Source organism: Helianthus annuus, chromosome 10 (genome assembly GCF_002127325.2).
Source record: "Helianthus annuus cultivar XRQ/B chromosome 10, HanXRQr2.0-SUNRISE, whole genome shotgun sequence".
NCBI lineage: Eukaryota > Viridiplantae > Streptophyta > Magnoliopsida > Asterales > Asteraceae > Helianthus > Helianthus annuus.
Window position 1 is genome coordinate 152,596,282 of NC_035442.2, and position 72,089 is coordinate 152,668,370.

At 37.0% G+C, this 72,089-nt stretch overlaps 2 protein-coding genes and 1 non-coding gene across 4 annotated transcripts; 1 reads left to right on the plus strand and 2 right to left on the minus strand.

Annotated features, from left to right (window-relative positions):
• The first annotated feature begins 19,355 nt into the window (after positions 1 to 19,355).
• LOC110885892 (phosphatidylinositol/phosphatidylcholine transfer protein SFH8) lies at positions 19,356 to 27,428 on the plus strand. 2 transcript variants are annotated; one of them, XM_022133609.2, is made up of 14 exons: positions 19,356 to 19,510; positions 19,602 to 19,707; positions 20,347 to 20,774; positions 20,878 to 21,144; positions 21,239 to 21,316; positions 21,392 to 21,493; positions 21,595 to 21,638; positions 21,737 to 21,836; positions 21,939 to 22,037; positions 22,533 to 22,643; positions 22,762 to 22,894; positions 23,889 to 24,295; positions 26,678 to 26,752; positions 27,233 to 27,428. In XM_022133609.2, the coding sequence occupies exons 2-14, from the start codon at positions 19,674 to 19,676 to the stop codon at positions 27,254 to 27,256; spliced, it is 1,902 nt and encodes a 633-aa protein (XP_021989301.1). In that variant the 5' UTR covers positions 19,356 to 19,510; positions 19,602 to 19,673; the 3' UTR covers positions 27,257 to 27,428. The 2 variants fall into 2 exon arrangements, with proteins under 2 accessions (XP_021989301.1, XP_021989302.1); XM_022133610.2 differs by having other exon boundaries at positions 19,372 to 19,510; positions 19,584 to 19,707; positions 27,233 to 27,409.
• Positions 27,429 to 28,036: 608 nt separating this feature from the next.
• On the minus strand, positions 28,037 to 32,246 carry LOC110885893 (phosphatidylinositol/phosphatidylcholine transfer protein SFH12). The gene is made up of 14 exons (XM_022133613.2): positions 32,005 to 32,246; positions 31,750 to 31,773; positions 31,556 to 31,663; positions 31,157 to 31,418; positions 30,968 to 31,067; positions 30,629 to 30,895; positions 30,122 to 30,199; positions 29,940 to 30,041; positions 29,503 to 29,552; positions 29,326 to 29,425; positions 29,073 to 29,180; positions 28,888 to 28,990; positions 28,432 to 28,808; positions 28,037 to 28,311 (listed from the first exon to the last, which is right to left on the minus strand). The coding sequence occupies exons 3-14, from the start codon at positions 31,599 to 31,601 to the stop codon at positions 28,210 to 28,212; spliced, it is 1,695 nt and encodes a 564-aa protein (XP_021989305.1). The 5' UTR covers positions 31,602 to 31,663; positions 31,750 to 31,773; positions 32,005 to 32,246; the 3' UTR covers positions 28,037 to 28,209.
• Positions 32,247 to 48,891: 16,645 nt separating this feature from the next.
• Positions 48,892 to 48,997, minus strand: LOC118483568. Its single transcript, XR_004870858.1, has one exon. It is a non-coding gene; the product is annotated as a small nucleolar RNA R71 (small nucleolar RNA).
• Between the last annotated feature and the right edge of the window lie 23,092 nt (positions 48,998 to 72,089).

Genomic DNA, 72,089 nt, shown 5'->3' on the forward strand with positions numbered 1-72,089 from the left:
AAGGATTTATCTGCTCCAGAATCAAAAAGTATTCTTGCATAGATATCATTTACGAAGAAGGTACCTGTTATCACATTGTCCTTCTGAATAGCTTCCTGAGCATTCATCTGGAAGACCCTAGCATTGGTCTTCTTTCCCTCCTCAGCCTTCTTAGCAAGCTTTGGGCAGTTGGTCCTAAGATGTCCCTTTTCATTACAGTTATAGCACGTAGCATCCTTGATCTTTTTACAATCCAAAGCCTTGTGCTCTAATGACTTGCAAATCCCACATGCCTTCGGATGGGACTGGGATTTCGACTCATACCTGCACCTCCCAAAATGGTGCTTCTTACAAACCTTACATTTGGGTTTATCACCCTTCTATTGATCACTTTTCTTAGAACCCGACCCCTTCTTGTGGTCGTTGTTTCCCTTGCGCTTCTTGTCTGAGCGTCGTGAATTGTCATCTTCGCGTTTCCTTTTCTCGGCATCCGTATTTCTCAGCGATCTCTGTGTAACTGCGTCCAGCGTGAGGGACAGAGATATGTCAGCTGCTGATCTGAATGTAGCGGGCCGAGAGGCCTTGACACTTGCTTTTATTTCTAGGGCCAGACCCCCAATAAAACGGGCTATCCTCTTAGGTTTAGGTGTCACAAGGTAAGGAACTAACCTTGACATAGTATTGAAGCTCGTGAGATAAGCCTGGCAATCCAGGTTCTTCATAACCAGAGATAGAAAATCAGACTCTATCTTTTCAACCTCATGCTGAGGGCAGTAGTTTTCCTTGATGAGGGTAACAAATTGTTCCCAAGACATGTACAAATGTACCTTTCCGGTGGCTTGAATCAACGATCTCCACCATGCTAGGGCTTCACCCTTGAAAGACTGTGACACAAACTTCACAATGTCTCTTTCAGCACAACCACTTATGTCTACCACCGTGTCCATCTCATCCAACCAAGTCATGCAATCCACCGCCCCTTTCTCCCTAGTAAAATCCCGAGGCTTACAAGATACAAAATATTTATATGTACAGGACTTGGCACGTGGTGCATCATCAAACACACTCTTCTTGAATGGAATACCGTTTTCGTTGGAGGAATGTCTGTCATCATCTTTCTTAGACTCATTTTTCTTAGACTTAGGTGGGGTAGGTGGTGGCTTGCTGTGAGTCTCAGAATGAGTTTTAGGCTTGGAAGGTGGTGTAGATAGGGTCCTACTTCGGGTCTCACTATAATCACTATACTGACGTTCCATAGCCTTTGCAACAACATTGTCAACTAATGCTTGCAATTCTGCACCTGTAACTTGTATTTTAGCATTCTCGTGGTTCTCCACCGGACGACTGTTCACCTCGTCCGACCCAGCCATATAGCTTCAAATGCTACATATAGGAAATAATGGGCAAGGTTTTATTTAGAAGCTTTTATAGTGTTTTACAATTTTATTAACCATGGTTTTAATTAGCCATTTCTGGTTAATTTGCTATTCATTTATTTATTCAGGACCTTTATTATAATCCTATATCACATTTTAATATTAGCATAAAAGTCTAGTCCCAAGGACGGTTTTAATTTATAACCAGGATTTTCACAGAATCAAGGTATTTGGGTCTGAATCGCAGTTCAATACCCTTTCTAGACAGTGAGTTACAGACTCCAGTGTCTCTTAGTCCCAGGAGACATTAGTTATTACCCGTAGGCACTTCATCCTTAAGGGATGGTTATATAATTACAGGGAAATTAAATTAACCCATTTTAAAGATGGCCTGTGTGATTTTTACTGCATCACAATTTGCCCAGCATGTTAACATACTTACAGATGTTAACAAAATTTGGAATCCTTTGGACAGGTTCTACCGTCTTGGCCATGTCTATAATGACACGTGGCTAGGTTTTACCCCTAAGATTCTCTTTTAATATAAAACGCAGAACAATCCTAAGTTGAGATGTTAATTATGGATCTGAATCTAATTATGGAGATACCATCTTGGCCTTGTCTTAAAATGACACATGGCTAGGTCTTGTCCTTTTTAGATTTTGCCACTTTAATAATGGTAGATCTTTTATAGGAATGTTATTTTCATTTACTTTGTGTTTTAAGTTTATGCATATACTTAATAATAAACAAATACGAAAATTTAAATTCAATCATTCCATTACTAAAATTTAACAAGTACACATTTGCCCTAAACGGGACTTTCTAAGAAACAACATGCCCACGCAGGGGCGAAATACAAACAAACAAACAAACCCATGCAGGGGTTAACTAAAAGACATGCCCACGCAGGGGCAGAATACTAAAAGACAAGCCCACGCAGGAACTGAGTACAGAAACAAAAAGTCCGCGCAGGGACTTGATTATAACTAAATGAAATAAACAATAAAGGTCTTTAATGACCCCTTCTTTTGGACTTCCCCTTGAGTAGGTCTGACAGACCCTTGAAGAAGCCTTGCCGCTCCCTGCGGTCTTCTCGAACTTCTTGCTCAACTTGGTTCAACCTATCGAGAACCTCTTGTTGGCGCTCCGGCGGAATTAGCTGCGGCTTCGGCGGCTGATACAGAGGTTGAGGAGGTGGCGGACGCTGGTACCCATAAGTTGGGTAACCAGTGGTCCAAAGACCACCATAGGGTCCCTCTGGGTGACGAGCATTGTAGTCCCATGCCTCCTGGTATGGGTCCACATTGGCATAGTTGTAGCTGTTGTGGCCCGGTAGCTCGAACGGGTTATATGCCGCTGAACCGGCATAAGCAGGGATTGGGTTATCAAAACCCAATGGTGGCACCACAGGTGCAGAGTTTGCCTCCGTGATGGGGTTTGATGGTCCCCCCATCTGCAGGTCTTCTTCTTCCTGGAGTGGCGGATAATGACTGCCACTCGAGGGCTGAGGAGTGCTAATGCGGACTCCTCCTCGCACGGACATACGCGCGTTTGACCTTCTCCGCCTCGGTGGTTCCAGAAGCGGTTGCTCCACTGGTGGTGGTGGTGGCGGAGTGACTGCCACAAATCGGGAATCCTCGGAAGGATCCTGCTGCTGCTGGTATGGGGACGAGTGTTCAGAGGGCGTGAAATACCAGTCCCACTGGTTAAACCTCGCCGGGTAGCTGTCAGGACCGCGGTAAGGCGATCCGTGGAACGAGGACCCATCCGAGATTTCGATGGGATGGTTTGGGGTCCCGGTTGCAGGTTCCACGGGATCCATGTTTTCATCCATGTCGTTATCACCAGAAAAATGATCTTCTGGTCCAAGTGGGTTAAAACCCACGGGTTCTTGGATGTAATTAGCCGGGTTGAACCGGCTCTGAAAAGCAGGGATAGGGTCACCAAAAGAATGGTGCGAGTTTGACCGCTGCAAAGGTATAAAGGAAGGCGGAGGGTTGTCGGGCTCGTTTTCGGACTACGGCCCGAACGAATGCAAGTAGGATGGTGAGGAACTTAAGGAGACTGATCGCCTCCCGGGTTCAACGTAAACCCTCCACGGCTCCTGAGGGCTAGTGCTCATTGTGATCGATGGTGTACGCCGGTGCGAAGGCCCGGCTTCATGGTCATGGCCCGTTACTGGGCCCTTGCCTCTTCCTCTCAAAAACCTTGGCGGCATTCTTAACATGTAAACATAAGCAAGGATACAACAACAAATATATAATAAAATAAAGACCAAATAAAACAAAACAAAACAGAGTTTGTCCTATGTTCTTTGTCTAGACTCGGAACTCGAGGAATGTGCATTTATTTAACTGAGATTAAACACAAAAGGCTAGTGTTTAATTCACTCAGCGTTGACTCTGATACCAACCTGTCACACCCCTATTTTCCACGTGTCACCGGTGGGCCCGGTGGGGGTTCCGTGACGTAGTTGATATTGTCATAGTAAATAATACAAAATATAAATGCACAGCGGAAGCAAAAGATAGATTTATTTCAACCGATTAAAATTGTAATATCAAGTATCACAACCAGTTGAAATAGATCCACAGGCGGGTCAAAACAAAGAGGAAACTTTTATTCAACAGACTTCATGCATCCTAAGCTAGCGAGACTTTTATTGATGCTAAAGAGTGGCCAACCTATTACGCGTAGTACCTGCACTTAGCCTTTTTTGGAAAATACGTCAGTTTACACTGGTAAATACAATTTAACTGACTCATTTTGAAAAGGTTTAAAAATTGATTTGAATGCCCGCGGCACAATACTTTTTATAACTTGGGATAATTATTTGCTTATAATCTTGTAAAAGAATTACATGTTTGTCATGCGTTCAGTTATCCGGGTCGTGCCGGGTTAACGATTAATAGACACACCACTTAGTATAGTTCTGCCGCGAGACTTCTCTCGTACCGACGATTATACTTTAATGATTTGAATGCACTACGGGTGTACGCCTACACCCGTGTGCTAAGGTCGTGGCCATTCTTTGAATGATGCCAAGGATATCCGGGACATGGTCATTAAACCCCCAAAGGCGTTAAACAAACAAAACAACATTTTTAAACGGGTCATTTTGACAACACTTAACCACCGACCGGTTAAGGTCAATTACCCGACCAAGCGGTATTTTATATACCGTACCCCAAGCCCGTATAAGGGAAAATAAGTTAAATGTATTTACCTGAGCTAAATATAGATTTAATCCCAGTCGTATCAAATCAGCAAGTACAGATAGCTTTTACTGGGCTCCTATATCTGGAATGAAGGTTTTTAGTAACCTATTAGAATCCTAACGGGTCTTTTAATTTAGCCTAAGCTTAGACCGGTTAGTTTTAAATGAAAATTACGGTTTAAATGCACGATAAGGCGAAGACCGTTTTAGAATGTGGTTTTGACCCGACAAGCTTGCATACTTGTTTAATATGGGTAACTTAATCACATTTTGGATTTTGAGACAGAAATGATATGGTTTGACCGGTTTCGGCTAAAATGGGTAAACTAGTTACATAAGCCATCCGAACGCGTAAAGTGCGTAACGAGTAACCATAAGAGTCATATACAAGTTTCCTAAGTTAACATGCCTTAAACATGTTGTGATATCAGTAAGATACATTCCATTATGCCCCAAATGGTTTTAAACACAAACTATGCCTCATAAGGGCATTTTGGTCATTTTAAAGGGTGTAAAAGAGTTTAAATGATACTCTGAGTTACAGGTCTGAACAAATCAGTAGATATACTCATTTTATTAAGTTATAACAGTAGGGTATTAATTATATGTGAAATTTATCAATCTTAATCATTCTAGGCACCGTAGGGGCGTTTTGGTAACTTCACATATGCCTAAAAGGTCAAAACTGAACTTCTGAGTTTAAAACATTAGCCTACTATTAAAATATAAAAATTTATTGAATACATTAGTAGGTTTCAACCCCATTTGCTTAAAAAGGTTTTATTACATACTATGCGTTAAAAACGCTTAAAAAGGCGATTTGGAGCCATTTCCGGGTTTGGTATAAAAAGCTGATATTTTTAAAATTCCAGAAGGCTCAAAATACTTTATTTAACATATTAGATCAATAGAAAAAGGTTTGGGGTCAATAGGATTTATAAAACTCATTTTATAGCCCAAAAGGGCAAAACCGGCATTAACCGAATTAAGCTTAGAACACTAAGTTATGCTCAGCCTAAAATTGAATAAAAATCCTTAAAAACCCAAAATATTATTTTATATCAGTAGGTACAAGGTTTTGTATAAAAATTTTGGTTTAGATAGGCTATATGCAATTTACGCCATTTAATTACTAAAGAAGCTTCTAATTACGCTAATGAGCATAACTCTTAATCTATACCTCAAACTGAAGTCAAATTTTTGGTGCAAGTTTATAAATCAGTAGCTAAGGTGTCTACCCTTTCATATTTCCAAAAATCATATTTTAAGGTCATTTGGGCATAATGGTCAACATATAAGCATTTACCGGAAACATGCATGTGAATCGGGTATCTAATGAGCCATGTTGTATAATCACAGAGGGTTATACTGACATGTAAATAGGTCCAAAAGGAGCTCTAAGGCAATCCTAAACTTGGCTTAAACGGGTCAGAACTGAAAGTCAAAGCAGAGGTCAAACTATGCGACTTTCGGTTCCAAACCGAGCCTAAACTGAAAATTGTCGAGTTGAACATGTTGGGACATGTTCTTACATTAGTTACCAAGTTATATTAATGATCAAACAGGTTGCATGTATCCTACATTGATAATTATGCATTAATTTGAAAATAAACATTCTGTTGACTTTTTAAAGTAAGCTTTGACTCGACAATTAACATAGTTAGAGTGGGAATTTGAGAATACCCTTTTAGGGGTTTATTACCCACATAATTACCTACTTATAGGTATTTTTAATTCATGATTTGACTGGACAAATTTTAATTAATCACGAAGTCAAACCTTAATTACGACGGTTTGACTTTTAGCTAATTAACTAAGCTAAAACGAATTTAGAAAGGTTAAGTATACTTACAAGAGTCCTAATTATGATTAGGGACCACTAAGAAGTTGGCTTGATGTCCAGAGACCTCCAGAGATGAAGTTGTGAACTTTTGCAAATGAATGAACAACATGGTCACAACTAGAGCTCTTTATATAATGATTTTAATCTCACAAGATGATGCCATAATAGTCTACACTTGTTATGAGATGTTCACAGGTGCCCCCTATGCATGAAAAACCATTGGGGCAGTCCTTGGTATGCAAAACAATCCATTTAAGTCGGTTAACAGACCTGATTGGCAGCTGTGCACGTTTTCTGTTACTGGTATGCTCTCGCGGGCCACGTAAGCCCTTAAGGGATTCTTACGCGGGCCGCCATGGACCTCCTGAACCAGCTAAACAAGTTCCAAACTTTTCATTTTTGGTCCCTGGTCCTTTGTTACGTGGTTTTAAGTCCTATTTTTGCTATTTCAGTCATTTAACCTTATTTTTAAGGACTTTAGGACCTTTACTAACTTTGTTAAGTCCCTTGTTAACTTTGTGATCACCCAAAAGATCTTGAATTTCAACGTTGACGCTTTTAACCCCTCGCACACGAATTTGATCATAACTTTCTCATACGATAACGAAACTTTATGAAATTTTTACCACATTTTCTAGTGAGTATAATTTACCGTTACAAAGCCTCGGGTCTGCTAAAAGGTCACTCAGAGGTATGCTTTTCACATGTTGACATATTTAGCCCCTGTGGTTTGTAATTCCTCACTTTCTTTCATATTTAGCTTCGTATGATCCATGATTTATTCGTTTGAAGGTATAAACATCTTGTAGGGCTATTTTTAAATATAATTATCCATTGTTGACACTTTGGACCCTTATATTCACATAGTTTCCTTGTTTGTCAACTTTAGTCCTTCTAAAGTATTCTTTCACAAGTTCAAAGCTTATGACACGTGTTCATACATTATTGGACCTGAATTTTCAAGGTGTTACAGTTGGGAAGGTTGCCTATCATTTAGAGCTACCTCCAGAGCTTGGGAATATTCACCCAACTTTTCACGTGTCCAATTTGCGAAAGTGTTTAGCTGACGTTGATCTTCACATTCCTCTCGACGAGATCCGAATCGATGAAACGATGCACTTTGTCGAGAAACCTATGGAGATAGTGGACTGTACTTTCAAACAGTTGAAGAACAAACAGATTAAATTAGTCAAAGTTCGTTGGGAGTCCAAACGTGGCCCAGAGTTTACTTGGGAACGTGAGGACCAAATGAAGGCGAAATATCCACATTTGTTTTCACAAGCTTCATCTAAATAAAATTTCGGGACGAAATTTCCTGAAGTAGGGGAGACCGAAATTTCCTGAAGTAGGGGAGACTGTGACAACTGTGTTCTGTAGTCGTGGTTCAATATAAAACAATGTGCTTTGGTGTTGTTATATGTGTATTTGTGTTTGGTGATTTTGCAATTTGATTAGATTCCAATTTCAAGCTCTAAATCGCTTTCTGGAAGGTTATACGCGCACGGATGCGTAAATATAACCAGTTTAATGCAACAAACACTCTGGAATAGTGAAATAGGCTTAACATACCTTAAATAACCTCCACATAACTTAGAAATAAGTTTTGGATGGTTTGGTGTGTTGAAATCAAGTTTGTTCGATCGTAGGGACTGTTTGTGTCAAACTGCGAAACTATACCGATTTGTATAGTAACGAACATTCTGGAACTTGATATAGTGTTAAACATACCCTAAATAACCTTTACGTAGCTTAGAAATAGGCTTTGGGGGTTCGGTATGCTAAAATAAACTTTATTGATCAATATGGACTAAAAGCGTCAAAAAGTACACAAGTTTGCTTTTTCGCGCATATCTTACGTTCTGAATATATCCGGACATCCAAAAATTTATGTAAGCATTAAAATATTTTATTTTAGTGTTTGGCATGATAATATTCCATTCGTCGCTTAATTTGGATCGTTTTTGCGTTCGTTACGACTTCCGTCGTAATTAAGCGAATAACGCAACCGTACGACCAAACGAACCGACATCCGAGATATTTTTGAGCATGTTTTGAGTTCCCTATACTTTAACTTTATTTTAGAACCTTGAAATAGGGTTAACTTTATTAAAAGTGCAAAAAAAATCAAGTTTTACAAGTGCAGGGACCATTTTTGAAATTCTGACCAGATTCAATGAACCTAGTCCATTTTGAAGTGTTGATGGTTTTAACCCATGGTTTTGCAAAACCATGGGCTGGTATTCAATGAACCTAGTCCATTATGACTCATATTAAGGGCTCCCATGGTTTTAGAAAACCATGGGCACACATGTAAGGTCCAGATCAAAGCTCAGTTTTTGATGAACGATCTTAACGGTTCTTGAATTCCTATAAATACCCACCCTCACTTCCTCCCAAAGCACACTTGAATCTGATTTTGGCTCTCTAAGTTGAAGTTTATGCTTCATACCTGAAAGTAAATCGGATCAAGAGCTTGCGGGGACCTTCTGTAAGTATTCTTTCGTTCTTTTCATTCATTTTTGTCGTTAAAGTCAAACTGCGTTTGACTTTCTGCTTTGACCAGTTTATGGTCAACGCGAAGTTCGTTTGAACTTCATAACGTGAGCGTAATCATGATGGTTATATTCCCTAGTGACTATACCTACTGATTACCACGTTATCTAGGCTCAGTGACGAGTCGTAGTTTCGGCCAAAATGTGTTTTCTCGCGTATTTTGTAACCAAACTACTCTAGCATATCAAAACCATTTGTTTTGATATCAAAACCTGTTTTTATAACTTAACTAAACATGTTCTAGCATGTTTAGCTCGTCACTTTTTTTTAGATTAGTGCTTTTGTGGAGCCGAAAGTCAAGCGGACTAAACACCCGCTTAGACTTTCGAACACGACCCGTTTGGTCGATCATTAGGATCCGACCAAACATGTTAAGTGACCATAGTAGCGTAGGGAATAACCTTCCGAGGTTATACCTTATGGTCACTTAGGTTTGATTAGTCGCATGATAGGTAGTTTATATGCCTTTGGTAAATTACCAAAATACCCTTTTCATACATAATTGGTAATTAAGCATATGTAACCTAAACTTTTGACACGTAACTGATTATGTAACATAATTAAACATGTATGGGCATATAATACTTGTCATAGGACTAGTTAGACGTCTTGAACGCGCTTTTGCGCATACGGCGCGTTAAAGTAGCGTAAGCTACCTTAATGGGTCGCGATGGGTCGAAAGCACTTAGGTCAGGTTTCAATTTAGGAAGTAAGCTTTGTTAAACCATATCACATGAGTTCCAACACTCATTTGGTTTACGAGACTTCATTCTATCCGATCGTCCGATTTAGGCGTCTATTGTTTGACTAGTGGTTCGATTACTAGGTGCTACTTGATTTCTCTGGGTTACTTGAGTTTGCTTGAGTTCTATTGATCGAGGATACTTTGCACTTCATGTGAGTACATAGTTCCCCTATTTTACTATTTTCAATTGTTTTGGGGTGATTCATTTGTACGAAATGGTTTTCAAAGTTTAAATGATGGTTTTTCAAAAACAATTAAGATGGTTTATACAAAACTAATAACGATTTCGATAAAGTGAATAAACTTGTTGGTTGTGGTTACATAACAAATGACATTCATTAGCATTGATCAAGCCGACCAGTATTAGGTTATGGTACCATAGGATCTGACAAATCCCGTTATTTTACTGCACCCATGGTTATGTGTGGGGGTTGTGGGTAACGACTGAATCTGATGTTTGTTAACTTACTCTTTGGTGGTTTGTTAACTCGAGAAGCGAGAAGCGAGGTGATCGAGTCACTAAGGTTTGAATGTTGTTAGCGAGACGACCATAAATAGTTTTTCACAAATTAAAACGAGGATGATTTAAACGAGTTAACGATTTTGAAACGATTTTAACGAGTTAAACGATTGGTTTTTGGTTAGTGTTTAGATAACGGGACGGGTGTAATGTGATGAAGGCATGGTGGATACGCCGCTGGTACTTCCTATATATAAGTGTTTTCAACATATTACATACCGTGGCGTTATTTAGTTCACTTGGGTAAACGATTTTGAAACGATGTCACACAATGATGTTTTCTAAAAGATATAAACCATACGAGTTTTATAAACGAGTTTTTGCAAGATGTTTTACAAGTTGATTTTCTAAAACAAAACGTTTTTAGGGTTAAGAATCATGGCTACGAGATTTTATAAACTATAATCAACTTGATTTGAGTTGGTTAACTATGTTGCAATACACTTTTCAAAACGAGGTTTGTATTTTGACTCTTGTAGTCTAATTAAGTACTGTAACATATAAACGAAGACATGATTCCGATACTCTTATAAAACCTATGTACTCGCCAGCATTTCTTTGCTGACTTTGTTTTTACATATGTTTCAGGTGTTGTTTGATTGATGTTCTAGGATGCATGCGTCACATAGGATCTGGACGAGGCCTTGGTGACATAAAACAATGATAGTCGATATGTATTTTGTTTGTTATGTGTTAAGACAATGTTAATGTTCAATATTATCAATAAAACAAAACACTTTTTTTTGTATCCATGGTTGTGAAACGATAATTCTGTTACAACACTCCCCGACGTTTCTGCCACGATTTGTTGTCCTACGTGGTCGGGGTGTGACAACCCCATCCTGGGAGCGGGAGCCGTGAACCAGTCAGATGGTACCGGTGTTTATTAAATATACAGCGGAAAATTTTTCATTCAGGATCGTAGTTAGGAAATGATTTCAGAGTTTGTAAAACACAGAACTTTTAATATTAAACAAATGGGCTAAAACCCATATTCCATTCAATTGTTTTTTTAGGTATAAACCCAAATAAATAAAACATAAATTTCTTCTTTTATTCAGGTATTTATAGCCACTTTATTTAAGCCTTCAGTGCTCCATAGCTGGTTTATATTATCTTTACAGCCAATTACCTGAAACACGTTTTGAAAACATTTTATCAGTAATAAATACTTGCGAGTTCATTCCATTGTTATAAAATATATTGTTATACTTTACAACATTAAGGGTTTTTATATTTGTTTATATTTACCCAATTCAATCAGTATTTGTCACATGGTGGCAGTTCCGATGTGACAGTGGTCATATCACTCATTGCCTCACTTTCGTCCTAATAGTGAATTTATCAAGTAATCATATTTTACTGTTATTCAAAGTATCTGTCACTAGGCGATTTCTATGACGGTGGTCAAATCACTGTTGATCATTCTTTCAACTAGTGACTGGGGTCGTATCACTGTTGATCATTCTCTAAACTAGTGACTCTGGTCATATCACTGTTGATCATTCTTTCAACTAGTGATTCGGGTCATGTCACTATTGATCATTCTCTCAACTAGTGACTCGGATCATATCACTGTTGATCATTCTCTCAACTAGTGACACTTATCAATTAATGTATAACAAATTTCACATATCGGTAGTAATTGCTGAATACATAACCCAACTATACATGTATAGTAATAGATTACTATATAATAAATAGAATATAATGTATTATATATAAATACATATTTCATTTGTCTATTAAAATATTATTGTAACATTATAATATAATATTTTATGTTGCAATTTAGTTATATATAATATAATTATATTACAATGTTACATATAATATAGTATATAGTTATATTAAAATATAACTTAACATAAACCAAATCACTTTTTTGTTAATAAATGTCTAACATTATGGTTTAAATTATACTTTATTATGTCAAGGTGGTGTACATAGAAACTTATCTTAGTTTGAATTCATAATAAAGTAATATAAAAACAGATCATGCAAATGAACAAATTAGTTATTTTTTAAAGATTACTTTAGTTACTTTAATTTGTATGACGGCTATAACAAATCTTATATACATTATGAGCCAAATTTTACAATAGTGATTCTCTAATATAACTAATGATTTCTGTTTATTTTAATACGTTTATAAGTTAAAGTTTTTTTTAGTATAACTAATATATTTTAATAATGATTAATAAAGCTCTATTTTATATACACACCATTAAGATTTATTTCAATCATACATTAAATTTATTAGTAATGTGAAAATAATATTAGTTATAAGCTATGGCTACTGGGGCACAATTCCCTCGTGCTCGTGGTCATGCTACTATTGGCTAACTTTTTGGCCAATAGTACCACATACCGGCAACTATTGCAGAATATAAAACTTAATCACTATAAGTATAACTGACAAACATTTAGGGTTTTGAAAAGCATTTTTAAATATAAATGTATCACAAAAAGTGATAAAAAGAAGAATTATTCACAAACTGTGAGAAAAGAGAATGAACTCACCCTGTAACTTTAGGATTCAACTAGAAAGCCTCCTGGTATAAATCTTGGGTATAACTCCCGAGGTATTTTAATATATATATATATATATATATATATATATATATATATATATATATATATATATATATATATATATATATATATATATATATATATATATATATATATGCGCACTCGTGTTAAGTATAGTAACCCTAATTCAACCTTATCCCTACATCACGAGATAGAACCCCAACGAACTTAGTCGGGCAGAGCCTTGACATGCGTTATGGGGCTCCAGATCAATCGGAAAGGGTATCAGTGATCGAGAGTTAAAACACTTAAAACGGGGCAGGGCTTTATTATTATTATTATAACTAAAGAAAAGAAGGATATATATATATATATATATATATATATATATATATATATATATATATGAAGAGAAGTTGGCGAGAGGCAGAGATAAAAGAAAGAAGGTTAGCAATTTGTCTCTCATCTCTGAATGTATATATATAGTTGAACATTTCACTTGTTGGCCACGCAAATAGTAAGATTCCTTTTCATTCCTAGAGTTACACGTACATGACTGTTAATTCACAATTTCTATTTTTTGATTTTTAATTTTCTCTTTTTTTAAGACACGTATACACACATTTTTTTCAAATTATATATTAGTTTTAATTTTATTATTATAATTAATTTAACTGCTTCACTTATTTGGCACGTATAACTTCGAAAATATGACGTTTTACAAAACAATGAATATGTCATTAGAACGAGAATATCTATATCTACATTTTGAACCAAGTTTCGTTAAAAACGGAGTAGGTTCAAATATAATTTATTTTTATAATTTAATTATTAAACGGTTCGTACGCTCGTCTAGGTACTTTATATTTCTAACAGTTAACTTACCCGTAGTCTACCTGTTTAATAATATAAGTTTTTATACTTTATTTTAATATAGAAAATACACATAAACAAGCCAATTAATTAGTATAACATTCCAACCAATTATATATAAAATAGTTTTTTTTTAAACTATTTGGGTCGAATAATTATATTAAAAATAAAACTAGTTACTAGTGGTTAATAAATTTAAACAAACCTATAATTCTAATATGATAAAAAATGGGAATGTTAGAGTATATCAAACTATACTTTAGTTTATGAAGTCAACAAAAGATAATCTTTATGGCTTAATTGGAAAACTTTGTATGAACACATTGTGGTCATTTGGTAATACATTCAAACCTTATTCGCTGACGTTATAAATTTACCACGAAGGTAAATCTATTTGGGGTAAACTTGGTTTCTGACATTCCCTAATCAAACTTCCAAACAAACTTAGGAAGTGGGAATGGGGTGTCAAGTCCTATAGCGCTATATCATACTACCAATCGACTTGATCATTGTTAATGAATATATTTTAGGCATGAATAAAATACGCACCAACAAGGGTCTTACAAATTTTGAAAATCATTATTTAAGCCATAGGTAACAGTTTCAAATCGTTAAAGGATTAAAGTACTATGTATATAGAATCATATAGTTTCGAAATCGTGAAATTAATGGTAGGCACATATGGATCACCCCAAAACAGTTAGAAAACGTAAAAGCGGGGAACTATATACTCACTTGGGATTTGCGAAAGTGTCCTTGATCAAGAGAATAAACAAAGCTCAAGTGCGTCCTAATGTGTCGGATAACTATGTTAGTGTGTCAGGACTTTAATCGGAGGATTCGGGTAGAATGAAGTCTTATAAACCAAACGAGTGTTGGAACTCGTATGATATGGTTCAACAAACTTAACATTCTGATTTGGAAGTGATCCTAAGTGCTTTTGACCCGTTATGACTCGTTAAGGTAGTTTACGCTACTTTAACGGGTCATTAGCGTAATCATAAGTTCGGATGGTCAAATATGTCATATGATGAGTCTTACATGCCAAATCATGTTTGATTATGTTATAACATCAGTTTAGATGTCAAAAATTTGGTTACATATGCTTAAAATCATTTTATGCGCAAAAAAAGGCGTTTTGGCCATTTTTAAAGAACATATAAGCGACTCATCATAAAACTAACCAAACCTTATGACCATAAGGTATAACCTCAGAGGGTTATTCCCTATACAACTATGGTCCTATAAATGCACTTGGTCGAATCCAAAGATCGACCAAACGGGTCGAATTCGAAAGCCAAAAAGGTGGTCAAAACGCTCGACTTGCGACCCAAAAAAAGCTCTAAACTAGAAGTGACGAATTAGACATGTTGAAACATGTCTTATCAAGTTATAAAACTTATTTGGTATCAAAACATGGAGTTTTGATTACCCGCAAATAGTTTCATCGCAAAATGCACTTTATGCGCATTTTTGACAAAAACTTTGACTCGTCATTTCGCCTAGTAAACGTGGTAATCAGAAGGTGCAATCGCAAGGGATTATAACCTTCATGATTACAATCACGTTGCAAAGTTTAGTTGAACTTTGACTTGACCAATTATGGTTAGAATCGGAAGTTAAACAGAAAGTCAAACTGTTTGACTTTTGGCTCAAAATGCCAAAATAATGAAAGAACTAGGAAGAGTGCTTACATGTATTGAAGAACACTATGTGAACTCAGATTAGGAGGCCTCCAAAAGCTGGAAGCAAGCTCCAATAATGTGGGAGAAAGAAATGAGAATTGATCAAGGAAAAATTGCCAAACTTGGTTGTTATTTATAGTGATTAGGAGCCCACAAGATTATCACAAGTGTCCAACATGTGTCATGATCATGGGGGGGGGGGTTAACACATGTCAATTGAAGGAAAAAAGCTGGAAAAATCGAATTCTTGGGGACCAAGGCTTTGCATCTGCTGCCGCCATGTTTCTGCTGATCTGGGGACCCTTTACGGATCGTAAGGGGGCCCCTTTGCGGTCCGTAAGGCATGTGGCAGGGGCAGAAACATTTACAATTTGGCAGATTTGGCCCCTGGACTTGTTTCGTCGCGTTTTGTCACTTTTAATCCCTTTTAACCTAATATTTAGGTTATATAAAGGTGTTAAGGCATATGTAACTTGGAGTTTGTCCGGAAATGTCGTGTGTGTCGGTTCGTTCGGTTGTACGGTTACGCGTTTCGCAAATAACGTACAACACTTTATCGAACACGAAAATGACCGAAATTGTGCAACAATTGACATTTTTGCATTCTTATCAATAAAATACAAGATTTTATTGAATATGAAAATGTTCAGATTTGTACACATGGTCCGTATTCAAAATACGAAAATGGGCAGACTTTTGCAGTTTGTCGAAAATGGTCCCTGGACTTGTATAAACGTGTTTTTGTCATATCTAACCTTTCAAAACTTATATCTAAGTTATGTAAAGGGTATTTAGGGTATGTGTAGCTTGTGTCCTTGTTCCGGAGTGTATGTTACGTTAAACTAATTTCGTTTAAGCATCAGTTAACGAATTACTTCCAAAAGATAAAGTTTTTGAAAGTTCGGAATTTTCCACAAGGGTTACAGGGTAGTTGTAAGATATAAGCAAATGTAAAAACTCTTAATGTTGTAATTATAAAAAAATGTGTTTCTATATAAATAAATGTACCTACCAATATTTTCCACCGATTAAATGTTTTTTTAAACGCGTTTAAGGTGAATTACTGTGAAGGGAAGTAGAAAGTGCTACGAGGCACTAAAGCTTAAATAAGTGGCTATTTCACCTGAATAAAACATGTTTTGTAATTAAGGGTTTATCCCCGTGAAAACATTTTATGTAAATATGAGTTTTATCCCACAGTTTATGAAATGAAAACTACGTTGTTTGAAAACTCTGATATTTTTCCTAATACATGGTCCTGATGAAATTTCCGCTAAGGTAATTTTAATAAACACAGGCGCCACTAGAATTTGTTCACGGTTTTTGTCCAGGGTAGGCTCGGGGGGTGTGACAGAAGGTGGTATCAAAGGCACTAGTTTAAGCAAAATAAAGTGTTATGATAACATTTAATCTTAGAAGTCTGGAAAATAAATGTCTTTTAGGTTGTTTTAAAATTTGACATATTAACGTGAAAGTTTTTGATGATATAAAAATGAGTAAATTGCCAAAGTCGTCCATGAGGTTTGGTCATGTTTGTCAGTTTCATCCAAAATAATTTTTTTGTACCATATTGCCCTTCACTTTTGGGCTAATTTGTCATTTTCATCCAAATGTCTAACTTTTTTTTTGCCAAAATCATCCCCGAGGTTTGAGATTTCTTGCTATTTTCATCCAAATATATGCCTGAAGTTAATCTAAATTAGACGTTTGGATGAAAATGGCAAAAAATCTCAAAAGTAAAGGACGAAATGGTACAAAAAAGTTGTTTTCGATAAAACTGACAAACAAGCCCAAACCTCAGGGACGATTTTGGCAATTTACTCACCAGTATAATGTAAAGAGTAAACTGGCATTTTCATCCAAAAACGAAATCTGCTCAGATTTTTCAGTTAACATCCATTTTTTTCTTTTTCCTCTCTTTTAATGAAAGGTAAAATGGTCAGATTTTTTTAATTTGCTATAATAAAACGTTAAACGATCATTTTGCCCTTCGTTAAAAGGAAGAAAAAAGATAAAAAAAAAACTGGATATTAACTGAAAAATCTGACCAGATTTTAGTTTTGAATGAAAATGACAACAAACTTGAAACAACCATTGGGTGTCAGCCCAATGGCCACCAGCCCGCATTCTAACCCGGAGGTGGCGGGTTCGAGTCTTGCTCGTTCCCAATGCCCCTACGGTAGCGGATTTACCCCCAGACTCAGGCTTGCTGGGTGGCGGTCTGCGAGGTGGGATCACCTCGGCGGTTGGGAGGACCGTGGAATATCTCCCCTCCCCCCCCCCCCCGGACAACAAACTTGAAACCACATAGATCTAGATTTAAAAGATTTGAATTTTGAATTAAAATGATAAAAAAACCAAACATCAGGAACCATTTTGCAGTTTACTCTAATGTAAATGTGAATCATAAGTTTTTGGTTCAATGAATAAGTCTCATTCTTCCATTATCAAGAGACGTATTATTTTTCGCTTTATAGAGCCCCTAAGAAGGTCATCTCAGATTTGGAGTCTATGATTAACAGATTTTTGTGGGGAGGATCGTCGGATGAAAAAAAGATGCATTGGATTGCTGGGATACGGTCACTCGTCCTATTAAAGAAGGAGGTCTGGGCCTTAATAAGCTTCAAGCAGTAAACACGGCCCTTTTGGCTAAATGGGGTTGGAGATTCAAGACGGAAGGGCACAGTCTTTGGAAAAATATCATTAACGCTCTTCACTTGAATAAAAAGGGATGGGAATGCATTCCTTTTAAAAAGTCTCTTCCTGGTGTCTGGAACACCATTGCAAAATCTTTTATAAATACTAAGGTGAATGGTCGGCCCTTGAGGAACTTTTTAAAAGGAAACGTTGGTAATGGAAAAGATGTGGCATTCTGGTTAGATTGTTGGTTAATGGATGAGCCACTAAAAAATGTTTATCCTGATGTGTTTAGAGCTAAGTCGGACAAGAAAGCCACTGTGGAGGATAGAGTCAAAGTGCAAAACGGTGAATTTTCTTTGAATTGGAGCTGGAATGCGGTTCTGTATTCAGATGTCCTTCTGCCCAGTATTAATCAGCTGACCGATGACATCTTAGCTGCCCAGTTTTCTAACGAACCGGACATTTGGAAGTGGACCTCGGATCCAAATGGTTCATTCTCGGTTAAGGAGGTTAAAAGGTTATTAAAAGCGGATAGTGGTGCCAGCAGCCGGGCAGTTTTGGAGTGGTGCAGTTGGATTCCGTCCAAAGTTAATATCCACGTTTGGAGATTAAATTTGAACAGATTGCCTACTGTCGAGGCCCTTTTGGCTCGGAATATTGGTGTTAATGACTCGTCTTGTCCGCTATGTTACTCGGAGGAGGAGACCGCTGAACATACCTTCATTGCATGCTTTATTGCGTCTACGGTGTGGAATGGAGTCGGTTCTTGGTGTAAGATCCCGCAAATCTTCGCGTTTTCTATTCAAGATCTCCTCTCTTTATTCAAAGATCTTGCTGCGTCGACGAGGAAAAGAGAGGCTGTGCAAGGTATAATAATGATCACGTGTTGGAGTCTATGGCGAGCAAGGAATAAGCTAAAGTTTTCTAATGAGCCGGTCAAAATTGATGGTATTTTAAGTGAAATCAAGGTGTTAAGTTTTCTATGGTTTTCTAAAAGATCGAAACACAAAGGGATAGATTAGAAAGACTGGGTTTCGTTTGTAAATATGTAATTTGTTATTTGTTTTGTCGGCCCGGCTTGGGTCTTCGTTTTTTTGTTGATAAAGTTTACCATTCAAAAAAAAAAGAGACACCATTTTCCCAAGATTTAAACCAACACACTTTGTCTAACAAAGACTCAACGTACACAATCACAAAAGTCAACATTGAACCTTTGACTTTAGCATCTCTTCTCACCGCCCTCTTACGTAATCACCACTCAAAAATACGGTACCCCACCCAAACGGCCAAACAGTATCTTAATATTCGTCTGACTCATCCATCCCAGAACACTCAACCTGCCACGTGGCACATCCTACCCCACTCACCTATCCCGGCCCCACCCCATAAACACCATCCCTTCTTCTCTCTCACCTCACCTCATCGTGTTTTTGACTTTTTCCCGATATTTTCATTTTTCCCCTAAATTATTATTTTTAATTTTATTTTTCTTTCAGATCATCATCACAGGCCGTTGTTCGATCTTTATCGCCAAATTACACGTATGTTTTTCATTATATTATAATCTAATCAATTACGACTGTTTGTTCATGAATTCAGCTCATATATTTGCAGTTGTGAATTCTTATGCAGTTTTTGTGGCCTGAAATCGCAATTGATCTCAAATTCTGAGGTTTTAGTGGTTTTGTTGATAGCTGAGATTCGATGTCTGGACCGCTCGATCGATTTGCAAGGCCTTGTAAGTGTTTAATTTTGTTATTTGATCTCTTGTTAATAATATTGCAATTTTAGGGTTTTGTTATAGTCAGGTTACAGTTTTTGTTATATGATCTGAATTACTGTATAATTATGTGTATTGTTGTGTTATGTTGTTGAATTTTGATGTTATGATATGTTAATATTGCAATTTTAGGGTTTTGTTATAGTTAGGTTACAGTTTTTTCTTATATAATCTGAATTACTGTATAATTATGTGTATTTTTATGTTATGTTGTTGAATTTTGATGTTATGATTCGTTATTAATTAATTGTTTAAAGTAGTGGTTCATTAATATCATGTTAATAGAATTGCTGTATAGTTATGTGTTTGTATGTTTTGATTATTGTTATATTGTGTTGTTGAATTTTGATGTCATGATGTGTTATTGATTGTTAAAAGTAGTGGTTCATTAATGTTTAGAACTAGGGTTTTTGTTTCTTGATTATTATTTTAGATCCTGTTCCTTTTTTAGAATATACACCGTTTGTTGTTTTTGTTTGTGAGTATGTTATCGATGTAATAGGTAGTCGCGTCGTTATTATTCTGATTGTATACACGTGAACGTATATTTATGAGTTGTTGAAAACATAAGTGATATCATGTATTTGTTATTCATAGGCTTCGAGGGGTCATCGGGCAATGATGAGAGGCCAGTGAGAAGAGAAAGATCAGAGAGAAGAGAAAGAAAATCTGATTTTGAAAATTCGGAAGATGAAAGGAGAACAAGAATTGGTTCACTGAAAAAGAAAGCGCTAAACGCATCGACTAAATTCAAACACTCTCTCAAGAAAAAGAGCAGAAGAAAAAGTGACGGGCGAGTCAGCGCGGTTTCGATTGAGGATATTAGAGACGCAGAGGAGTTACGCGCTGTTGATGCGTTCAGACAAGCACTCATTCTGGAGGAATTGCTACCCGAAAAACTTGATGATTATCATATGATGTTGAGGTTTCTCAAAGCTCGGAAATTTGACATCGAAAAGGCAAAGATAATGTGGGCTGATATGATTCAGTGGAGAAAGGAATTTGGCGCTGACACGATTATCGAGGTGATTTAATTATATACAACTTTGTATGCGTTTTTAAACTTCTAATGTGTTTGTGATCTAGCATGAAAATTAATATTTCTTTTGCTGGATCTAATATAATCAGGACTTTGATTTTCCCGAGTTGAATGAAGTATTGAAGTATTATCCTCATGGTAATCATGGAGTGGATAAAGAAGGTAGACCTGTTTACATTGAAAGATTAGGAAAAGTTGATCCTAATAAACTCATGCAAGTTACAACCATGGATCGGTACATAAAATATCATGTTCGGGAGTTTGAAAAAAGCTTCGCTTTCAAGTTTCCTGCGTGTTCAATTGCTGCAAAGAGGCACATAGACTCTAGCACAACCATTTTGGATGTTCAGGGTGTGGTATGTAATATGTTCCCCCTTATGCTATGAGTTATAACAATATATGTTATCAATGATCAATATTTACATCTTATTTCCATTTTGAATATTTCAGGGGCTGAAGAACTTCGGTAAGAGTGCTCGTGAACTCGTAACGCGGCTACAGAAAATTGATGGAGACAATTATCCAGAAGTAAGATTAATTGGTTTGCAAATGGAAGTTTATCATGTTCTGTTTATATCTATAACTAACTCTTTATTTGTTCAGACACTCCATCAAATGTATATAATCAATGCGGGTCCTGGTTTTAGACTGCTCTGGAGCACCGTGAAGTCATTTCTAGATCCCAAAACGGTCGCAAAGATTCATGTACGCATGGTGTATTTTTCCATGTTGTTTTAAATAAGAACCAAAAGTTTACTGTATTACTTTGTTGTGTGATACATTTTTCTTTTATTTTGATCTCTCAGGTTCTGAGTAACAAGAATAAACTGCTTGAGACGATCGATGCCAGGTAATGATAAGCATTCCTTCATGGTGTTTATGTATGTATTTTTATAAAAACTTCGTAAGAAAAAGGTATTGTCGAAATACTAACCACATCTTGTGCAGTGAATTGCCGGAATTCTTAGGTGGCACCTGTACATGTGCGGATAAAGGGGGTTGTCTTCTATCCGATAAAGGACCGTGGAATAACCCTGAAATCTTAAAGGTTATTAACATTATTGACCTAAAAGCCCTTTTAACATTATCTAATGATTAGTTTTGTCTATCTGTTTAACAAAATCAACTGTTTTGGGGCACTGTACTGCAGTTGGCTCTCAATAGTGAAGCAAGACGTGCGAGACAGGTGGTTAAAGTTCTAAATAGTGAGGGGAAGATTGTTGCATATGCAAAGCCTCAGCTTCCTGGGGTAGGAAGACAAAACTATCGTAATTTTGTTTGGTAGTAAAATGCCATTTTCGATTTTGAATTTGGCCAGTTTTGCGACTTTCGTCCAAAGGTTGTTTTTCCGCATCTGGATCCAAAATGTTTGAAATCTTGCCATTTCATCCAGCTTGTTAACTCCATTTTTCTCCGTTAAGTCAGGGGTATTTCCGTCTTTTTTGTTAACTTAAAAGAGTTTTGAATACTTGTACATAAAGTGAGAAAGACTGAGCTGCCCTTTAAGTTAACAAAAAAGACAAAAATACCCGACTTAACGGAGAAAAATGGATGGAGTTAACGAGCCGGATGAAAATGGCAAGATGCGGAAAAACAAACTTTTGGACGAAAGTCGCAAAACTAGCCAAACCTCAGGGAAGAAAATGGCATTTTACTCTTTTATTTAGTTTTGTTCAACTTTTACTTCTTGTCCGATCAACTGCTGGAAAACTTACTATTTATATTTTATGAATATTTTGAGCAGCTGAGAAGCAGTGATACATCTGCCGAGTCAGGCTCTGAAGCTGATGATATTGCATCTCCGAAAGCAATGAGGAGTTATACACATCTTAGGTTGACTCCTGTTCGTGAAGAAGTGAGTGTACACCCTTTTCATTCTTATGTTATTACTCTTAAGCTTAATGTGTGAAATCTTAATTTTGTTAATGTTATTGTTGTAGCAGTTATTTAAGTTATTTATGTGTTGTATATAGGCCAAGACAATTGGGGCTACATCCTATGCCGGTCAATTTTCTGGATATGACGAATATGTTCCCATGGTTGATAAAGCTGTTGATTCTGGATGGAAGAAGCAACCTTCACTTTCAAAGCCTTATGATCCCAAAGGTCAGTAGCGGTGGCAAAATGGGCGGGTTGGGCTGACCCACTTTGGTTGGATCTCTGTGAAAGTTTAAAAATAATTAGTTTGTAATAATATGATAACAAAACGTAAGATAGTTTAATAAAAATCTAATATGTTGAATATGATATTAGCTGTTATTATAATACACTTTGGGTGACTTTGTTTGTCAACAAGATGTTAGTTTGAATGACTTGTAGGTTCTAAGAAATGAGGCTATATTGGAAAAAGTTTCACGGGAACCACAAAAGCACCACGGTCCAACTGTGGTCGCATCGTGCTGCTTTTGGACATCACTTTCGGTTTTCAAATAAAATAGTTGCATTTTGTACAAAACACCACTCGAGACACTATTTCCACTTTAGAAAACTAATTTATAACACGTTGGAAACAATCTACCAAACAATATTTGAATTCGGAAATGATTTAGAAGGTTGCTTCTCAATGAAGAAAGCATGTTTGATGCATTTCAATTTTGGAATATGTTTTCTCGATTCGTTCAAGGTGTTTTCAACCAATGAAGGATCATATTAGTTAATTTTCACTTATGGAAGATTCCATCTACATCTTCATTAGAGACCAAACAATTATAAATGTTGTAATACTTATAAAATTTGTAATGAAATTGGTTAATTACCATTTATGTTATATAAAAATCTTAGTTTGAACACACATTACTTATCCTTGAATTTGACATAACTTGAACGCCCATGGATGTGTATGCCCGTTATTGACTATTTGACTTGAAATTCTAAGTTCGACTCGTTCGTTTTCACCATACCTTGTCAATGGACAGTTGAAGTGTGCATCGATCGTCCTCTCTTTGTCTATCACTTATTCATTTGTTCAATGTTTGATCTTTTAAGGCATTTGTTGTTGTCTTAGAATGTAGGACATGAACATATGAGTATTTATATATAGCAATTTGTATCACATATTCGTATTTTTTTCGTCATCAATATAATGCGAGCGTATGTACAGGGACACTTGTTGAACTTGAAGATCGAAAGACACCGGAAAAACTCCATTCTCATATATGGGTGATGCTTGTGGCTTTCTTCATGAGTATTTTCACCATGCTAAATACAGCCATGAGTCGTGTAACTAAAAAGACGCTTGCTGACTCAGCACCCGAGGTTGCCCAAAACTCGGAGGAATTCAGTTTTGATGCATCAAATAAGGAGGAATTCCGACCTCCATCACCGACTCCTTTGCTTAAAGAGTCAGAAATTTTCAATTCTCTTTTGAAAAGATTAGGTGACCTTGAAGAGAAAGTTGATACACTCAATGCAAAGCCGTCAGAGATGCCTTATGAAAAAGAGGAATTGTTAAATGCTGCTGTTTGCCGTGTTGATGCTTTAGAAGCAGAGCTTATTGCTACCAAAAAGGTAAACTTTTAATTAAGTTATATACATATTTTTTAATAATAAGTTAATAACCGGGTTTCATGCTTAACGAACTGACTGTTAGATAGTCAAAATCATTAGAAAAAACCAGATTGTTAAAACTTAAACTCAGCTCCATATCTATCACTCTGTGTAGTCACTAGTCGACAGGGAAATTATGAGTAAAATGCATGCGTCGTTCTTATGGTTTTGTCAAAGTTACGGGTTTTGTCCCCTATTGGAACTATTTACGGTTTGAATCTTACTTTCACTGTTTGCTTATAGCTTTGGTCCTGTCTGTTAGAGTTAACATACTATTGGTTGAGTACTTTGAAATGACCATTTACCGTTCAAATTAATTTTATTATATTTTTCAATATACTATATATATTAAAAGGCAACTCCTTCCCTCTCACTATTCATCCTAGCCAATGACGCGCCGGCATGCCCCCCCCCCCTTCCTTTTTACCTATTTTTTCTTTAAGTTTTTGTTTTCGTTTACACACCTTGCACTTTAATAAAGTTTTATCATCATCATCATGCTCAGTATATCCCACCAATAGCAAACCTAAGGTAGGGTCTGAGCCCTGAGAAGAGTGAGATGTAGACAGCCTTACCTCTACCCCTGTAGGAATAGAGAGGCTGCTTCCAATGAGACCCCCGGCTCAATTTACTAAAGTTTTATACAGTCCATAAACTTCAATAAGGTTACTTTTCCCCGTTCCTTGACGTACTGATACTGCCGCAACACGCAAGGTAAAATACTAAAGATATCATACAATCCCTAAAATTCAGTAAAGTTACTTTTTCCCGTTCCTTGGCAACCACACCGCGTGCCAGTACCATTACTGATACTGCCGCAACACGCGGGGTGTGTTTTTCCGTTTACACCCTTAACTTTGCTAATATACATGTTTAGTCCTTCTACTTTAATTTTCCTAATATACATGTTTAGTTTCTCTACTTTAATAAAAAAAAATTCTTATTTAGTTAACTTTGCTTATATACATGTTTAGTCCCCTATCCCTCTATTATAACTTTGGTAATATACATGTTTAGTCCCTCTACTTTTATTCCTATTAGTATGTCGCCTTTAGTGTTTCCTTTCTTGCTAACCAACCCGACTCCCGGCGCAATGCGCGGGGTAAAATTACTAGTTCCTGTATAACACACAAACAAGCCTTCTCTCCAGTCTCCATGATAGTACAAGTGCAATGATCATAAATTAGTGATACATAGATGTTGAAGGTTGCTTCTTAGTGGAACATCATGAGGGTAATCTTGTCTATGTTTCTTGATAGGGTTCTTAAAACATCACCTAATTCTTCAATTGGACATACCAGGTTTAATCGAAGTTGCAAATCAGATAAATTGTTATCTGAATCCCAAATAGGAAGTGAAATACAGATATGAAATTCCAGATGCAAATACGAAAATCGAATCCAATTATTTTATGTTCAAGACCATCTGTTTATTGTGTGTTTGCACCAGACCCAAACACGAAAACCAATGCTATCATTACCATCCACTACCACAGGATCTGTCTCGATGGTAATCCTGATACAGGACGTCTTAGATCTACCTTACGACCTAGATAACCGATTGAGATATGATAATGTGAGGAAACCAGTTGTAAAAGAAATACGCACGCCTAGGCGAGGCTACTACGCCTCAGGTAGACACAATGCGAAGACCTTCCTCTAGACCTTGGTTTTAAATTGCGTGATGCGCTCCGATGCGTTTGGTCCAAAAATCTGATGCGTGATGCGTAATGCGTGATGCGAACGCATCACGTATGCGATGCGCTCTTTATAAAAATATACTAAAAAATTATTTTATACTAAAACAATCGACATAATAAGATAAGAATTGTGCTTTTTGGTTCAAATCAAGCTTCCTAAAATGTTTCTAGAACCATAAAAAGTGTTTAGGAACCATAATGGTTCAAATCAAGCATGCTAAAATATTAATTATTGAAAAAACCCAACCCATTTCATAAAATCTGGGAAAAAAAACGTAACAAACAATGATGCGTGCATCATGGCGCATTTTGCGAAGGGCGCATTACGCGCAATTGTCGCAATATCACCGCATCATGTAAACGCAACGCATCAGGTGTTGCGATGCGCTCTTACTAGCGCAACGGGCGCATCACGCATTATGCGCGCATTTTAAAACCAAGCTCTAGACACAACAGAAGAAGGTTTTACGCACTGGAAATCACTTTGGGTGATGTTTGACCCATTTGACTTGCTTCTAACTAGTTCTATTCTACCCGTTTGACTCATTACAAATGAGCCGTCTTGAAATAAATGAGTGGATATTGCCACCTCCAAAATATTTTTATTTACCAATCTGAACGAAATCGTGCTACATCTTGTGCAGGCCCTGCATGAAGCTTTGATGAGGCAAGAGGAATTGCTAGCTTACATCGACAGTCAAGAGGAGAAAAAATTCAGGGTGAATATACAACAGACTTCAATAGATACATACATACATATATACATGCATAGAGGGGGGGTTATATGAAAACATAAAAGATACTTGAAAACCGTGAGAAAACCACTATCAACCAAGAATTCTTTTTCATCATTTTTTTATTCTTTTCCTATGTTATGTAGTTCCCGAAATACGTATATGTAGCTTGGCAGCTACATATATATATATCTCGTATGAGCTACATACATACCTTCGCGAGTTGCATATATATATTTTTTTATTTTTTTACAATGCTAACCTTTTAATTCAAAGAAATGAAAAAAATCTAAAAATTTGATTGGTCATAGGAGTTTCTCGGTTTTTAAGTTTTTTGTGGTTTTCTCTTGAGCCTAACCCTACATAGACATGCATACATACATACGTACATACATACAATAGAGAAGGTTTATTTATTTATTTATTTATTTATTGATAAGAGTTTATTGCTATGTGTGTTTGTAGAAGAAGAAATCATCATGCTGGTGAAGAAGGTTGAAGTGTGGATGTGTATGCCACTTTTTTCCTCACGTTTTTTCCCTAAAATTACTGTATACAAATGCTGTTCAAAAGTGACATTCTATGTTTATTTAACCCCAGACATTACTTACGCATATAGTAACATATTTGGATTTGCTTATCTATGTCGAATATAACCTTATCATCTAAGCCCAACATAAAGTGGTTCCTAATGAATAAGAATTAGCAACATTATATGATGAACTCCCGTATTTTGAGTTATATATTACCAATAAGAATTAGCAACATTTGTGAACCAATGTTATAAGTATTTTATAATGCAAAGATATTTTTTTTGAATGGAAAAGAATCGTGTAAACCCATCCTGCTCGGGGCAATAGACCGTGCCCACTATGCATGGAGCCCTCGTGAATTTCAAGTCTAGTTAAACACAATGAGTCCCTAGTTAAACACTTAAACATGGTGGGAGAAATTTCGAGTCTAGTTTTTCTTTATAAAAAGAAAAAAAAAATCCAGAGTCGTGAATTCTTGATCGGTAAAACAAACAATATCGGTTGGTACGACCTCAACGGGCCATAATAAAGACATTAACAGTTTACTTTACATGTAACTTAGTAAAATTATGAATGAATAACCAAATTTCTACAATAAATTAAGGAAATCTGTAAACCAAAATCCTAAGTTAATTACTGCTGCACAAACTATAAATTAAAAGGAAAACTTACAATAATACAAGGACACCTTTGCATTTTTTCAAGAACAATCAAACATAAAGAACAACTGAAGATAAAGGTTAAAGGCCATATTTTATTAATTGGACAAGCACAGATGCAGAAGGAGTTGCTACAGCAGGCGAATGAGTAGTATTACAGTCACAAAACAACTTTTTTTTTGTCACATGTTATGATACTTGGTGTGTGTGTGTCTATATATATACACACACACACACACATATATACAACTCAAAAAATATAGAACCTCTTCTTCCTCTTCTTCCTCCTTTTCTTCTGCTTCTCCAGGTACGCCACCAGCTCTTTTTCTTGGATAAGAGATTCATCAAGAGCCTGCATGATCACAACAATAACTTTAAATTGCTTTTTTTTGGTTTACACTATGTATTAATCAAACAAAAGAAATTATTTCGCCGTAAAAAAATCAGACAAAAACAAGAAAGTTAAAGGTACCTTCTTGACAGCAGCAAGTTCTGTTTCCAATGCATCAACACGTTTCAATGCATTATTAAGGAGCTCGTCTTTCTCGGGTGGGATCTCAGCCGCTTTATTATCCAAAACAATGATCTTTTCCTCCAATTCGGCTAAACGGTTCATCAACGTTAAGTACTCAGCAGCGGAGATAGTGGATGCTTGCAACCGTTTCTTCTTTTTATTAACCACATAATCCTCTATAAATCCGGTAGAGTATAAAGTGGCATCTGTAAGCTTTTTGGGCATGTTACGTGTTATTCGAATTAGTGTCACAAGTCCCATCATCAATGTCATCACAAATCTTAGCAGCTGGTTGGCTATCTTATTAGTAGATGTAAGCTTGCAAGCATCACTATCTGTCCCATGAAAAGCAAACTTTAATGGTTTATAATATGTCTTTTTGGTATTACGACACGTGTACGTATAAATTCGTACCTTTAGAAAGGGAAAGCTTCTGCTTTTGTTTACAAGAAGTTGCATCAACAGCCTTGTCAACAATGGGCTCATTTGCACTTGGAATGTTTTTGTTTGTAGGATCCTACAAATCATGTTAGATCATTTTTTTTTACTGAAAAAACGTAACGCAAATTCCAATTTGTTTCATATAAAAACTAGCTTACTTCTTCACGAACCGGAGGCAGATGTGCAGGCTTCATGTGTTCTTCGCCGGATACAACCTCATCTGGGGTTGCATGCACCGGACATTTATGTTCACCATTACGTACCATCTGCAACGCTAATTGTCTTTAAGGATATTTAAACATAAATACATGGTTGCAAAGTGAGAACAAGGTGTTTTTTTTTTTTTTTTTTTTTTTTTTTTTTTTTTTTTTTTTTTTTTTTTTACAAAGCAATGGCAAGTATAAAAATGACCTTCATGATATCTGGATCTTGCCATGGACCTCTATCGGATCGCATGCAACCGCCTTTATCTGCGCAGGTGCACGTACCACCCAAGAATTCCGGAAGTTCACTGCATACATATACAAGGAAATGTGTATCAGCTGAAGTGACACGTCATCGATGACCTGGTAATTATTTAACAAGTACCTGGCATCGATGACTTCCAGGAGCTTGCTTTGGTATTTGTTGCCTAAAACCTAGCCAACAATGTCATGATTAACAATAATAATAATCATAAAAATATAACTTTTCAAATAAGATGATTTAGAAGGTTTTATGCCTTAAAAATACGTTTTGAACGACTTTTAACTTAGTTGACTTGTTTCCTTTTAAGATACCGTTCAAATTTTACCTGTTTGACCTATTAGAGGTAAAACCGTAAAACATGACCAACATTTTTTTTTTAAACAATAGTTATACTTTTATTTATATATAAAATACTGGCCGAGTTACATCAATATCGCAGGTAAGCGAGCAACAAGCTGCGCCGCTACCCCCTTTCTGAATAGCAAACCCTTTCTGAATAACCAACATTGACCAAATCTTTATTGAACGGGTCATCTAGTACAAACTATCAAACTTACATGAATCTTAGCGGTAGTCCTCGGGTCAAGGAACGATTTCACTGTGTTCCACAAGATCCTAAAGCCCGACCCAGCGTTGATAATGTACATGCGACACAGAGTCTATAAGAAAAAGTGAAAATAAATAAATAAAAGAGCGAAATTTTAATTTTAAGGTCTAGATTATTAATTAACAATTATACCTCAGGATAGTTGTTACCATCAATACTCTGGAGACTTTGTATAAGTTCCCTAGAAGCTTTGTTCATGCTTTTCAGTCCCTGATCATTTAATTTGACTAAATTATCTTAAAGAAATAAATTTAAAACCGAATCCAACCTCATAACTTTGACCGCAGATTATGTTATCTTGAAGAGGTCATCTTGGGTTGACCCAAAACATATTCATTTATATTTTTTTTATAAATAAGTTGTGTGTCATGTATGATTACAGAAACCACATTGTATCAATAAAAATCTAGTTTTTGATGAATAAAGTAACTTATATGAGGTTTTATGCATCTAAAATACGCTTTAAAAGACTATCAAAACATGTGATCTGTTTTCTTTAATGCTATTTTTTCCTCCTTATTTTACGCGTTTGATCTGTTTAAGATAAAACATAACCCAAATCGACCCATCCGTACATAAATGGTCGAAACCGCCACCTCAGTTTTAACTAGATGTTGTTGTAGGGCCCAGATCACTTACCACTCCTTGGACATCAAGAATGGTGGTACTCTGATCGATATGTCTTTTAGCCGCAATTGAGCATGCAGGAAATTTATCGCTAAAAATCCTTTCGAATTCCATTACATGGTATTTTACATAACGATCAAGGGTTGTGGCTTGTAAAAGCTTGGTGGCATCAACTAGACCAAGTCTCTCGATATAAACAGGTCTTCCGTCCTTATCAACCCCGTGATGTCCATGCGGATAATATTCAATCACACTTTCCTTTTCTTTAAACTCAAAATCCTAGAAAAAAAAAATAATTATGAAATTTACTTAGAAATTAAAAGTAAGCTCATAAAACTTAAATTTGGCTACCTCCATGATGGTATCTGCGCCAAACTCCTTCCTCCACTGCAACATATCAGCCCACATTTGCTTGGCTTTCTCAGTATCGAATTTTCTGGCCTTCAAAAATCTGTAATGTCATGCGCAAGTTGACGGATTCATTTTATATGAATATGGTAAGACGAAAAACATTCAAAAGGGTTTAAAAAAAACGGTAACCTTAACATGGTATGGTAATCATCATGCTTTGGTGGCAATAAATCTTCCAAGATCAAAGCTTGACGTAAAGCTTCGACTGCCTTCAATTCCTCGGCATCATGGATATCTTCAACCACAACAGACATCACTCTGCTGTTCCTCCTTCCCTTTTTAGTGAGTGAAGTTTTGAACCTTTTAGATGCGTTAATCGCCTTCTTCTTAAAAGAGTTGTGTTTAGACTTCTTTTCATCGTCATGGTTCTCTAGGTCGAGTTTTTCCATACCTATTCATTAAAAGATATGTTAGTTATGTTACAAGAAAAAAAAAGAACAACAAAACATGGCGTCTGCATAGCGCATATATATCCTTTTCTCCTATGGTTGTTTGTCGTTCATGTTACAATCGCTAAAAGAAACATACTTGAACGAATAGGGCGGTCAAGAGGTCCGTGCATTTGGTCACTCATGTTTGCAGCTTGTAACTTTGATTCACGGTGCCGAATTTAGGGTCATTGCCAAATGCCTACACCTTTTGGCTAATTCATGTTAAAAAAAAATCTTACAAAATAAATTAAAAAAAAAAAGAATAATCTAAAGAAACTTGAAAATTCATACCTGAGCGTTTACATAGGCGTGCTGCTGCAAAACCCATCAACAAACAAACAAAATTTATCATCATAATCCATAATAGAAATTGAAATCAAAATATTCGATGATCACTCACACATTTCAAACAATGAATACATGATTTCGGGGAAAATAAACATCATTAAATATCGAGACAAACAGGAGGAGGAGGCGTGCATACCTTAAAAAAACAAGAAAAATGACAGAGGAAGAAGGAAGAAATAAATAAATAAAAAAAATTACCAATTGACAATAGAAAAAAGTTGCAGGACTTTTGGAAAGGAGAAGAAGGAAGGTGATTTAGATTTCATCCGCCAACAAAGAATCTCTCTATCTTTTGAAAACCATCCATTAAATATTGAGAGAGATAGATAGTGCTGCTTTTCGGGGGATTTATTTGACCAGGTCTCCGTCGATTCTCATGGACCCTTCCCTTCTCTCTCTCTACATCTTCCTTCAACGCATATATATACGTATACATAGAGAGAGAGAGAGTTGACCATGCAGCCAGCCAAAAGGATAAAAAAATAGTGTGCTTACCTTAAAAAAACAACCAACTTACGAACCAACTTTGTTCTTAAATTTACACTTTTTGTCTGATATTGACTAAATCCTGAGCCTCATTAGAATGCATACATTTCCAACAACTTGATACTTTCATTATTATTTAATTTTGCTACACATTAAATCTATATTGAGCTCCATATTTACGTTTGAACACAAAAGGAGTTGAATAGTTAGGGTATACGGGATCAATGCGGCAAGGGCTTGCCGGGTGAGGGTTTGCCGCACGGGGATGTGCCGCAGTCCCTAATGTAGAGCTGGTAATAGATATTTGTATAAGACACGATTAAACCTGTTTACTGAAAAAGTACACTACTTGGTTTTTTACTTTTTTAAAAATAAATAGAATTCGGAGGCTACGATAAATCATTTCTTCTCCTTGGTACATAAAACATACAACTGTGTTATAGACATGAGATATAAAGTAGTTAAAAAAGTTGTATTCATGTTTAATACTTATGTTATTCGCGTCGTCAGAGACCTGTTAAACCCGATAAGACACGATTTGCCAGCCCTGCCCTAATGTGCCACAAAATGTGAACGTAAGCTTGGTAGGTAACAGGACAAAAGGTGGCGTGGTACATATTACGAGAGACCCATGATTTTTTTTTTGGGGGGGGGGGGGGGAGGGGGGGGGGGAATAAAGGTGTTTATTCAAACTTTTATAGAGGGGATCGGGATTGTTGCCTAAAATAACATTAAATTTTCTTTTTCCTTCTCGGATGGTGACTATCGAAGGGATTTTAGTCTAACTGAATGAAGGTGTGATGAAAATGTGTTTCTCCCGGTCCAGTTGAAGTTTCTAGCCTCAAGATGAATACATGCGACTTAAATTGATAATAAAATATAACATACAAAAAACATATGGTGATTTTATGCCACGTTTAGAACATTCACAATAGACCCTCTATATGTATGTGAGTGTAGCCTTTATATTTGTGAGAGTGGTTGTAAATTGTTGTGAGTGAAGGGGAGAGAAAAAAACAGAAACAATTACTATTTATCAGTAAATTTGAAGGAGATATAGTCCACCTTTATAGTTTTTTTATATTTTTAAAAGTGGTTGTAAGTGGGAGAGAAAGAAAAGTTAATGATAAAAGTATAAAAAATATTATTTAATTAAAAAAGAGAGAAAAAATTGGTATTTATTAGTGTAATTATAGAGATGAAATAACAGATTTGATTCTGAATGCTTTAAAATCCCTTTTAGGATGCCATGTTTTCAATGAATTGTCAAAGTAAAGGAAACTTATGTAACATATTCTATATACTCTTAAAGGATAAAGTCGGTGAAACCCCACCGGCTTTACCTCCTGTAGGATCGCGATCTGACCCGAACGAGTTGTTCAGATGAGTTTTACTTCGTTTCAGGTGCGGAATAACAAGAAACGAAGGTAGAAACAACTTATTCTTCACTTAATCTACTGATTGTATTAATTTGACAACGATTATAGCTCAATCTTTACACCGGCAGCACTTCGGCATGGAATACAAGGAAATGTTCTTTGATTTCGCTCATGTAACCCTATATATATGCCAGAGATTTCGCTCCAAGAGACATGTGTCCATATGAGTGAAACCTCATATGTTCACATAAGCGAAATCATCTTGTTCACATGGGCGAAACCCCCTGACTAAGACCATATAAGGGAAATCACCTCACTAACACCATACACTCTCCTATTTTCTCGTAAAACGCGCCCTAATCTATACAATTCAAAGTAAGACTCGATACAAGACGAAGTCGACAGATGTAGTGCACCAACAGACTCCCCCTCAGATGTTGACGAGTCGACTATCGAGTCACGACAATGCTGTGTCTTCACTTCTTCAGTCTTGATCAGTCTCTGGGCTTTTCTCTCTCTCTATCTTCATCAACATACTCCTTTTTAGCCATATCTGCTTGAAAATCTTCAGACTCCCCCTCTTGATTTGCTGGCATTTCTTTGTTCTTCAGCAACATCTGCTTCAGGATCATTGTCTGGTTCTTCATGTTCCACGATCAAAACCTGACTATTCCTGCACATTCTTAACACAGAAGTACAATTTCTAATTTTAACAATTTGATAAACAAATGCATCAACAATCTGAATTAATCAGAAGACTCCCTCTTATAAGCATATGTACCAACAATCAATCTCCCTCAGATTACACACACAAGATGAACCACTTGTTGATTTATAAACATATTTTGACAATCAAGACATACTCCCCCTCACAACAATGTCATCATGTTTAGCACATGGAATTTTGAAAATCAGCTTTCCAACATCAGTTGTCGAAAATCTTTTTGATTTTTCAAAAATTTATGCTAAAACACACACAAAATCTTTTTGGATTTTTCTGAAAGAAAGTAACTAACACCACTTGAAGAAACAACAAAATGCAGAAATAAAATATTTACAAACAATATTTTTGTGAGTTCGTGTAAGAGGATCATATCAGTTTATGAGACATGTCACTAACACCGTTAAGCTTCATTACATGTTAAGTTCTAAACAATTCACCTAGATTGTCAGTATATCGGTCCACTTAAATTTTCACACAAAGTTCAATTTATCCGAGATATGATATTAATGTCTTAGATACTAACTTATTCGTGTGTCCTACTACTTGAATATACTCCCGTATCCAGATTCCAATATCCAGTCTTACAGGTGAGTATACCACAGCTGATATCTGTTTAGGGGTTAGATGCGAGGGCCGTGAGAGCTCAGGTCGATACTTCCGTATACGCAGAGAGATGACGGCTTCGACTTTTGGTGTTTCCACTTTAGAGGATCTTTTGATTTACAACAGCAACGACTATCAATTTTATTGTTTCATCAGCATGCTGAGGGCGAAACTATGTTTCAAGCTTTTGCAAAACGCATTATCCGGGGACTAGGTCAGAACTTCCATTCAGCAGAAGTCCCGGGATAATACCCCATATATCACTAAGCATAAAGACCTAGTATCTCAGAATAAGAGACCTTTCAAACAAGATTTCAGGGGTTACCTATATATCCAAGAAGTTGTTAACCCACAGAACAAGCAAGTTTGAAATTTAGTTTATATCTCGTCACAATTTACTAAGTGTGTAAAAACCTACTGACAAATCCACAGTGAGATTGTTTATCACATTCTATCTTTACAATTCTTTAGCATGTTGTGATAGTCTACTGATGTACTATCATTTCCTATTTTCACAACAAAACTCATTTTTGATTTTTATCATGTTTTTGTCTTTTTAAATTTTTTAATGTTTTTGGATTTTCTAAATTTTCTACTCCCCCTAAAATGCAAACACATTTCTAAGAAAATTTGAAAACTTTCTAAGCTTTTGACCCATATGAAACATAAAATGTAAAATAAACTGTACGAAACTTGACAACTGACATCGAATCACATCAAATCGCCATTCACTAGACATAAACAATCAGAACTCCCCCTATCACAAACCATTTTCTCATTTAGATCTCAAAACACTTAAGTTTGTTTTAATCAAAATGATTTGTTCAGAAAATGAGTTTGTTTTTACCATTTGTAAGTTTAACACTTGTTAAGTATGGGGATATGGTTCATCATCTTGTTTATCAATCACATATGTAGTAAATCAAGTACAACTTAATGTCCCTGATTTACCATTTGCAGTTCAGAAACCTCTGTACCACATGTAAGAATATCCGAAACAATACCACTTGTAACAATAACCAACAAATACCACTTGTAGGGTTACCACTTGTAGGAATGAGTCATCTACATGCAACACTTTATCAATCAGGATGCCGATTCCTGCTTCACACTTACCAAACTGGAAGCTCCGGCGTAGTCCTTCTATCTAAAAAAATTTAAACTCATTCAAAAATCTTTCAAGCAAACTTTTCAAACACTAGAATGATGCCGATTCCTGATCCACGATATAAACTTGGGATCTCCGACATAGTCATAAGACTTTAAGGGAAACAAACTTCCATCCAAGTCTTTTCAGACTTGATGGCTTTCAATTCTTGCGTAGTAGGGTTGTAAGTTGCCTTTTTATTTGCATAAAAGTCTTTAACCCTCTTTGCTTTCCCATTCAACATTTTTCCAAAAATTTTCTTAACACTTCCATTGAATGTTTTCTCGACATCAAACTTATTTTTCTCTGTATAAAATTGATTCGAGATATCAACCTTTCCAACCTTTTGTTTAACTTCTTCAAACTTCAGTGATGGAAACTCATCATCATTCACTGAAATTTTCACCTCAACCTGTGGCTCTTCTGGCTTTGTGAAACCAGATTGATCGCCGACATTCACATCAACTTTCTTAACAACCCACACTTGGTTGTCATTCTCTTTCTTTTTACAAAATTCTTTTTCGAACACTCACCAACCTCATAAGTTGAATTTTCAAAAAATTTAAGTCTATTGGTTGGTGTTTCAACATCAACAACTTTTTCTTTCAATTTCTGAGAAACTCCCTGTTTTGTTTTGGCATTGTTCTGGCAATTCCAAGCAATGTGACCAGCTTCATTGCACTTGTAACAGATACGAGTCTCTCTTTGATAAAACACTTCAGTTCCATTCTTCTTCTTTTCAGCAAGAAACTCTTGATTTGACTGTCTCCAGAATGGTTTCTTCTGTTCCTCTTCTGAGCTTCCACCTGACACAAATTCTGTTTTTGTTTTAGAATTTTTTATATTTTTATGATTTTCTGGTGGAATAAATCCTAAGCCTTTCTTTTTGTAGCTATGATTTTGGTTAGGTTTCTTTTGAAAACCAGAACCAGAATTGTAACCCTTTTTCTTGTTTAAACGTTGTTGAACTCTTGAAGTGTACTTTTTAGACTTTTCAGAAAGATTTAAATCTTTTATTTCAGAAATGTTAATTTCTGTCATTTTGAAAACCTTTTTGATCATGTCAAAACGAACACTTCTTATTGGAAATTCTTTGTCATAGTATAATTTGTCCGAATCATTTAAAGTGTATGCGACTTGAAATGTTTCATCATCCAAATTTTCTTTTGATAACAAAAATTCTTTGCTATAAGACCGTTTATCCGACGACTTTTGACTGTTGACTGACGAATTTGACCCTCCAGACCCAGACTTTGACTCGGACTCCTCATCAGTATCCAACACCTGATCGACCACCTTTTTGATTAACTCAGACTCATGATCAGTGTCAGACGAGGTAAACGTGACGTCAATGTTTTCTGGTAATTCATCAGTTGTGTCGGTTTTTAGCTTTATATTGACAACTTTTTCAAGTTGCTCCTCGTTTGGTTTTCTAGGAGAATACCCTTCCCAAATCGGAGGCGGACACTTGTTATAGCTAACAGTCGGTTTCTTACCACAATCTTTCTTCTTCTTTGGCTTCTCATCTTGAAAAGCTTCCATACCTGCAACAGTTGGGTAAATACGATCAATGAGATAATCAGAACTAGAATAACTTTGCAGTAAACGTCTAATCCTCTCATTCTCAATCTTCTCTGTCTCCAACTCTTGCTTCCATTTAGCACTCTCTTCGATGTAAAAGTTTATAGCTTTCTGCTTTGTCATCATCACAGCATTCATCATTGTTAGTGCTTGTTCTCTTTCTGAGTTTGTCTTTTGAAGACCAGTTACTGTTTTGTTTAAGACATCATAAGATTCTTTCACATAGTTGAGATTGAACAGCAACTGCTCCTTTTTCTTCTCATACTCAGCAATTATCTCATTCTTTGCTGCACATTTCTTGCAAGCTTCCAAACACTTAGTGCAAGGCTTGATTACCTCAACAATCTTTTCAACTTCGATTGTCTTCACCACTTCAATCACTTTTTCTTCTTCTTTCACCTTCTTAGCTTCAGCTATCTCCTCAACAACACTTGCAACTTTTTCAGTCTTAACAACAGCTTCAGTATTCCTTTGTTGTTGTTCCTTTGCAACTCTTTTCTCCTTCAGTTTTTCCAAGCGATCTGCAAAATAGAAATGAAAACTTTCAGGAGGAAGATGAGTTTTAGCAATATTAATGTGTTTTTCCTCCTCATCATCACTACTGCTATCATCTGGAGGTGACTGATCAAACTCATAGCTTGAACAATTGCAGCTGGACCAGACGATGTTGCAAACGCGTTATAGAACTCGGTATCCATGATGACTTAGCACGTTTTTCAAAAACAGTGACAAATAAGCGAAATCAGGTGTCTGAATGTCCTTTTGAGCGAAATTAGGGTTTTAGATGGCCTTATGAGCGAAATTGGGTGATCACAAAAGCGAAATCACTTATATTGTTCACAAGAGCGAAATCCCTATATGCACCTGGAGCGAAATTACTGCTTAATGTGACACTGGAGCGAAACCTGATGTACTCAAAAGCGAAATCTCTCAATTTTGGTGACACAGGAGCGAAATCAGGGTTTTGATTGTTCACAAAAGCGAAATCAGGTGTACAAATAGGAGAGTGTATGGTGTTAGTGAGGTGATTTCGCTTATATGGTCTTAGTCAGGGGGTTTTGCCCATGTGAACAAGATGATTTCGCTTATGTGAACATATGAGGTTTCGCTCATATGGATACATGTCTCTTGGAGCGAAATCTCTGGCATATATAGGGTTACATGAGCGAAATCAAAGAACATTGCCTTGTATTCCATGCCGAAGTGCTGCCGGTGTAAAGATTGAGCTGTAATCGTTGTCAAATTAATACAATCAGTAGATTAAGTGAAGAATAAGCTGTTTCTACCTTCGTTTCTTGTTATTCCGCACCTGAAACGAAGTAAAACTCCTCTCAACGACTCGTTCGGGTCAGATCGCGATCCTACAAGTGGTATCAGAGCTCAGGAGGAGGAGTTCTGCAGAAATTAGCTGGAATTTATCGAGATTTCTTACTTCTACACCTTCTTTCATTATTTCAGAAAGTTTTACCGGTTGAAATTCGCTCAAAATTTCACAGACTGTGTGTTATTGGACATAGACAAATCCCTGAAAGTTTGACACTGAAATTCGGACTAAAAATGGACCAAATTACCTTCGGATTAGATTTCGCTCATACGGACATTAGGAAGGGGTTTCGATCATTTGTACACCTGATTTCGCTTTTGTGAACAATCAAAACCCTGATTTCGCTCCTGTGTCACCAAAATTGAGAGATTTCGCTTTTGAGTACATCAGGTTTCGCTCCAGTGTCACATTAAGCAGTAATTTCGCTCCAGGTGCATATAGGGATTTCGCTCTTGTGAACAATATAAGTGATTTCGCTTTTGTGATCACCCAATTTCGCTCATAAGGCCATCTAGAACCCTAATTTCGCTCAAAAGGACATTCAGACACCTGATTTCGCTTATTTGTCACTGTTTTTGAAAAACATGCTAAGTCATCATGGATACCGAGTTCTATAACGCGTTTGCAACATCGTCTGGTCCAGCTGCAATTGTTCAAGCTATGAGTTTGGAAAATGAAACGGGAACCACCCAAAAGCCCCCTAAACTGATGAGTATCGAAGAATACTACGGGTGGAAAGATAGATTTGAGAACTGGGTTCAGGCAAACCATCTTAGATCTTGGGAATGTATATTGAAGAAATATGTGTTGCCTCAAACAGATTTGCAGGTTCTCAAAGAGTTATCAGAATTCACAGATCAAGAACGAGTTATGTACAAAGCTGAGAAAATGATGATAAGTCTACTTCAGCAAGCAATCAAAGAAGACATATTCATATTGCTTCAGCATGACAAAACTGCAAAATCAATCTGGGATGCACTTAAAGTCAAATTTGAGGGTAGCGAGAATATGATTAAAAGCAAGAAGGCGCTGCTAGAGAAAGAGTTTGATCTGTTCAGTAGCTTACCGGGAGAGGATACAAAGAAGCCGATAGAGCGATACTGCCACTTAGTGCGATCCATGTCAATGTTGGGAATTACAAAAGATCGTGAAGAGTGGGTAGACAAGTTAGCGAATGCATTACCACAGAAAGAGTGGGGAACGTATTTGATGATTCTGAAGGATACGGGTGTTTATGATGGGCTAACGATATCTCAGTTTATCGAAAAGATCGAGAGTCAGGATCTGGAACAGCAGAAGATTGCGAGGATGAACAGTCCAAGTGGTCAACAGGATGTAAAGATGTACTACAAAGGTAGTATTCCAGTTCCAGAAGCTGAGAGAAGTCCGAAAATCCAGACTGCGTTTAGTGTTGGGGATTCTACAGAAAAAGTTGATCAGGGTTCAAAAACAAGTAGCAGTAGATTCTCATCATTTCCGAGTGTTAATCCTAAAGAGTCAAATACAAGCTTTCAGTCTCAAGGCACAAAGATAGGAAATGGTTACATGATTCAGTGCAACATCGCTCTAAATCTTCCAGAAGGTCAAAGTTTTTCAGAAGAAACTGCGAAAGACCACATGGCTCTACTTGGTTCAGTGTTGTTATCCTATGAAGGTCTAGTAGCTGGTCGGATCGGAAATCCTATGCTCACAAAGGAGGATTACGATCGGATAGACGCCGAAGAGATGGAATTAATGGATATCAAATGGTGTCTAGCTAGTGTTCTTAGGCGTGCTGAAAAATTCAAGACAATTACCGGGAGAAATGACTTTCTTGATGCTCATGTTTCTACTTTAGGTTTTGATAAATCTAAAGTTACTTGTTTTCGTTGCAGGGAGAAAGGCCATTTCAAACGGGAATGCAAGAACAGGAAGCTAGTGGTGCTCAGAATCCTTTTGGAAAAGATGATTACTACCGGAAAGCCATTTATCAACAGGTTGGTCAACAGCAAGATTCACAGACGGCTCATGGTAGGAAGATTGAGGATTCAAAGAGAGCTTGCCTGGTAGACTTCAACTGGAACAACTACATATCAAGTGAAAGCAAAGCATGTTTAGTCGATCAAGATGATGAGAGACTACCTGAAGGCTTCAGCTGGGATATGTTTGTTGATGAAAAGGGTGATTTCAAAGCTTTCATTGCAAAGATTGTCAGAGAACCAGACATGTTTGCCACGTGGATGAAGTTTATTGGAGAGACAGTGAAGAGTGTGGATGAGAGTCTGTTGTTTCTGATGAAAGTTCAGAAAGTTTTGATAAAAGTTCACAGAGTGCAGATGAGAGTGTACAGAATGATGTTACTTCAAAAAAAGAAGTAGTATTTGATCAAACACCGTCAAATTCTGATGTATCAGATGCTAGTTCTGAAAAATCTGCACAGTTTGATCAGTCACCTCCAGATGATAGCAGTAGTGATGATGAGGAGGAAAACACATTAATATTGCTAAAACTCATCTTTCTCCTGAAAGTTTTCATTTCTACTTTGCAGATCGCTTGGAAAAACTGAAGGAGAAAAGAGTTGCAAAAGAACAACAACAAAGGAATACTGAAGCTGTTGTTCAGACTGAAAAAGTTGCAAGTGTTGCTGAGGAGATAGCTGAAGCTAAGAAGGTGAAAGAAGAAGAAAAAGTGATTGAAGTGGTGAAGACAATCGAAGTTGAAAAGATTGTTGAGGTAATCAAGCCTTGCACTAAGTGTTTGGAAGCTTGCAAGAAATGTGCAGCAAAGAATGAGATAATTGCTGAGTATGAGAAGAAAAAGGAGCAGTTGCTGTTCAATCTCAACTATGTGAAAGAATCTTATGATGTCTTGAACAAAACAGTAACTGGTCTTCAAAAGACAAACTCAGAAAGAGAACAAGCACTAACAATGATGAATGCTGTGATGATGACAAAGCAGAAAGCTATAAACTTTTACATCGAAGAGAGTGCTAAATGGAAGCAAGAGTTGGAGACAGAGAAGATTGAGAATGAGAGGATTAGACATTTACTGCAAAGTTATTCTAGTTCTGATTATCTCATTGATCGTATTTACCCAACTGTTGCAGGTATGGAAGCTTTTCAAGATGAGAAGCCAAAGAAGAAGAACGATTGTGGTAAGAAACCGGCTGTTAGCTATAACAAGTGTCCGCCTCCGATTTGGGAAGGGTATTCTCCTAGAAAACCAAACGAGGAGCAACTTGAAAAAGCTGTCCATATAAAGCTAAAAACCGACACAACTGATGAATTACCAGAAAACATTGACGTCACGTTTACCTCGTCTAACACTGATCATGAGTCTGAGTTAATCAAAAAGGTGGTCGATCAGGTGTTGGATACTGATGAGGAGTCCGAGTCAAAGTCTGAGTCTGGAGGGTCAAATTCGTCAGTCAACAGTCAAAAGTCGTCGGATAAACGGTCTTATAGCAAAGAATTTTTGTTATCAAAAGCAAATTTGGATGATGAAACATTTGAAGTCGCATACACTTTAAATGATTCGGACAAATTATACTATGACAAAGAATTTCCAATAAGAAGTGTTCGTTTTGACATGATCAAAAAGGTTTTCAAAATGACAGAAATTAACATTTCTGAAATAAAAGATTTAAATCTTTCTGAAAAGTCTAAAAAGTACACTTCAAGAGTTCAACAACGTTTAAACAAGAAAAAGGGTTACAATTCTGGTTCTGGTTTTCAAAAGAAACCTAACCAAAATCATAGCTACAAAAAGAAAGGCTTAGGATTTATTCCACCAGAAAATCATAAAAATATAAAAAATTCTAAAACAAAAACAGAATTTGTGTCAGGTGGAAGCTCAGAAGAGGAACACAAGAAACCATTCTGGAGACAGTCAAATCAAGAGTTTCTTGCTGAAAAGAAGAAGAATGAAACTGAAGTGTTTTATCAAAGAGAGACTCGTATCTGTTACAAGTGCAATGAAGCTGGTCACATTGCTTGGAATTGCCAGAACAATGCCAAAACAAAACAGGGAGTTTCTCAGAAATTGAAAGAAAAAGTTGTTGATGTTGAAACACCAACCAATAGACTTAAATTTTTTGAAAATTCAACTTATGAGGTTGGTGAGTGTTCGAAAAAGAATTTTTATAAAAAGAAAGAGAATGACAACCAAGTGTGGGTTGTTAAGAAAGTTGATGTGAATGTCGGCGATGAATCTGGTTCCACAAAGCCAGAAGAGCCACAGGTTGAGGTGAAAATTTCAGTGAATGATGATGAGTTTCCATCACTGAAGTTTGAAGAAGTTAAACAAAAGGTTGGAAAGGTTGATATCTCGAATCAATTTTATACAGAGAAAAATAAGTTTGATGTCGAGAAAACATTCAATGGAAGTGTTAAGAAATTTTTTGGAAAAATGTTGAATGAGAAAGCAAAGGGGGTTAAAGACTTTTATGCAAATAAAAAGGCAACTTACAACCCTACTGCGCAAGAATTGAAAGCCATCAAGTCTGAAAAGACTTGGATGGAAGTTTGTTTCCCTTAAAGTCTTATGACTATGCCGGAGATCCCAAGTTTATATCGTGGATCAGGAATCGGCATCATTCTAGTGTTTGAAAAGTTTGCTTGAAAGATTTTTGAATGAGTTTAAATTTTTTTAGATAGAAGGACTACGCCGGAGCTTCCAGTTTGGTAAGTGTGAAGCAGGAATCGGCATCCTGATTGATAAAGTGTTGCATGTAGATGACTCATTCCTACAAGTGGTAACCCTACAAGTGGTATTTGTTGGTTATTGTTACAAGTGGTATTGTTTCGGATATTCTTACATGTGGTACAGAGGTTTCTGAACTGCAAATGGTAAATCAGGGACATTAAGTTGTACTTGATTTACTACATATGTGATTGATAAACAAGATGATGAACCATATCCCCATACTTAACAAGTGTTAAACTTACAAATGGTAAAAACAAACTCATTTTCCGGACAAATCATTTTGATTAAAACAAACTTAAGTGTTTTGAGATCTAAATGAGAAAATGGTTTGTGATAGGGGGAGTTCTGATTGTTTATGTCTAGTGAATAGCGATTTGATGTGATTCGATGTCAGTTGTCAAGTTTCGTACAGTTTATTTTACATTTTATGTTTCATATGGGTCAAAAGCTTAGAAAGTTTTCAAATTTTCTTAGAAATGTGTTTGCATTTTAGGGGGAGTAGAAAATTTAGAAAATCCAAAAACATTAAAAATTTTGAAAAGACAAAAACATGATAAAAATCAAAAATGAGTTTTGTTGTGAAAAGAGGAAATGATAGTACATCAGTAGACTATCACAACATGCTAAAGAATTGTAAAGATAAAATGTGATAAACAATTTCACTGTGGATATGTCAGTAGGTTTTTACACACTTAGTAAATTGTGACGAGATATAAACTAAATTTCAAACTTGCTTGTTCTGTGGGTTAACAACTTCTTGGATATATAGGTAACCCCTGAAATCTTGTTTGAAAGGTCTCTTATTCTGAGATACTAGGTCTTTATGCTCAGTGATATCTGGGGTATTATCCCGGGACTTCTGCTGAATGGAAGTTCTGACCTAGTCCCCGGAGAATGCTTTTTGCAAAAGCTTGAAACATAGCTTCGCCCTCAGCATGCTGATGAAACAATAAAATTGATAGTCGTTGCTGTTGTAAATCAAAAGATCCTCTAAAGGGGAAACACCAAAAGTCGAAGCTGTCATCTCTCTGCGTATACGGAAGTATCGACCTGAGCTCTCACGGCCCTCGCATCTAACCCCTAAACAGATATCAGCTGTGGTATACTCACCTGTAAGACTGAATATTGGGATCTGGATATGGGAGTATATTCAAGTAGTAGGACACACGAATAAGTTAGTATCTAAGACATTAATATCATATCTCGGATAAATTGAACTTTGTGTGAAAATTTAAGTGGACCGATATACTGACAATCTAGGTGAATTTTTTAGAACTTAACATGTAATGAAGCTTAACGGTGTTAGTGACATGTCTCATAAACTGATATGATCCTCTTACACGAACTCACAAAAATATTGTTTGTAAATATTTTATTTCTGCATTTTGTTGTTTCTTCAAGTGGTGTTAGTTACTTTCTTTCAGAAAAATCCAAAAAGATTTTGTGTGTGTTTTAGCATAAATTTTTGAAAAATCAAAAAGATTTTCGACAACTGATGTTGGAAAGCTGATTTTCAAAATTCCATGTGCTAAACATGATGACATTGTTGTGAGGGGGAGTATGTCTTGATTGTCAAAATATGTTTATAAATCATCAAGTGGTTCATCTTGTGTGTGTAATCTGAGGGAGATTGATTGTGGTACATATGCTTATGAGAGGGAGTCTTCTGATTAATTCAGATTGTTGATGCATTTGTTTATCAAATTGTTAAAATTAGAAATTGTACTTCTGAGTTAAGAATGTGCAGGAATAGTCAGGTTTTGATCGTGGAACATGAAGAACCAGACAATGATCCTGAAGCAGACGTTGCTGAAGAACAAAGAAATGCCAGCAAATCGAGAGGGGGAGTCTGAAGATTTTCAAGCAGATATGGCTAAAAAGGAGTATGTTGATGAAGATAGAGAGAGAGAAAAGCCCAGAGACTGATCAAGACTGAAGAAGTGAAGACACAGCATTGTCGTGACTCGATAGTCGACTCGTCAACATCTGAGGGGGAGTCTGTTGGTGCACTACATCTGTCGACTTCGTCTTGTATCGAGTCTTACTTTGAATTGTATAGATTAGGGCGCGTTTTACGAGAAAATAGGAGAGTGTATGGTGTTAGTGAGGTGATTTCGCTTATATGGTCTTAGTCAGGGGGTTTCGCCCTTGTGAACAAGATGATTTCGCTTATGTGAACATATGAGGTTTAGCTCATATGGACACATGTCTCTTGGAGCGAAATCTCTGGCATATATATAGGGTTACATGACCGAAATCAAAGAACATTGCCTTGTATTCCATGCCGAAGTACTGCCGGTGTAAATATTGAGCTGTAATTGTTGACAATTAATACAATCAGTAGATTAAGTGAAGAATAAGCTGTTTCTACCTTCGTTTCTTGTTATTCCGCACCTGAAACGAAGTAAAACTCCTCTGAACGACTCGTTCGGGTCAGATCGCGATCCTACAAGTGGTATCAGAGCTCAAGAGGAGGAGTTTGACGGGTGGTCCGTAGGACAACCCTTAAAAGGTCTAAATATATGCACATTCCATGCTTTATTCGGTTAATCGCTTGAACTTGGTAACCACTAGATGATTTGATGTGCAGGTGTTAAAGTGCTCAAGATGCTGGAATTAGGAAGCTTAGATGGATGTGGGAAGATGGCATAATCAAGATGCAAAGAAAATCAAGTTTTTAATGAAGAAATGAGGAAAAAGAGGATACAGCACCGTAACCTACGGCCTCTGCCGTAGGCTACGGCCCCCACACCAAGTGCCAAGATGTATGCCGTAAGACAGACTCCATGTGCCGTAAGGATATGCTGAGTGCCGTAAGCTACGGTACCTGGCGTAGCTTACGGCGCTGTATTGACTTTCTGACCCTATTGACCGCCATAAGCTACGGCAGGCGGCGTAGCTTACGGCACTGACTGATCCAATAATGTAACTTATGCATTAATTGGTCATTTCAAGGAGATTTATGATGTCTTATCATATGATTTCGGTTACTACTTGATTGTAAACGAAAATTGGAGTATATGAGGCACTTGAGGGCATGAAGAACATCATCTTTGAACTATCTTATCACTTAATCTCTAGTTAGTTATTGTTGGTGAACTTTGTAAACATTATTTCTCTTCTACTTTTTGCTACAATGTTGGTCCAAGCCATGAGTGGCTAAGTTCTTTATGGTCATCCTAGGGTGAAGGTTTGTATGAAACAATTGTGTTTTGATTCCATATTTCTAGAATGGTGAACTCTATCTATGTCTTGTTTATCATGGTGTGTGATTTCTTATTTGTAAGTTGTTAATTCTTATGACATTCTAGTTTGAAACCATACGTTCTTGGTGCCGTTGGCAATCGAGATATCATGGGTAGAATTAGGATTGGGTAAGGGTTGATTGGTCATCGGGTAACAACATCACGTTCTAGGAATCTGAGTACTTCGTTCCCTTTTATCACAATAAGTAATTACACCCGAACTATGTCTATGTAGTTCTTTCTAGTAGATGATATCACAACTGTTGAAGCAAACTGGAAACCTAGGATGGTCATTCGTCTCCAAATTATTTACAAACTCAACTTACATTTTGCAAATTAATTAGTATTCTTAGTTTTAAAAACCAATCCCATCAAAGCAACTCTTGAATTTACTTTTATTTGCATTTAGTTTAATTTTAGTTAACATAGTAAAATTCAAATAGCACATTTTCCACAAACTCCCTGTGTTCGATACCCGCTTGCCACTATCTATATAGTTGTTATTGGGATTAAATTTGATTGTGACCACGACATCACGTCAAATTTTGGCGCTGTTGCCGGGGAGTAGTGCGCAACGTGTGTTATTTTTGTTCTTGCTTTGAGTTTGTTATTTTTCTGGTTTACGCGAGGTGTGTTTAGTGTGCAGGTATTTACAGGTGCATGCGTACTAGAAGCTCTCACAAGCTTTCACCACTAGTGTTTGATCCGGAAATCGAGCAAACCGAATTTTGTTAAGGGAAAATACAATCAGCAGTTCACCAACAACACCAATTACACCGATTACACCACTTCGATACATGGATCCACCACCACCACCACCCACTACGGGTGAATCCACCTCATCATTTATACCAACATCCACTCAACCTTCACCAAATACCACCATTCCACCAAATACTACCGAACCCACCATACTTCAAAATGTCACATCAACCAACACCACACAGCCCATTACTACACAAGAAGAACCAACCATCACATTTAACCCTTCCACTACTATACCACCATTATCCCATTTCTTCCCGGGTGCGGGTCCGTCATATTCAAGCCATACCATAGCACCAATTTCGTCCATTGTCCATGCTACACCGTTTCGACCATCAAACCACTCGGGTTTCCAATACTCAACTCTTCCATTTGGGCAATCGTCGGGAATTCAAGGAGATAGGTATGATGAAGGATTTGATGAGTTTGAGGGGTATGATGAAGATGGGTATGTTTACGGGGTGATGGAGATCAAGGGGAATACGGTTATATGCAAGGCCAAATGCAAGTAATGCCGAATGTTGGTGGAGTGCAACAACAACAACTCATACCCCAACATGTGAGGCCTAGGCCACCAGGGCCGCAATTGCAACGTCCGGTACCTTTGCAACAAGTTCGCCTACAAAATGTGCAACCACAATTCCAAAGGCCAATTCAACACCCACCGGTGCCACAACAACAATTTCAACAACCAAATGCACCACAAGGGCCTATACAAAGACCAATGGGTCAAGTTCGTCCAAGGGGTCGGTTTGGTGTACCAAGGAGGCATCTTAGAGAAAATGCGAGGGGTATTGAAGCGCATTTTAGGCCAGTGATCACTCACAATCCTTCACCGGTGGTTATTCCTCATAATAACCAAGGAAGAACTTTTGAAGTAAGGACTAACTCCTTACAAAGTTTGTCGAAATATAAGGGTCTAGCGACGGAGGAACCTTATTTTCATTTGGAGGCCTATGACTCAATTTGCAACACTCTTGGGAGTCAAGGTTTTTCGGCCGATGATGTGAAGTTGGTTTTGTTTCAATTTTCTTTGGAAGATAAGGCAAAGAAGTGGTTTTACACTTTGCCTTCGGCATCTATTTATACTTGGGGGGAAATGCAACAAACATTCTTAGATGAATTTTATACCGCCCAAAAGACCAATGATGCGAGAAAAGGGTTGAGAAGTTTTCAACAACAACAAGGAGAAATGTTCCATGAAGCTTTCGACCGTTTAAATATGATGATAAAAAATTGTCCACATCATGGGATTGAGCTTTGGGAGTTGATGAACGCCTTTCATGAAGGGTTGTGTGCCAAGGATGCACGTGATCTAATGTCCATCACAAATGGGACTTTTGGCACAAATTATGAAGATGAGGATTGGGAGTTCTTGGAACAAATGGCCATTACCTCAAAGAGGAAAGCTCAAGCATCAAGGAGAGCACGACCGGCTGTCACGAGATCGCAAGTTCATGCAGTTGACGATGGTAAGGTTCAAACTACTAATCAAATTTATGATGTTTGTGCATTGTGTAATGAAATAGGTCATGCGGCTGAAAATTGCCAAGGAATGGTGGATGGGCAATATGAAGAAGTTCATGCGGTACAAGGTCAAGGAGGGGGTGGTAGAAACTTCAATATGAATTCTAACACTTACAACCCCGGGTTGAGAAACCACCCGAACTTTCGGTATGGGAACCCTTCAAATTAAGCTAACCTGAATTTCCAAGGAAACCAAGGATTTCAAAGGCAATATCAAACGGGTCAAAGCTCTTCGGGTGGAAATGAAGTAATGGAGATGTGGAAGGCGATGCAAGTTGAAATGCAACGAATGAATCAACGTGATGAGGTTCGGATGCAAAAGGACGAGGCCCGTGATAAAGCTATTCAAACTTTGACTACTCAAATGGGTCAACTTGCGAGTGAAGTGGCGATTTTGAAGAAAGCAAAAGGCCAGCTACCAAGTGATACGGTGACAAATCCCAAGAACATAAAAGGCGTTAATATCAATGTGGTAAGCACCGTTCCTAGTACCGAATTTAATGAAAAATGTCTAACCTCTTCGTGTCAAATAAATGCAGGTTTGAAAAAGGATGCCGATGGAGAGAATGATAAAGAGCATGGAGCACCAATTGTGCCTATCCGTGTGGGAAAATTAAAAATCCCTCATGCATTGTTGGACTATGGGGCGAGCATGAGTGTGCTACCAGGCGATTTATATGACATGTACGATTTCGGTCCGCTTGAAGATGTAGACACCATGGTGAGCTTGGTGGATGAGAGTTGGAGGCGTCCACGAGGAATAATTAAGAATGTTATGATTCGGTTGGGAGAATTCGAATACCCAGTGGATTTTCTGGTTTTAGGTTATGCTACTACCACGATGGCGTCACAACAAAAGGTGATTTTGGGTCGACCGTTTCTCTATACGGCAAATGCTCAAATTGATTGTAGAGAAGGAATCATTAACATGACCGAAAAGAACCGTAAGTTGTCATTTAATGTTCAGACGAAGATGATTAGTTACGAGTTTGTTAAGGTGGATGATAGCGGGTTTAGTAAAAAGGTGTTCCAAAGAATGAGAAGAAATCACCCACCGGATCGTGAAGAAAAGCATATGGGTTCAAGCAAGAGCGTATTTGATTACCCACCGAGTCAAAACAAGATGGATGCATTTTGCTCAATGGCACAAGGAAGTGATGGAGATGGCAGGAACCGATTCTTTGAGCCACCTTAAATGGAGGTGGCACGGTCTGGCTGAAGACTCAAAACTTAGCGCTGCTCGGGAGGCAACCCGGGGTTTTATATTGATCTTGCTATTTTTATCTTTCTATGTTTCAAGGCCATGGCGACACTCAAGTGTGGGGAAGAAGTGCGGAGATTGGTGTGAAGGTAGTGATAGGAAGTCGGATTTTCTACAACATTTGTTGTATCAAACTTCACCAGGTCGATGTACTCTTTCCTTAGTCTTGTTGTGTTCTTTAGCTTTGAAATATTGGTAGTTAGTTGTTTGCTTTTGTTTATGGTTGGGAGGTAGGGTGGTGTTTTGATGTTGATGTGTTTGTTGGGTTGTGAAAGTTGGTGGTGTTTTTAGAAATAAAATAAAAAAAAATTTAAAAAAAAAGAAATTTGGGTTTCGAGATGTAAAGCAAATGTTGGTGTTTTTGTTGAAAGCGATCTTTCCCTCAAAACCGTACATTGGGACAATGTATCCCAAGTGTGGGGATGGGGGAAATTTTTGAGAAGTTAAAAATTTTTTGTGAAACCAAGTAAAAGTGTCAAAGATTGAAAACTTGATATTGTTCCATTTGACACACCGACACCCATTCCTAGTCTTTTCTTGGTGAGAACTTGAGCCACACATGTTTGTTATTGATATTTCATTGTTTGAGTGGCGGTGTGTGTCGTGTGTTAATAGAACTTGTGTACGAATTCATGTTAAATCCTAGAGTTAGCATGCTTTTGAAAATGATAGGGACTTTTAGGTAGCCTCGTCTAGATGTGTGAGAGTGCGGGATTGGTGGGTTGGACCTCATACTTTACATATATGAGCTTGGTATTGTGAGGGGTGGGGGTTTGGTCCTTAGAAAACCACGTTTGAGCCTCAAACCATTCGGTTGCGACCCAAGCCTACTTCCTATATAAATTTTACCTATTGAGATGACCCGGTTTAGGAAATTTAGTATGTAGTGTTGATGTTCTTGCATATATTGTTGAAGTTAAAAAAAAGAAAAAAAGAAAAAAAAAAGAGAAAAATATGAGAAAAATGCAAAAAAAAAAAAAGTGTTTAGTTGCAATAGTAGTTTAGAAGTTGATGATGTTTTGTACATAGTTGTTTGCTTTGTTTAGTAATGGAAATAAAACCGGGTCAAATCAATTAGCTCTTGCATATGTATTCCACCATTTTCCTACCTTTGCACCTAGCCCCGTTACAACTCGTAAGTTCCTTTGATTCAAAAGCATGCTAAATATTTGTTAGGAGGAAACTTGATTCTCATACAAGCTTATTGTCGCACACGCACACATACACGCGTTGAGTGGTTTAGCATAACATGCTAATTTTTCTTGTCACCGAGAGTTGTGTAAGGGGTGTGTCTTGCGGTATGATTGAAAGTGAGTAAAAGGACGACATTTTTGCTTGGTTTATGTTGATCGCGTATGTGTTAAAAATAGTTTTTGAACGGGTTGCTTGGGACAAGCAACGAGTAAGTGTGGGGATGTGACGGGTGGTCCGTAGGACAACCCTTAAAAGGTCTAAATATATGCACATTCCATGCTTTATTCGGTTAATCGCTTGAACTTGGTAACCACTAGATGATTTGATGTGCAAGTGTTAAAGTGCTCAAGATGCTGGAATTAGGAAGCTTAGATGGATGTGGGAAGATGGCATAATCAAGATGCGAAGAAAATCAAGTTTTTAATGAAGAAATGAGGAAAAAGAGGATACAGCACCGTAACCTACGGCCTCTGCCGTAGGCTACGGCCCCCACACCAAGTGCCAAGATGTCTGCCGTAAGACAGACTCCATGTGCCGTAAGGATATGCTGAGTGCCGTAAGCTACGGTACATGGCGTAGCTTACGGCGATGTATTGACTTTCTGACCCTATTGACCGCCGTAAGCTACGGCAGGCGGCGTAGCTTACGGCACTGACTGATCCAATAATGTAACTTATGCATTAATTGGTCATTTCAAGGGGATTTATGATGTCTTATCATATGATTTCGGTTACTACTTGATTGTAAACGAAAATTGGAGTATATGAGGCACTTGAGGGCATGAAGAACATCATCTTTGAACTATCTTATCACTTAATCTCTAGTTAGTTATTGTTGGTGAACTTTGTAAACATTATTTCTCTTCTACTTTTTGCTACAATGTTGGTCCAAGCCATGAGTGGCTAAGTTCTTTATGGTCATCCTAGGGTGAAGGTTTGTATGAAACAATTGTGTTTTGATTCCATATGTCTAGAATGGTGAACTCTATCTATGTCTTGTTTATCATGGTGTGTGATTTCTTATTTGTAAGTTGTTAATTCTTATGACATTCTAGTTTGAAACCATACGTTCTTGGTGCCGTTGGCAATCGAGATATCATGGGTAGAATTAGGATTGGGTAAGGGTTGATTGGTCATCGGGTAACAACCTCACGTTCTAGGAATCTGAGTACTTCGTTCCCTTTTATCACAATAAGTAATTACACACGAACTATGTCTATGTAGTTCTTTCTAGTGGATGATATCACAATTGTTGAAGCAAACTGGAAACCTAGGTGTCACGGCCCCCGACCCGGTTTGACCCGTTTCAGGAGCCGTGGCACAGGAATCCCGTGGTATTTAATTTAGGCGACAGCGGAAGTCTTTTTAAAACAGGATCTTTTAATAATTTAAACTGCTCATTTCATAACTTAGGGATAAATTCCCGAAATTTACAATAATGTGATTTCTCAGGGAAATCTTTATTTTCAAAACATGTGTAACACCCCTAAAACGGGTTTGGTAATCATACTCTGTTAATACCAAAAGACGGGTAAAGTACCGTTAGCAGTAAAGAAAACCCGGTAAATATTTGGATTTAATAAGAAATCCTAATAATTTAAATACAAGCGAATCAAAGAATTAAGGAATTGAGTTTATAAGAACCCGAGTCAACGGGACTTAAAATAAAACGGGTTTTTAGCTCCCGGAACCCACCAAGTAACTAGGAGTATTAACCTAGTTAGTTAATGTCTTGACAAAATAGAACTAATGTGGTTAAGCTACCCTTTAAATAACTTGTGTAAAGTGAAGGGACTAGACATGGACAATTGAATTAAAGTTTCAATTAAACAAATTAATAAACAAAACACACACATACATGTGTGTGTCTGCGACTTCAACCAGAGCCAGAAGGGTCTCTCGCTCAAAACCCTAATCCCTCAAGAATCTCTCAAATTGAAGCCCAAATCAAGAGCCAAATCATTGCATGAACACAAATTCGTGATCACCTAGTCATGGGGATTACAAGGTATGTTAAAAATTATGATTTGGTGATACTTTGAGATTATGATGAATAATCATAATCGAAATTCTGGAATGAATATTGATTCTATGAGTGTTATTATGATTATATCTTGGTTTAGAAACAAACCCTAGTAGAAAATTTGATGAATTGTTGTCAAAACTAGGGATTTGATAATTACCCTATTATGTGCTAAATGGGTTTTTGTATGTTATGATGAACACTCGGATCGGAGTGTTAATTTGATGAATATTGATTGTTATGATATAAGTTCTTGATGTGGTCCATGAACACTAGATATAGAGGGTTGAAATTTGATGTTAATCTTGCTAAAAATGACTAATTACGGACTAGTTAGCAAAAGTGTAGAATGATGCCCATTAGGTGTTTGTTAAAATGCCTAAATGAGAAGTAAAGTGTTGAAATTCAAGTGAAACGCGTAATTGACAAGCTTGACTAATTACATGAGACATGGGATAAAACGGGTTCTAATCATAATGTTGATTTGCCTTAATCGTGCATATTATATGATTAAATGTAGTTGACTTTAGAAAGTCAAACTAACTAGTGATGAAGTCGAATAAGTGGTTTCGGCTAAGAAAATAAGTAAAGTGGCATAGTCGTGATTGTTAATGACTAATCTAACCACCTTGTAAATGATGAACAATAGTTGGCGCTTAAACAAGCTAGGTGAAGCTTGGAGTGAAAGCGGGTCAAACGAGTCAAGCATAGAAGAAAAGCGTAGCTCGGATGCAAGGTAAGTGTAATTTACACACTTATGTAGAATGCTTGTTATTTCGATACTTATGAACGTGAAAACAATAATATTGTGTTGACTTATGTAAATCATGGTTAAAAAGGATACCCATGGCGTAAGCCGAAATGGGTTGAAACTGCAAGAAAAGAGTGTAAAAGAAAAAGGAAATGGTTATAAAACCCGGGATGGGATGATGTACAAATTGGAAATCAAAAACGGTGTTTTTGATTTAAATAGACAATGTTGGGCATATAGTCCAAACGGGTCGAATGGTGGTGATAACACCGTTTGACAATATCGATTAATGTGGTCGTCAAGTCTTATGTTAACAGGACTAATTAGCAAATCGGATAGTTGCGTCATCATTGATGGTGTGATAATAAAAGTGAGGCATAAATCGGGTCTATTCGTTGATCCGAGCCAGGTACGCATATTTATGTTGTAGTTAAAAGTGATATTTTGGTCGAATATTTGGTGAGAGTCCTTCATTGTAAAAGAAGGACCAAAATCGACCAGAACGCCCTTGTAGGCTAAATTGAACAAACAACCCTTAAAGGTTGTTTGGAAATGAGTTTTACAATTAAATAATTACTTAGGAGGAGTATAGAAGTTGAAAGATGTAAAACGTTAGTCAAATGGCTCTATTCGAGTCTTTGCCGTAAAATAACTATTCGAAGGGTAATTTCTGGTATATATAAATCACCACATCGAATCCACCATAAATATAGTTGTGGTGGAAGATCTTTTGTTAAGAAATGTGGATATATGTATTTAGAAATGAATGAAAGCAATTGGTGCTTAAAATATGCTTGAATACCTCAAACGGGTCAAAATAAGCATATGGGTGAAAATGGGTTAAAGAATGTATATAAATCTATAATTGGAACCCAATATGTTAGACATCTTTGAATTTAATAGGTTTATGAGAAATAAGGGTCAAACAAACTTGTATGTTTGATAAAATCACGAACGGGTCAAATTTTGGTAAAAGAGTAATAAGCCGAAGACTTAAAAGTCTTGAATTTTATCAAGCCGGATGTTGGATTTTAACTCCATATTATGGAAAATCAAATTACAAACATGTAGGAAGAAACGGTAGGTCAAACGGATAAGCGGTTTGAAAGATACGGAAGATTTCGTGTCAAATTACGGCAAAATGGAAAGGCTGAACCAAGGGTCCACCGTAATTTACGGTCCCACCGTAATTTACGGTGGAGATGATTTATTTACGGTGGTGGCCCACTTTGTTTTACGGTAGAAAAGCTTGAACCCAGGTGCCACCGTAAATTACGGTCCCACCGTAATTTACGGTGGAGATTTTTATATATTTTGTTTTTTTTCAAATTGAAAAATCAATTGTTTCCCGGACATCGTTCGGACATGATTTAAACCCCGTATGACTAAAGCATTTCATGTTATTGAATTGCAGGTACTTTTGGATGCTGGAAGACGATCAAGCTCAGTGAAGAACCGAACACGATAAAGACACACGCTTCCGCACTTTGACACATAGTAAATTTTAAACAACGAATTTAATCACGTTATGTAGAATAACTTATGATTTGTAAAAGTTTTAATAAACCCATATTTCCAAATGTTTATGTAATCTTAATTACATGATTGTTTTACGTAAAATTTACGTTAAACCTTGAATAATAAGAACGGGTGTTACAAGTTGGTATCAGAGCCTTGGTTTAAGAGATTCGAGTATGGTGGGGAGGAACCATGCTTGGACTTAAACCTTATGCTCTTGACAAAGAATAGTGTTCGGTTCGAGGCTTGATCGCAAATCCGGTAAGTACAAGTACGTTAATAGTTAGTATGCTAAAGTGTTGTAAACAACACATAGGGCTATCGTGTGGTATATGTTACCCCAATTTAAATGATTGATATGGTTGACGAAAATACGCGCGTTGACGCGTATAGTAGAAAAAGCCTTGTATTATAATACGGGCGGTTATCGAAGTTGACATTACTAACTCTTGTGAATGTTTTAATTGAAGGACACTCGCGTCTGAAGATGACGGGAGTTGAACGAATTATGGATATGATGATGGAACGGTCCGAGGTATGATAGGAAGAGCATACTCATCAAGGACCAAAATCGCGTAACGGTCGCGAACAAGACTAATGACAAGAGAAGCCCGTTAGGGCAAGCATTACCAGGTGCACACTTTTAAATTTAATCGTACGAGTCGTTATATGCAACAGACACGTAAGTAATAACGGTTGCATACACATATGATAGAACTTGGAAAACCTGATTTCCAAGAGAAATTTAATAGGAAATGTGTTATTCACAATGATGAATAACAAATGAATAACAAGACTTGTTTATATAGAAACTTGGACAAGAGTGATCATCCAAGTAAATATTCTCAATATAAATCCTATTGAGAAAAGTAATGATCACATCAATGAATGTGAATAAACGTTTATAAAAAGGGACATTGTACATGTTCAAGGAATAAACGACTAGAACTAATAATTGTTAACTAACAATTAAATAAAGTTTTACCAAATGAAACCATAAACATGGAGATAATTTGAGGAGTTACTTACATGGGACGTGATGTGGTAATTATAATAAGGTCACGCGTACCACGTGTTGATCGCTTACTCTGGCCAAGTAAGTAGTGAACACATGATAGCATGAGCTTCTTATAATGAGCGCAGTTATGTCCGATGTAGTAAGGTCAAGAAGAATGAAATTTAAAGGATCCTTAGGGTCAAGAAATCTCATGGGCATACTTGTATAAATGGTTTTCGCGGGAACCATAAAAACGATGTATGGCGCACATAGAAATAAAAGACCCAAGGAAATTCGTGACATAAGTCATTTTTGATGAAACAACCATGATAGACAAAAAGGGCATTGTAAAACCAAAGTATAAATGACCCGCTGGGTCATAGAAACAAAGGTATTGCCCACATGGGGAAAAACGATCGAAAACCATGGTAGACAAAAAGGGCATTGTAAAACCAAAGTATAAATGACCCGCGGGGTCATAGAAACAAAGGTATTGCCCACACGAGAAAAACGATCAAAATCGTTGACTCTGGTCGTAGTAAAGAAATGATGATGATGATAATCATCATTCATAGTTTAAAAGACTGTCAAGGATGGTCAAATAAAGAATAAAGGTTTGGTTGAATAAAAGCGAGGGCTTCCGCTAAGACAACCAAACAAATTAAAACGAAAACTTGATGTACACCGGAATGCTTGCACTAATAATGACTTCGGTAAAGTACCCGGTTAATGGGTAAGGAATTAAACACATGCGTAAACCGAGAAACGAGAACACGAATTTAAAGTCAAAAGACTCGGATTATGAGTTATGACTAAAAGACCATAAAATTTCGCAAACAGAAATTTTGATAATTATATTCAACTATTTTGAGATTGAACGGGTTGAATAAAGTATAATGCTTGAAGGCATAAGTAAGCGCAAGCCGGATAACGGTAAGCTTGAGACAAATGATTTTCAAACGTAAAAAGAGTGCTTTGACACCAAATATATATATTTTTAATAAGACACGAGTAAAAAGAGTGATCTACGGGATCAACATAACCTTTAGGGTTATAAACAAATGAGAGATCTACGGACTAAAACGACCCACGGGTCATGATTAGAAAGAAGTCATAGGGACTTCGCCCTAAAGAGGTGAATGTCGAATAAAAAATAGCCCGTAAGGCTAAGTGATAAAACCTACGGGTTAGATTGGATAAAGCGAGGAAATCAGTTAAGAATCCCCGCATAAAACTAAGACTGTAAGGGATTAAATTACGGACTGTCAATATCCGGGTATGGGTGATTGACACAAGTTAAAGAAAAGATCCTAAAACTAAAACTTCGGTTTTAGTAAGAAATAATGTTTTTACAAACATAAATTCTGATAGGAATTTAAATAGTAAGCATGAAAGATACAAGTCTTGACACTGATAGGCGCAAGATGATATATTCGAAAAGTGATATTTTCAAAAATGAAAGGTTGATACAAATTAAACATGATGTGACACGATCACGGTTAGGAAATGTAATGTGAAGTAAAATCACATTATAACCAAGCGAGTGATAAAAGTAACTGAACTAATAAGACTAGTTAACGAGACCGGTTAAGGTCACCAATTCAAATCAAGAAAATTTGGTTTGCTTGTAAGCGGTAGATTCGGTATAGCTGAACCGAATAGATAAATTTGAAAACAAAAGAATTTGTTGCTAAAAGTGAAATATTTCACTAAGGACCCTTAAACGGGTCGAGGTGACAAATGCACCTAGAGTTCGATAATATATAAAAGCGATGGAAATTGATAAGTTAACTAAACTAGTAAAAATAACGGAATTACGTTATTTCAAGTTACATTATGTCATATGAGATACGTAGAGGTTCTGTAACCAAAAAGATATTACCATAATTTTTCTGGTAATGCTAACAGTTGGTTAAAGTATGAGTAATGCTTAAGAGATTACTCAAGTCGAACGCATTGAGTTTAGAAACTCAATGAATTATGTAATAAAAGGTTTCGAGGACGAAACCTCTCTAAGGGGGGTAGACTTGTAACACCCCTAAAACGGGTTTGGTAATCATACTCCGTTAATACCAAAAGACGGGTAAAGTACCGTTAGCAGTAAAGAAAACCCGGTAAATATTTGGATTTAATAAGAAATCCTAATAATTTAAATACAAGCGAATCAAAGAATTAAGGAATTGAGTTTATAAGAACCCGAGTCAACGGGACTTAAAATAAAACGGGTTTTTAGCTCCCGGAACCCACCAAGTAACTAGGAGTATTAACCTAGTTAGTTAATGTCTTGACAAAATAGAACTAATGTGGTTAAGCTACCCTTTAAATAACTTGTGTAAGTGAAGGGACTAGACATGGACAATTGAATTAAAGTTTCAATTAAACAAATTAATAAACAAAACACACACATACGTGTGTGTGTCTGCGACTTCAACCAGAGCCAGAAGGGCTCTCTCGCTCAAAACCCTAATCCCTCAAGAATCTCTCAAATTGAAGCCCAAATCAAGAGCCAAATCATTGCATGAACACAAATTCGTGATCACCTAGTCATGGGGATTACAAGGTATGTTAAAAATTATGATTTGGTGATACTTTGAGATTATGATGAATAATCATAATCGAAATTCTGGAATGAATATTGATTCTATGAGTGTTATTATGATTATATCTTGGTTTAGAAACAAACCCTAGTAGAAAATTTGATGAATTGTTGTCAAAACTAGGGATTTGATAATTACCCTATTATGTGCTAAATGGGTTTTTGTATGTTATGATGAACACTCGGATCGGAGTGTTAATTTGATGAATATTGATTGTTATGATATAAGTTCTTGATGTAGTCCATGAACACTAGATATAGAGGGTTGAAATTTGATGTTAATCTTGCTAAAAATGACTAATTACGGACTAGTTAGCAAAAGTGTAGAATGATGCCCATTAGGTGTTTGTTAAAATGCCTAAATGAGAAGTAAAGTGTTGAAATTCAAGTGAAACGCGTAATTGACAAGCTTGACTAATTACATGAGACATGGGATAAAACGGGTTCTAATCATAATGTTGATTTGCCTTAATCGTGCATATTATATGATTAAATGTAGTTGACTTTAGAAAGTCAAACTAACTAGTGATGAAGTCGAATAAGTGGTTTCGGCTAAGAAAATAAGTAAAGTGGCATAGTCGTGATTGTTAATGACTAATCTAACCACCTTGTAAATGATGAACAATAGTTGGCGCTTAAACAAGCTAGGTGAAGCTTGGAGTGAAAGCGGGTCAAACGAGTCAAGCATAGAAGAAAAGCGTAACTCGGATGCAAGGTAAGTGTAATTTACACACTTATGTAGAATGCTTGTTATTTCGATACTTATGAACGTGAAAACAATAATATTGTGTTGACTTATGTAAATCATGGTTAAAAAGGATACCCATGGCGTAAGCCGAAATGGGTTGAAACTGCAAGAAAAGAGTGTAAAAGAAAAATGGTATGGTTATAAAACCCGGGATGGGATGATGTACAAATTGGAAATCAAAAACAGTGTTTTTGATTTAAATAGACAATGTTGGGCATATAGTCCAAACGGGTCGAATGGTGGTGATAACACCGTTTGACAATATCGATTAATGTGGTCGTCAAGTCTTATGTTAACAGGACTAATTAGCAAATCGGATAGTTGCGTCATCATTGATGGTGTGATAATAAAAGCGAGGCATAAATCGGGTCTATTCGTTGATCCGAGCCAGGTACGCATATTAATGTTGTAGTTAAAAGTGATATTTTGGTCGAATATTTGGTGAGAGTCCTTCATTGTAAAAGAAGGACCAAAATCGACCAGAACGCCCTTGTAGGCTAAATTGAACAAACAACCCTTAAAGGTTGTTTGGAAATGAGTTTTACAATTAAATAATTACTTAGGAGGAGTATAGAAGTTGAAAGATGTAAAACGTTAGTCAAATGGCTCTATTCGAGTCTTTGCCGTAAAATAACTATTCGAAGGGTAATTTCTGGTATATATAAATCACCACATCGAATCCACCATAAATATAGTTGTGGTGGAAGATCTTTTGTTAAGAAATGTGGATATATGTATTTAGAAATGAATGAAAGCAATTGGTGCTTAAAATATGCTTGAATACCTCAAACGAGTCAAAATAAGCATATGGGTGAAAATGGGTTAAAGAATGTATATAAATCTATAATTGGAACCCAATATGTTAGACATCTTTGAATTTAATAGGTTTATGAGAAATAAGGGTCAAACAAACTTGTATGTTTGATAAAATCACGAACGGGTCAAATTTTGGTAAAAGAGTAATAAGCCGAAGACTTAAAAGTCTTGAATTTTATCAAGCCGGATGTTGGATTTTAACTCCATATGATGGAGAATCAAATTACAAATATGTAGGAAGAAACGGTAGGTCAAACGGATAAGCGGTTTGAAAGATACGGAAGATTTCGTGTCAAATTACGGCAAAATGGAAAGGCTGAACCCAGGGTCCACCGTAATTTACGGTCCCACTGTAATTTACGGTGGAGATGATTTATTTACGGTGGTGGCCCACTGTTTTACGGTAGAAAAGCTTGAACCTAGGTGCCACCGTAAATTACGGTCCCACCGTAATTTACGGTGGAGATTTTTATATATTTTGTTTTTTTTCAAATTGAAAAAACAATTGTTTCCCGGACATCGTTCGGACATGATTTAAACCCCGTATGACTAAAGCATTTCATGTTATTGAATTGCAGGTACTTTTGGATGCCGGAAGACGATCAAGCTCAGTGAAGAACCGAACACGATAAAGACACACGCTTCCGCACTTTGACACATAGTAAATTTTAAACAACGAATTTAATCACGTTATGTAGAATAACTTATGATTTGTAAAAGTTTTAATAAACCCATATTTCCAAATGTTTATGTAATCTTAATTACATGATTGTATTACGTAAAATTTACGTTAAACCTTGAATAATAAGAACGGGTGTTACAACATGTTCATTTATTTATTTACATTGAGCCACTTTTCTAAGCTGTTATTTACATTGAGCCACTTTTCTAAGCTGGGAGTGCTCCATGGCACTTTTCTTTGCTCATACCAGATCACCTGAAACATGTTTGGAAAAGGTTTTGTCAGCGGGGAAATACTGAGTGAATCATTCAGTTTACTAAAACGACTCATTTGTTATAATCTATAGTATTAAGGGGAATTACAATTTCTGATATCAAACCAACTACCCACAGTATTTGTCACTCGACCATCCATTGGCTAGCCCATTTGTCCAATGGTGTCTGTGACTATGGTCAGATCACCCCTTGGCCACCCGTTTGTCCAAGTGTGACGGGAAATAAGTAATGTATACAAAACCCCATATACAGGCTGTAACTTGGTGATTACATAGACTTAATCACTGTAACTATAACCTTGAAAATAATTTGGAGTTTTGTAAAACAGTTGATAAAAAGAGAATGACTCACAAACTGTGAGAAAAGAGTTTATAAAGGGGAATGACTCACATTGCAGATTTACGAGTAGAGTATAAGCTTTACTGATTAGCCTTCTAACCTAATTTAAATAACAATGCACACACAAACGGGATTAGTAACTAATTCAGCAGTTACGTCAATTCACGAGATTAAACCCTCACAACTATTATCAAGTGCGATACTTAACAATTCAATGGATTCACAACGAATGACAGAGCATAGTCCGAATTCGAACATCACTTAAACATTCAAGTTGAAATCACAATGAATAACAAAGTACAAACTCAATTTGAGCAGCACTCAGAAAATCGTTGGATAGTTATAATCGATCGGACGTTGAATCGTAATAGCGATCGAGTTATTACCCTGACTGCGGCAGCACCTCGTGATCGTGTGTGCGTGTTGTGAACTGAATTCAGAATATCTCGACGTATACAGAAGCTTTTTACGTCGTTTTAACTTCAACAGTTAAGTGCCAAGGTCGGCTATTTATAGCAAGTTTTGGGACTCCCTTACAGACCGTATGCCTGACCCCTTACGGTCCGTAAGCTAAGCAGTCTAATTCATAGGCTACCTAGGCTCGGTTACAGCTTGGGTGAATCAAATGAATTGGCCAATCAGCTTTCAACAACGATTTTAATAGATAAATATTCAACTAGGGTTTACCCCCTTTGAGTTTTAGGGGCCCTGATCCTGATTCCGATCATTCTGAAAATTTTAGGGCTACTGCAGAATTACTTGGGTGTCTCAATTAGGGTTTCCTTTTTGACTAATTATTGTCCTAATTATTGATTTTAGTGGCAGTTGTTACATCCTCCCCACCTTGAGAAAAATCTCGTCCTCGAGATTTACTGAAATAGATGAGGGTACTTTCGCTTCATTTCTGATTCCAGTTCCCAAGTGTACTCGGGTCCTCTTCTGGATTCCCATTTGACTTTTACTAGCACTAGTCGTTTGTGTTTGAGAAACTTAATCTTCCGATCTTCTATTTGTAGGGGTTTCTCTACGAATTTCAGCTTTTCATTTACCTCTATATCTTGAAGAGGTACTACCAGGGATTCGTCTGATAAACATTTCTTGAGATTGGATACATGAAACACATCATGTACTCCAGTTAATTCTTCTGGTAGTTGTAAACGATAAGCTACTGGTCCTATTCGTTGGATCACTGGGAATGGTCCAACATATCTGGGACTCAGTTTTCCTTTCTTACCGAATCGTACTACTCCTTTCCAAGGAGATACTTTTAATAGTACTTTGTCTCCGACTTGGAATTCTAACGGCTTGCGGCGATTGTCTGCATAGCTCTTCTGACGATCTCTAGCAGTCTTCAGTCTTTCCTTGATTTGCGATATCTTGTCAGTAGTTTCTTGCACAATCTCTGGACCTGATAATTGACTTTCTCCTATTTCTGCCCAACATACGGGAGTTCTGCACTTGCGTCCATACAGTGCTTCGAATGGAGCAGCTTCGATGCTCGAATGATAACTATTATTATAGGAGAATTCAATTAATGGTAAATGGCTATCCCAATTACCACCAAAGTCAATTACACATGCTCGGAGCATGTCTTCCAGGGTTTGTATCGTTCTTTCACTTTGTCCGTCTGTTTGAGGATGATATGCAGTACTTAAATTAAGTCGAGCTCCCATTGCTTCTTGGAAACTTGTCCAGAAACGGGAAGTGAAACGACTATCTCTATCCGATACAATGGAGAGTGGGACTCCATGTAAGGATACTACTTCATCTATGTACAACTTGGCTAACCTTTCCATGCTAAAGGTTTCCTTCATTGGTAGAAAATGAGCTGATTTGGTTAATCGATCCACAATTACCCAAATAGCATCATTGCCTTTTCTGGTTTTGGGTAACTTAGTAACAAAATCCATTGTTATGAGTTCCCATTTCCATACAGGCATTTCTAACTGTTGTAGTAGTCCTGAAGGTTTCTGGTGTTCTGCCTTAACTTGTGAACAAGTAAGACACTTGGTTACATATTCCGGTATGTCCTTTTTCATTCCTATCCACCAGAAATTATTTCTTAAATCTTGGTACACTTATTGTTTCCTGGATGTACAGTATACCTAGATTTATGTGCTTCTTCTAAAATTTTATTTCTTAATTCTCCCTGCTTAGGTACCCAAATTCGTTTCTTGTGAAATCTCCAAATTCCATCCTTTCCTTGTTCTAATTCCTTTAGGTAACCTTTCATTCCTTCGGCATCGTCCTTGATTGCCGTTCCCTGAACTTCCTTTATTTGTTCCATTAAATCTAATTGTAGATTTAACCTAAGAGCACGGACTCGCTTTTGCTTTTCATGATACTTACGACTTAAGGCGTCTGCGACTACGTTTGCCTTTCCTTCGTGATATTGAATATCACAGTCGTAATCACTTAGGATTTCCATCCACCTTCTTTGCCTCATGTTTAACTCTTTTTTGCCCAAATATATACCTTAAACTCTTATGGTCCGTATAGATAGTAAACTTACTTCCACATAGATAATGTCTCCAAATTTTAAGAGCGAAAATTATGGCTCCTAACTCTAGGTCATGAGTTGTATAATTTTCTTCGTGCTTTTTCAATTTCCTAGAGGCATACGCAATTACCTTTTTGCGTTGCATCAACACACATCCATATCCTAATTTTGAAGCATCACAGTATACTTCAAAATCCTCGGTTCCTTCGGGTAAAGCTAAAATTGGAGCATTTGTCAATTTGTGCTTTAGAATCCTAAAGGCTTCCTCTTGTCTAGATCCCCATTCAAACTTAACGGCTTTACATGTTAGCTTAGTTAAAGGTACAGCTATCTTAGAGAAATCTTTAATAAATCGTCTATAATATCCAGCTAATCCTAGAAAACTTCTAATTTCCATAACCGTTCGTGGAGCTTTCCAATTTGTGATTGCTTCTATTTTAGCAGGATCTACGTGAATTCCTTCGTGATTCACCATATGACCTAAAAATTGTACTTCTTGTAGCCAGAATTCACACTTCGAGAATTTGGCATAAAGCTTTTCCTTTCTTAACAAAGTTAAGAGTGCATGTAAGTGCTCACAATGTTCCTTCTGACTTTTGGAATAAATAAGTATATCGTCAATGAAAACGATTACAAATTTATCCAAGTATGGTTTACAGATCCTATTCATCATGTCCATAAATGCGGCTGGAGCATTTGTTAATCCAAAGGGCATGACTGTAAACTCATAATGACCATACCTAGTTCTGAAAGTAGTTTTAGGTATGTCCTCCTCTTGCACTTTCAGCTGGTGATATCCTGATCTTAAGTCTATCTTAGAGAAATACCTAGCTCCTTGTAATTGATCAAAAAGATCATCAATCCTAGGTAATGGGTATCGATTCTTAATTGTAACCTTATTCAATTACCTATAATCGATACACATTCTCATCGATCCATCTTTCTTTTTCACAAACAACACTGGTGCACCCCAAGGGGATGAACTAGGTTGTATAAATCCTTTGCTTAGTAATTCATCTAATTGCTTTTTCAATTCTAGCATTTCAGTAGGTGCTAATTGATAAGGTGTCTTAGCTATTGGTGTAGCACCTGGAATTAAATGAATTCTAAACTCTACTTCTCTATCAGGTGGTAACCCAGGTAATTCTTCTGGAAAAACATCTGGGTATTCTAAGACTATAGGGATGTCCTGGAGTTCCTTACTTTTAGTGTTAATGATTACAGAAATCATATACACCATTTCTTGTTTCCTTGAATAACTAGCCAATTTTATTACTGAAATGAATTTCAGTGGCTTTCGAGGTCTATCTCCTGTAATTAGAATTACTTCTCCTGTGGGGGTACGGATTTCTACGGAATTCTTATCACACAGGATTCGAGCATGGTTGGTGACTAACCAATCCATTCCTAATACTACATCAAATCCGGCTAAATTCATAGGTAACAAGTTTGCAGAAAACTTATGGCCTAATAGTTCTAACTTTCCTTCTTGCAATACCTTATCTATGTTGACAGAATTTCCATCTGCCGTTTCGACTGTAAAAATCTGCCTAAGGTGAGTTAGAGGTAAGTTAAGAGCTTGGCAGAATGAAGTATTAATGAAACTTTGGTTTGCACCAGAATCAAATAATACTTTTGCATAGACGTTATGCACTAAGAACGTACCCGCTATCACGTCTGGAATGAGTTCGGCTTCTTGAGTGGTCAGCTGGAATGCTCGTGCATTTTTCTTAGTAGTTCCTTTGGTCGTTTTAGCTCTACTGTCTGCTGGTTTAGCTAACTTAGGACATTCAGATTGGAAGTGTCCCGTTTCTCTGCAGTTATAACAAATTCTTGTTTTCCTTCTACAGTCTTCTTCACGATGTCCTTTCGCCTTGCAAAAGTTGCAAATTACATTGCATTGTCCATAGTGTTTCTTCTTGCAATTTTTGCAGAAAGGAGGAGATGAGGATTGCCATGTTCCCCTCTTTTTGAACTTATTACCCACACGAAATCCTTGGGTAATCTTCTGAGCCAATTCCTTCTTGCGATCTTCTTCTCTGGTGCGGACTAGTTCATCGGTTAAAGTGTTGGCTAACTCTACAGCATCGTCAATAGTGCGTGGTCTTGCAGCTTTAACGATGTTACGGATTTCTCCGATTAATCCCCAAATATAACGGGAAATGAGTACCGGTTCTGGCGAAGCCAGGGAAGGTACCACTCTCGCATATTCGAAGAATGTCGAAGTATATCCTCGACAATCTACACCTATCATACGATGACTCAGGAACTTGTTTGTCATTTGTTCCTTCTCATATTCGGGACAGAATTTTCTTTCGACCAGACTCTTAAATTCTTCCCAATTCATCGCATAGGCCACCCTTCTTCCTTTTGCTTGTATCACTGTGTTCCACCATTCTAGCGCCCCTTCTTTGAACAAGTTTGATGCATACATCACTTGATCTTCCTCAGCACATTTACTTATTGCAATTACTGCTTCGGTTTTCTCTAACCAACGCAGTGTTGCAGTTGCCCCTTCATTACCTGCAAATTCTGCGGGTTTACAGGCAAGAAATTCCTTGTAAGTGCAACCAGGCGTTGCAGCTTTCATTTTCTTAGGGAGTGGGGCCTGTTGCGGATCATGATCATCATGATTGCCGCCTCCATTTATGCTGTTACTGCCGTTATCTTCTGGAGTACGTTTACTAGGAATTAATTGTGGGTTGGCAGGTTTCTGAACAGCATCCACAATTTCTGGAATAGCATTGGCTATCCCTTGAGCAATAAAGTGCTCAATATCTTGTCTAGTTATATATTGATCTTCCTGATTTTGCTCAGACTGATTTACTTCATTAACTGGTTCACTATTAGCGTTTTCCATCTGCTAATTAGTATTAATAGGAATTATTAGTGTCTAATTATTGGTAACAAAATCACAGATAAATACACAGATCATTATAACATGCAAACATAGCCAAAATTGTCGATGCCTCGACTTCTGTTTTGTTTTATATATTATACCTGCTTCAATACACACTTTTTATCTTACAGTGTTTTATTGCCCATTTTACAAAGTCAGTTTTACTATATTAGTTATAATACAAACAAACTTCTCCAAACCCCTCCTATCTTTTGGTTTACTGGCAGTTTCAGTAACGACGCTCCCTCTCGTCGTACTTCCAAGAAATCTGCTCCCCCATTTCCCGGATCCTATTCCCGGTGCCTATCAGTTCTTCACCAAACTGACGCAGTTCAGCTAAATTTTCATAGCTCATTGGCGGATTAGGGATAGGTTCTGGATCAAACTGTGGGAGAAAACTATAGGGACTATTAACTATATTTTGGAATTGCCAGTCATTGGTCCACCATTCCTCCATTTGGCCTAATGGTCGGGTGTGAACTAGTGGGTCTGGAATAGCTGGTCCTAGGTTTATTGGGAATTGGGCTGTAGCAGGATAAGAGAAGAGATTATCGTTGATAGGCTCTAGAACATCACAATTATCCAGTAGGCGGTCTATTTCGTCCTGGAATGTGATTTCCTCAGGCTGTTTAGAGCTTTCTCCGATCTCTATTCCCTTTTGCTTTAGGTCTATCCCTATTTCTGCTGGCTTGGAACTTTCTCCGGTTTCTATTTCTTTTCCCTTGCTCACACTTACAGGATTTTCTATTTTAGGGAGTCTCCTAGGTTTCCTTCGGCGCACCTTTCGCCACCCTACATATCTTCTCCTCTTTTTAGGTTTTGCTTTTTCCAGCGGTGGAGCTTGGAATTCTAGCGGTTCCTCTATGTCAGCAATGTAACCAGTGAAGTTGTGGGAGACTTCAATTGGCACAGGATAGAGGTTGAGGTTCTGAAATGCTTCCGACATCTCATTCATGCTGTACGGCATATATGCAAAATGCACAAAATGCGAAGTTAAAACTTTGGAACAAAGCTTAACAAATAAACATTTTTATTGCACACCAATTTGTACAACATAACAGCAAATAGAACACACTCAGATCTATTTATTTATTTACTGGGAAGTACTTATTTCTAGATTTAGAGTTTAAAGATTTGCATTTTCTGCTACAGTAGCGAGCAGATACAGATTTTCCCATTTTTCATCTAAGTTATTTTCCCCTGGTGAATTACTGTTAATTTCCTGAATTTCCGGGTTAAACCTCACTCTCTTGGGTTGGGGTTTCTTTTTCTCTTGACCCTTCCTAATAATCAAATTTCTTTTCTCCGGTGTAAGTGGATTTTCATAATTTGCCTTACGAACAAAGATTCCTTCCTCTAACTCAATGGGAGATTTGGAGGAAGAGGTTCCCTGTTCTTTAGGTGTACTATCTAATTTGCGATAGATAGCAGAAATCTTTTGTTTACCCATACTGTAATTTGAACAATTAGTCAGTTAATGCACACATATATTCACAGAATGATAATTTAAGTTTTCCTATGTACTTAAATTAAAATAGTGAGCTTAATCAGTAAGCTTAAAACAGTGGCTCTGATACCACCTTTTCCTGTCACGGCCCCCGACCCGGTTTGACCCGTTTCAGGAGCCGCGGGATAGGAATCCCGTGGTATTTAATTTAGGCGACAGCGGAAGGCTTTTTAAAACATGATCTTTTAATAATTTAAACTGCTCGTTTCATAACTTAGGGATAAATTCCCGAAATTTACAATAATGTGATTTCTCAGGGAAATCTTTATTTTCAAAACATGTTCATTTATTTATTTACATTGAGCCACTTTTCTAAGCTGGGAGTGCTCCATGGCACTTTTCTTTGCTCATACCAGATCACCTGAAACATGTTTGGAAAAGGTTTTGTCAGCGGGGAAATACTGAGTGAATCATTCAGTTAACTAAAACGACTCATTTGTTATAATCTACAGTAATAAGGGGAATTACAATGTTTCTGATATCAAACCAACTACCCACAGTATTTGTCACTCGACCATCCATTGGCTAGCCCATTTGTCCAATGGTGTCTGTGACTGTGGTCAGATCACCCCTTGGCCACCCGTTTGTCCAAGTGTGACGGGAAATAAGTAATGTATACAAAACCCCACATACCGGCTGTAACTTGGTGATTACATAGACTTAATCACTGTAACTATAACCTTGAAAATAATTTGGAGTTTTGTAAAACAGTTGATAAAAAGAGAATGACTCACAAACTGTGAGAAAAGAGTTTATAAAGGGGAATGACTCACATTGCAGATTTACGAGCAGAGTATAAGCTTTACTGATTAGCCTTCTAACCTAATTTAAATAACAATGCACACACAAATGGGATTAGTAACTAATTCAGCAGTTACGTCAATTCACGAGATTAAACCCTCACAACTATTATCAAGTGCGATACTTAACAATTCAACGGATTCACAACGAATGACAGAGCATAGTCCGAATTCGAACAGCACTCAAACATTCAAGTTGAAATCACAATGAATAACAAAGTACAAACTCAATTTGAGTAGCACTCGGAAAATCGTTGGATAGTTATAATCGATCGGACGTTGAATCGTAATAGCGATCGAGTTATTACCCTGATTGCGGCAGCACCTCGTGATCGTGTGTGCGTGTTGTGAACTGAATTCAGAATATCTCGACGTATACAGAAGCTTTTTACGTCGTTTTAACTTTAACAGTTAAGTGCCAAGGTCGGCTATTTATAGCAAGTTTTGGGACTCCCTTACGGACCGTATGCCTGACCCCTTACGGTCCGTAAGCTAAGCAGTCTAATTCATAGGCTGCCTAGGCTCGGTTATAGCTTGGGTGAATCAAATGAATTGGCCAATCAGCTTTCAACAACGATTTTAATAGATAAATATTCAACTAGGGTTTACCCCCTTTGAGTTTTAGGGGCCCTGATCCTGATTCCGATCATTCTGAAAATTTTAGGGCTAGTGCAGAATTACTTGGGTGTCTCAATTAGGGTTTCCTTTTTGACTAATTATTGTCCTAATTATTGATTTTAGTGGCAGTTGTTACACTAGGATGGTCATTCGTCTCCAAATTGTTTACAAACTCAACTTACATTTTGCAAATTAATTAGTATTCTTAGTTTTAAAAACCAATCCCATCAAACCAACTCTTGAATTTACTTTTATTTGCATTTAGTTTAATTTTAGTTAACATAGTAAAATTCAAATAGCACATTTTCCACAAACTCCCTGTGTTCGATACCCGCTTGCCACTATCTATATAGTTGTTATTGGGATTAAATTTGATTGTGACCACGACATCACGTCAGAGTTCTGCAGAAATTAGCTGGAATTTATCGAGATTTCTTACTTTTACACCTTCTTTCATTATTTCAGAAAGTTTTACCGGTTGAAATTCGCTCAAAATTTTGATTGTTCACAAAAGCGAAATCAGGTGTACAAATGAGCGAAACCCCTTCCTAATGTCCGTATGAGCGAAATCTAATCCGAAGGTAATTTGGTCCATTTTTAGTCTGAATTTCAGTGTCAAACTTTCAGGGATTTGTCTATGTCCAATAACACACAGTCTGTGAAATTTTGAGTGAATTTCAACCGGTAAAACTTTCTGAAATAATGAAAGAAGGTGTAGAAGTAAGAAATCTCGATAAATTCCAGCTAATTTCTGCAGAACTCCTCCTCCTGAGCTCTGATACCACTTGTAGGATCGCGATCTGACCCGAACGAGTCGTTCAGAGGAGTTTTACTTCGCTTCAGGTGCGGAATAACAAGAAACGAAGGTAGAAACAGCTTATTCTTCACTTAATCTACTGATTGTATTAATTTGACAACGATTACAACTCAATCTTTACACCGGCAGCACTTCGGCATGGAATACAAGGCAATGTTCTTTGATTTCGCTCATGTAACCCTATATATATGCCAGAGATTTCGTTCCAAGAGACATGTGTCCATATGAGCGAAACCTCATATGTTCACATAAGTGAAATCATCTTGTTCACATGGGCGAAATCCCCTGACTAAGACCATATAAGCGAAATCACCTCACTAACACCATACACTCTCCTATTTTCTCGTAAAACGCGCCCTAATCTATACAATTCAAAGTAAGACTCGATACAAGACGAAGTCGACAGATGTAGTGCACCAACACCTCCCTTCCCCCATACTTTTATGTATGTGCAGTTTTAGCTCCTTTGTTTTGGTACC

Bases quoted from the DNA above. Each gene is read 5' to 3' on its own strand.
- LOC110885892 (XM_022133609.2), top strand. From the start codon at position 19,674: ATGTCTGGACCGCTCGATCGATTTGCAAGGCCTT. The intron at 21,317-21,391 runs GTAAGATTAATT...TTATTTGTTCAG, and splicing joins ATGGAGACAATTATCCAGAA to ACACTCCATCAAATGTATAT. The intron at 22,644-22,761 runs GTGAGTGTACAC...TGTTGTATATAG, and splicing joins TGACTCCTGTTCGTGAAGAA to GCCAAGACAATTGGGGCTAC.
- LOC110885893 (XM_022133613.2), bottom strand. From the start codon at position 31,601: ATGAGTGACCAAATGCACGGACCTCTTGACCGCCCTATTCGTTCAA. The intron at 30,200-30,628 runs GTAAGTGATCTG...TTAAATGATCAG, and splicing joins TTCTTGATGTCCAAGGAGTG to GGACTGAAAAGCATGAACAA. The intron at 30,042-30,121 runs GTATAATTGTTA...TTTTTCTTATAG, and splicing joins ATGGTAACAACTATCCTGAG to ACTCTGTGTCGCATGTACAT.